This window comes from Prinia subflava, chromosome 10 (assembly GCF_021018805.1).
Source record: "Prinia subflava isolate CZ2003 ecotype Zambia chromosome 10, Cam_Psub_1.2, whole genome shotgun sequence".
In the NCBI taxonomy this organism is placed as follows: Eukaryota; Metazoa; Chordata; class Aves; order Passeriformes; family Cisticolidae; genus Prinia; species Prinia subflava.
The window spans coordinates 8,518,677-8,590,492 of NC_086256.1; the positions used below are offsets into that span (position 1 = coordinate 8,518,677).

Genomic DNA, 71,816 nt, shown 5'->3' on the forward strand with positions numbered 1-71,816 from the left:
TTCTTGAATTAGCAGTTGTTTTAATCACATGAAATGCAGTCTGCCAGTTGTCAGGGCCACATATGCGAAACACAGAATTGCTGCTTCAGTGGAGCCTGAGATATGTAAGGTTTCAATAAAGCCTTTTTTGGGGGTTTATGGACCATTAAGAAGAAAGGGTGATGGAGAGTCATGCAACAGCCAAAGGGAAGCAAGGAGCAGCCTTCTTCATTGCTGCTTTGTGCAATTAGGGAACAACTGACAGGGCATTCAGTATTAATTGGCCCCCTTGGAGCCTGAGCTTTATGAATGCTATTACACAGTGTGAGAGCAGTGGGCTCAAATCAATGACCCTGATGGTCTCTTCCCCTCTGACAGCCACTGTTCCTACATAAACTTGGCTTATTGGACCTTTCCTGCTGGACCCTGGGGTGTTACACCAGGAATGAGTTCAGCCACTCCGGTTTTCTACCCAGCAACAGGCAGCAAACACTGAGCACCAGTTCTGCCACATGTGGAACTGTCTCTCTCTGAGGGGAGATTTTGTCCATAAAATCTTTCATTGTACACTCTCTCATCACTTTTCTGGTAGGGTTGAGTACACTGAGCCATTTTGAACTTCATGTTACAGGTCCAGGGAATCCCCAGAGGAAACACTGCATCTCTGGAAAGGTCTGAAATAAGATTTCCCAGTTATTTCTTTCTATAAGCCCAGTCAGTCAACACATCTGATCAGTGCTGCTTTTCTGATACCCTCCTGCCCTCTTGCTCAAGCCATGCAGTGTGCTGTTGGCATTACTCAAGCTAAGGAGAAAACAGAGTTGTCTTCCTCAGCAGAGACTGAACTCCTTCCTGCGAAGTTTATTTTTGATGGAATTTCTAGGATGACCTGTAAAGTGAAATGCAATATGGTGCAGCAGAGGATGCTGCTGTATTAAGAATCCTCAGGCTGAAGTGGTGCCTGGAGAACAGAGAGAAGTGTTTGTTCCTCCTCAGTGATTTCTCTTTTTGACCTTTGTTTTTCACTGCCTCTGTTACCTTTCTCCTCTCTCTCTCATGAAAACAACAATCTGAAAAAGGGGGGAGCTTGACTGATGTTCAGTGAGCTCCAGTCTGGTTCATAGAGGATTCTTCACCAATAAATTGGAGGAGAGCCTGTGCTCAGCTGTCACTGGCAGCAGCCAGGCTGGTTACAGCAGTGTGGGCATGGAGAGCAGACGAGGACAGCTGAGTGTCAGCACGTCTGAAGCTCTGGGAGAATTATCTGCACTCCATCCAGCACACAGCTCGCAGTTTGCCATGTTTCCTGTGCTCACCAGCTCTGCAAACAGACAGAGATTGGCCTCTCCATGCGGGAGTTAAGATTTGGCTGTGCTTGCAACGGGGTCTAGCATGAGGCATGGTTTCAGACCAACTACCTCTAGTTGTACCATAGATAATTTGAAACATTAGTTTTATATCTGGGGCCTGTTGTTGTTGTTGTTATTATTTAGCATCTCCCCACACTTTAGCACCTCTGGAGGTCCTGTCTCAGCCCCTCTCACTGCCGGCCGCCCAGCAAAGGCTCCCCGCCCGCATCCCTCCGGCATCCCCCCGCCATCCAAAGGCACCGCACACCGGTCGTATTTTTTTTTATTACTATCATTATTATTCGTTACGTGCGTTCCAAACCTTTGAGAGGTCCGTGCCTCGCTGCAGCAGCGGCGAGCCCGCATCCCGTTCCCTGGCGTTTGGCGGTGTCTCCCTCGCTCCCCGCGCTCCCTTCCCCGCCCCGGGGCCGCCGGAGCGCGGCCGGCGCTGACCCGCGGCCGAGATGCGCTCCCGGGTTTTTCCTCTCCCCGGGGGGAAAAAGGGGCCGTTCTGCTCCGGGCACCTCTGTCAGCTGAAGGGGGCGGGAGCTGCAGCCTTGAAGTAGAAAAGGAAGAAGGAAAAGCAGCGAGGAGACAGCGAGCGGTGCCGGACAGCGGTGGGCGGTGGGCTGAGCCTCCTGGGCACCGCGGGCTCGGCGGGGAGGAGGAGGAGGCAGGAGAGGATGCGGCGGCTGAACACCCTTTCTGCCTTCCTCCGAGGGGAAGGAAGAAAGTGGGGGGAAAGCGGCAGAGCTGGCACAGAGCCCGCTGAGCTCTGCCAGGGACTGCCCGCCTGACACCCCAGCAAAGTTTGCTGAGCTCGGTGACAGGAGGGGAGGAGGGATGTGAGATCCTTCACCCCGCGGCGCACAGCTGGGCTTCCAGCGCTGCTTCTGCCGGGACCAGCCGTGGCTTTGTCATCCCCGACCGAAAGGTGAAGGGGAGACCCGGGGCAGCCGCTGTCTCCATCGCCATCCCTGGCCCCACGCTCCAGCCCAGGTAAGCGTTCTCCCCTTCCAGACCCCGAGGCTCTCTTTGGCCCTGCCAGAGAGTTTCCCAGCACTTTTCCCAGGCAAAAAAAAAAAAAAAAAAAAGAAAAAAAAAAAGAAAAAAAAAAGTCTCGTGCTTCTCCAGGTAGCTAAATGTTTCGTGCCTGTCTGTTTGTGAGCCTGCCTGTGTGTGGGGTGGCTGTAGCTGTCTGAATGCAATTTCAGTTTGCTGATCACTATCATTATTTTTCTGTGCCATCACACCTCTGGAAAGGAGACTCATCTGTGGTCTGTCAAGTATTTTCATTGTGCTGCTGCACTGAGATGGTGTGGAAGGATGACAGCTCAATTTCTCTCCACTACAACTAGGAGGGAAGCGTGCTTAGCTGTACATGCTGCTGGTGCTGCTGCTATGGCTTTAAAAAATGCTCCTAAAATGCTTGCTGAATATGCCCTTCAAGCTCTACGAACTCTCAGAGATATGGATAAAGTCTGCCTTTGTCCCCCTGAGAGCATGGGGAGGGGCAGTTATTCCCGTGGAAGGAATCATTATAGCCTCTATAATGATTTCCATCACGCCAGCTTGAGTGTGCAGCTTTTGTTTTTGCATAGCAGTGTTTGCAGTAGTGCACTTCAAGATAAAATATTGTTTGGGGAAGAAACCTACACTCTAACTGATCAGAAAAGGACCTGTTTCAAACGAAGAGCCCAAAGAGAACTTTCTCCACTCCTGATGGAACAGAAGTTGGTCAATTTGAACAGAATAATTTGGTTGAAAAGTTGATAAATTTTTTTCCATTGATTTCACCGTAGTGAGAGGCAAAAGCTGCCAGATACCCTCAGGCAGGTCAGCAGTGGGAGCTGACCCACATCAGCCCATCCTCGTGGCTAAGAAGGGGATGGAGAACCTTCAGCCTGTGCTTTAGGAGATGACAGAAGAGCAAAGATGTTTCTGTTGTACACGACAATCAGAATAAACATGGGCTTTATGCTGTCATGGGGCCTTGTTAGGTTGAGGATAGCCTAGGGCATTCTGTGGCTTTGGTTTGTTTTTGCTTTATCCCCCACTGCTCTGTTGGCTTCCTCATCCCCATGTCATCTGGTTGTCCAACAGGAATCCCTTGTGTATAATCCCTGATGTTTCATATGGAGATCAGGACAAAAGCAACCACTGATCTACTTTCTAAGTGTTCCCAGTCCAAACGTTTCCATGTGCTGCTAGCTACCCTGTGGTGTGTGTGCAGATCATGTTCTAGCCCTGCAATCATGGTTGACTTCCATGATCTTCTGCCCCCAGGCTGATGAGAGAGGTTCCAGGCAGGAATCTCCAGTGAGTCCATTGCTTGCTGCTGTGGAAGGGCCATTACCCCATGTAGATGCTGCAAGCAAAGACAAGGGGAAAGAAGTTTTGCCTTGGATGTAGCATGGCCAGAACACTTCTGGTGCAGCTGTAGGGAGGGTGTGACAAGCTTAAGCTCCTGTGCTCAGGGATCAATAATGATGAGCAAAAATTGCCAGGCAGAGAAAATGAGGGACCATGCTGGGTGATACCACTGCAGCCTTGAAAGCAGCCAGAAATCAGCAGAGTCTCTTTGGAGTGGCTACAGGTGCCCTCTGACAGATGGGATGGGTAACAGGTTGAAGTTCCTCTTGAAAATCTCAGTGGCAGCCAGACCTCTGCTGATGCCTTGCCTAAGAGCAGAAGCAGCTGGAATGTTTAGTGTCCTGCTGGAGCCCAGCTGCCTGGCTCTTCTAGGAGGGAAAATTCCTTCAGACTGGAAGCAGGCAAGTGCTGAGAAGCCAGAAGGAAGAAAGCTGGTGGAGTGAATCTGTGATGATTTTTAACCACAAGAAACCACGCAGTTCTCTCGTGGGCACTTTGCAGTGGGAAAATGTGGGGCAAACCAAGGGGAAGACCCACACGGGGGTGCCTGCAGCCTCTCTGTGCGAAAGGTTTGGACTGGCATCTGCAGCAGCTGGTCTGCAAACTGTGGTGCATGTGTGTCTTTAACCAGAAGCTGGTTCAGGGCTGGTGAAGGAGGCAGAATCAGGGCTCTAGCTCCCATCAGCATGCCAGGGTTCCCAGGCAGAACAAAAGGACACTGCCAGGGAAACATGCATATGTGTTAGCCTGGCTAATGGAGAAAATGCCCTTTCTCTCTCACATGCTCCCAGTATCCTGAAAAATCTTTGCCTGCTGAGAGACCCCTCCCCAGTCAGGCACCCCCAGACGAGGAAGGATTTAATCCTTTGATGCACCTGTCCCTGTCAGCTCCAGCTGATGTCTCACTGAATAGAACTCTGCTGCAAGTTGACTGCTGCACACATTCAGGTCTAAACAAAAGCCCAAGCCAAGGAAATGAGATATGACACCCGATAGAGCAGCCGAGAGCTTTGCCTCAGCTGGAGGTGCCAGAAAATTTTATAACCTAGGAAACATGTTGAAAATGCCTGGCTGATCCCACTGGCGTGTTTCAGTGTGATGGGTGATGGCTTCTTATTTTTTGGTTTGGTTGGTTGTTTTTTATTTTTTTTATTTAGTGGCTACAGAGTGTTGATAGCACAACAGAGATTGTTGGCTCTTGCCATAGAAACTGAGTGGTATCAGTTTTTGCTGACAACACTTTTGAAAGGGATTTGACAGGAGAGGAGGGAAGAAGCTAGGGAGCTAGGCAAGGGAGGAAGGAAGAACAGACTGCTATTGTTTGCAATCAGGGTGGGAAGAGAAATGCTCTCCTGCCTGTAAAATCAAAGACATCACCAGCGAACTGCTGACAAATTGGCTTCTGGCAATTTGACTTCCCAGCAAGCATGGCAAACACAAAGCCAGTTCTCATCACATCCAATAATCTCCTCCGTGGAGAAGCTGCTACTGTCAGTCAGGGCTAAGTGTCACTGCCTTGGGTCCTAGACAGATCTCCACACAGGCTCTTTTTCAACTTCAGCATCTCAGTTTCCATGAGCCTCCATCCTGGAACGGATACTGCTTGTGCTCAAACCTTGTAGAAGTTTGAGTTCATGGTTGCTGAGGCAAACCAGATCCCCCATCCCCTTCTTGGAGTCTCCTGTGATCACATCAAAGATGGTGAGACGGATGGTGGCAAGCATGGTCTAGCTGACAAAACATCCACATTTGCTTCATTTTATTATAACTTGTGTGACTGGCAGGGTGTCATTCAGTGTCTGTGGATGGCGCTGGTATCACTCAGCACCCAAGAGTTGCCTGCTCGAGTGATCTCCAGGGTTGCCTCTCTAGTCAGCTCCCAGTGTAAGCATCTTTCAGGGGTGTTCTGGGTCATCTTCTGGGACCTTTTTTTCCCCACTGGCTGGAAAGGCAACCTGGATGACTCATTTCAATTATTAGAGAATGGTGACATGGAGTGAAGGGTCCCCCTCTCTGTCACAGCTGTGGGCCATTACTCCTTCAAACCTATGTCACCCTCATATTGCAACGAGGGATGCTCAGGGCAGAACTGGATTCTGTTGTTTGGGGCAGGTGTTGTGTGGGTGGTGACACACACTGTGAGAACAGCTATGGCACAGGCTCTGGCCATTGCAGCTCGGATTCTCTTGGGCGTCATCCACATGGACAGCAAAGGACACGGAGCACTCTGGGCTCAGTGCTCCAGCCTGAGGGTGACCACATGTGACCACCACAGTCACGGAGAGCTCAGCCTTGAAAGCAGGCTTGGATTTGTGCTTAATTGCTGCCAGCAGCAAGGCTGGAGAAGGTGCTGGTCACCGGGAATTTTGGGGGAAAGGTGCTTTGGTTCATTGCTCTAACAGCTGCTTCTTCATTCCTCTCCAGGATTTCAAGGCAACAGGAGACTGGAAACAGCCTTCTCAACACAGCATTCACCCTGTTGAGGACTGAGGTGACCTCCAAGGCTCTTCCCAGCATGTTCAGTGAAAAGAGCAGCGCCTCTTTGTCCCAAAAACCCACCAAGAAAAAGACCCGGCCCCAGGGCCTCCCCTCCCCAGCCCTCTGCTGCGCCTGTGGACTCTGCATCATGCTGGCAGGGATCAACATCACCTTAGTGGGAGCATTTGCTTTTGGGACCTTCCTCCCTGTGAACAACCCTCCCATCATCATCGGGCCCATCTTGTTGGTGGTGGCCTTCACGTTCTTCGGGGCCTGCTGCATCTGCAGCCGGAGGCCGCCTGCTCACGGGGCCCGCAAATCCAAGCCGGGTTCCAACATGGGGCTCATCAAGCCTGGCAACACGGCCTTTGAAATCGAGACCAGCGAGCACACGGTGCAGGACACCACCGCCGTCCAGCTGAGCCCCACCAACTCCCCCATCTCCTCCAAAAAGTCCACGCCGGTCCACGAGAGCGCCAAGGCCTGCAAACTCTTCACCATGGAGGGCAACGGGCCGGCGGCCAAGTACACGCCAGGAGGAGAGGCCGTCCAGCTCAACCTGCCCAGGGACCTGGCCACGTCCTAAACCCGGGCAAAGCTTTTGGCAGCAGCCGGCCAAACGCTGCCGTGGGTGGGCTGGAGATGTGCCATGGGTCAGAGGTGTGGGAAGGCTCCTGTGGAAAGCCTGCAGTCAGGTCTCTCTGGATCGCTTTGAGGGAGATGGATGCAACAGCAGAAAAAAAAAATAATCCAGGTTTTTGCTGAAACGTGCCCGTTATACAGTTTTAGAAAGAAAACTGATAATGATGCTGCTGTGAAAAGATGACCTCAGTTCCTGGAAATATGCTGCCATTTTTGGGGAGCAGATAGGAAGAGGGGAATGAATTAATTTGTCTGATATAATGTGGAAATGTGACAGTTGAAAGGAGAGGGCTACATGGGACTGACAAATGACAGCTCTTTCTTCTCAGAAGTGAAGCAATTCTTGGACATAAAAGAAGCAGGAATGCAGTAAATTACAGCTTGCTGCCACTCAGTCACAAGAATATTTCAGCATTTTTAGTGCCAGACTTTTTGGCAGTAGGGACAAAGCTATGTCTTTGCTACTGAAAAAGCAGTGTGAAGCCTTCTCCCCTCTGTTGAAAATTCTTCTCATCTGGGTGATTTTAATGTCCATTCCAAGAGAAAGAACCACAAGGATCACAATTAGCACTGGTATTTTCCTCTCATGTTAATGAGTTTGAGCTGCAGCTGTGCTACTCCTCACAGTGTATTTCTTGGAAGATCAGTCAGGCTGAGTCCTTGGGGATAAGCTCCTGGAGTAACCAGAGGCTAACAGGAGACTGCAAATTACATTTTCGGGCCATGATTATGTATTGAGTGCTGGGCAACATTCTTCCCATATTTTTGTGGAAGGCTGGCCTGGGACACGCCTCAGGGCAGGGGGTAAATAACTGTATGGGCTTGAGAATAGCAGTGCTGCAGGATGATCACTCTATTCCTGATCTCACCTGCATCACCTGTGAGATCCGCTGCCCAGGAGTGGATCCTTGCTGCAGGAAATGAGCTGCTCGGGGTGCTCATGGGCTTGCAAAGCAGTGGGATGACTTTGCAGAAGAGAATTCATCAAGAGCTGTCCCAAGCAAAGACGCCCCCCTCTGCCTCAGAAAGACCCTGATCTGATGGAATAATGCTGCAAAGGATTTGTGTTCTTCTCTGGGTGACTCTGGCTGGGAACATGGTGCTGTGCTGATGGGCTTTGCTCTGACTCGTGTTCACATGTGGGATCTGGGACCAGTATGGGGAATACAGCACTGCTAGGCAGGACTTGTGTGTCAGGGGGCAGCACAAAGAGACTGGATTATGAGTAGGAATGGCTGCACAGGTCCTCTGTTTGTGATAACTCTATATTTGAAATAAGGTTTTGGAGACTCGAATGACAAAGAAATCATCTGGACCATACCACATCACTACAATGGCCCAGCTAGCCCAGAATCCAATTTCTGACAAGATTGGAGAGGAACATAAAGACAGAGGAAAACCAGGATTCTGCTTGCCCAAAGTGCTTTCCCAGCTTCCAGTGTGCTATTGCTTAGGAGCTTCCTGAGCTGGAAGTGGTGCCTGTGTGTAGTACCCCTGAATGGATTTCTCCTTCATGAAATAATCCATTTGCACCTTAGCTGTCTGTCAGTTCTCATCATTTGTGATCCTGCAGCAGAGAGTTGCACATTTTGGCTTGTTTTCATCCTGCATCTTACTACCTCCCTTTGATGGTCCAAATTTCCCAGGTTAGAAGGGTCAGCAGAGTCCATGCCCTCACCACCACTCTGGTTTTCTGAGATGTGTTTTCCATGTCATGTTCCCTCCAGTTACCTCTTTCTTACTGTACTTTACATCTCTAATAGCCAGAGGGAGGTAACTCTTCCATTTAGCCCAGCATCAGCTCCTTGCTTGGCTGAGGGCAACACAGCCCTGAGGCTTTAGCCATCAGAAATCCACATAGAGAGAGGTGGGAGGGCTGAAGGGGAAGTGCTGGAGGAGAGAGAGGGGTTGTGGCATGGCCAAGGCTCCCTTGGGCCAGCAGGTACCTCTGTGAGAGCCATATGGATGCTGTGCCATGGAACACGTGTGGCCGTGTGGGAGAAAAAAGCCATGGTGCTGCACAGGAGGTGTCCTGGTTGCTCTGGGGAGCCACTGGGCAGCTGATGGTCCCTGCGTGAGCCCAGGTAGGATGAGGTTGAATTGAAATAATTCCTTGACAAAAGATTAACCAAAGAGTCATAACGTGAGTCCTTGAGTCCTCCAGCAGTTTGCTGTCTTCAACAGCTCCTTCTCCACCAGGAATTACATCTTGATTTTAGCAGGGCTGGTCTGTACTGGCTAGGAGGAGAAGAGGCAGGTTTGGGAGAAGGGTGTTGGTGTAGGGCTGGGTAGATGTGGGTTCAGGTCTTTGGAACAGCCTCCAGGTCCTGGGCAGGTCATTGTGCTGTGAGAGGGCAATTGCCTGCTCCCAGCTCTGTGGAAAGCTGCTTTAAGGATGAGCATTGCCAAGGAGCAGGGTTGGTATTGGCACACCTGAGGGGTTTCTCCAAGGTGGATGGGTCTGTACAGCCTGATCCCTGTGTGATTTCCCCTAGAGCTCATCCTCTTGGGGAGCTCTGCCCCCAGCACTGCCTGCCCTTTGGAATGCAGAAACTGCTGTCTGAGAAAAAGGCTCCCACGATTTTTGCCTGCCCATGATTGCTGTAGCAATTAAGCAGAACAGCTTGCTGATGTAGGTTTGATTCCCAGCTTGCTGGCCTCACTAGCATGCAACAGCTTGGAATTCTTTTAGAGGCATTTCCCATGTGAATATGGTTACTGCAAGACTTTTCTCTGAGCACTTGAAGCCAAAAAATTAGCAAAATGAAGTGATAACCATACAATTCCTTTCTTTGTTCACTGAAGTCTTGAAAGCCTTGTCTGGAGAGCATCCTGGAATCACTCCTTATCACAGCTGCCCTGTGAAATGCTACCAGAGATGGATAATACAATGCCTGACCAAGAGATGGTATCTGGGCAGGCAGAGGGGTGGGACCAGTGAGATGCTGATCCCCTGGTGTGGTGGGTGTGCCCACCAAGCTGTAACCCCAGCTGCCTGCCCAGCAAGGTGGCCATGGGAGCATCTGCTGCCTTCCTGCTCTTGCCTTTTTCTGTCTTTGGTAATTTCCATGTCTGTCTGTCTGTTCACCCCCGTGATCAGCTGTGCCTGATGTTGTTGTGAATCTCGTGCCTCCTTGTGCAGTGGCAGATAAGGAGTTCCTAGTTCTCCAAGTCAGCATTTCTGGTGTGAGTCCTTTTTTAAAAAATTGCTATTTCTGTGTGTGCAACGTGGAATTTGGAAAAGACAGACACATTAAAATAATTGCACTCAGAAAGCATTTGGCCTGCCTGCTTTTTCCTTCTAACAACCACCTTCTCCTTTATCCCCTGTGTGTGCCCCAATCCTGCCTGTGTTCATTTTGCCTCATGCTCCTCACTCTCCTGTTTGTTTTCCCAGACAGCTGCAAGGAAAAAGTGTCCCTAAGAATTCACATTGCCTCTCGAATGCCACTTTTCCTTGAAGTCCTGGTTGCCTAAACACTAGTGCCACTGCAGGCTGCCACTATCATTGCCTTGACTGACATGGGAATAACCAAACTCAGCCTTTTTTTGGCTGCATGTGTGTGTTTAACCCCCAGCTGGGTACCTGACCAGGCCAGGTGTGAACTGTGGGCCTCTGGGTTCTCAGGGACACAGGAGGAGCAGGGCTGTGGGCTGGGTCAGGAATGTGGGCTGCTCTGATTCAGTGTCTCTGGTGATGGAGGGCTGGACTGGATTATTTCAGCCCTGGGTAGAAATGATATTTAATTTGTGGTGCAGGGGAGGGCTGGGAGCTGTATCTGTGTGTGCCTGTGTGTGTTTAGGATTGGTGCTGTCACCTCTCCCTGCTCGTTCTGGGCTCAGCCCAACACGATCTGGAGATGAGTCAAAGAGGGATAGCACAGAGAGAATAAAGAGGATTAGAGAGCCTTGCAAATTCACCTCGTCAAAGGGCTTCTCTCCCATGTGCAGTCAAGTGATTTGAGATGAGAGGAAATCTCTCCATTCCAGGCAGCCTGGCTGGTTAAAGACCTGAGAAATGAGCTGGCTAAGAAGGCTCCACTGACAATGTGTGTAAAATGAAAACCTTTTCCCTTCAGAAAGGATTTTTTTGGCCATTAGGAAAAACTCCCTGGAAAGGTTTTTAGTGTTTAAAAGTGAGACCAGAGAGAAAAGCACGGAGGAGAGTTTGCTGAGCATCCAGTACCACCCTCCTGGACTTGCAGCCTGTAGCATTCCTGCCACAGCAGCTGCTCTGCACTAACCTGAGCTTCTCTTTCCATCTGGAAGAATAAACCAGAAACATTATATGAAATGTAATTAGCTTTTTCTAATTTCCAGCCCAAATTTATCTGTGGCTGGTTTATTTCCTTTTATCCTTGTACCAACAATGGCTCTTAACCAAGATACCTTTTAACCTTCTGGATTTTTTTTATCCCTGAAACATTTTAGGTTTGCTGCAGATCTCCTAGAGCTTTTCTTTCATTAGGCTGAGATGGCTGACTCCTTCCATCCTTCCCTCCTGTGAAATGCTCACCTTTGCCTAGGAGGCCTTACTTCCTTCTGCCTTAATCCTCTGATTTTGGCTCAGGAGCTCCATGAGTGCTCTTGAACAGTCATTCTTTTACAGGACTCCCAAGTCCACAGCAAGTACAAACCTTCCAGGTCTGTCTTGTACAAGTAAATGGGCTTTTTCCGTGGATAAGGAAAGGAAGAGGGAAAAAAAAATCCCTGAAAGGGCAAAAATATCCATGAAAATGTGTCATTTCCATTTGCAGAGTCCCTCTGTTAAAAAAAATAAATGAGCTTTTATGTCATTAGTCTCCATTGAGTCCATGGCAAATGTGCTCAATTTAAAGGCTGAAAGGCTGTTTTTTCTCCAACTGTCAGATGCTGTCAGCTCAGCTGAGCTTTCAGCAGCCATGGGAGAGACCCCCAGACACCACCAGCAGCCCCACTACAACATGTCCTGGGACAGGTTTGAATATTTGTTTAAAACTCCTGAATTTCAGACTGATGACCCCAAGGATCTCCTTGTTTGGGGTGGTCTCAGAGTGATACCCTGCCACATGTCCCCAGAGTGGTGTGAAGCCACAGCAGATGTCCATCCTCCCCAGCAGCACAGCCCTCTGAGCACATCAAGGATATGGGGCATCTCCCTGCTGCTGTCTTACACACTTTGCTCTCACACGCTTCCTAAGGAAGTCAGGAGTATGACTTCTTTAATTTTAAAATTAATTTGAAGGTCTGGGAGATTGACCCCATGCAGTGGTGGCCAACCTAAAGGTTTCTGCTGCCCCAGCTGCCCCCAGGGCTGACCCAGAGAGCTCCAGCAAGGAGGGGACCACAGCTCACCCAATGAAGCCCCCAGGCTGCAGGAGGCAGCTGGGCCATCAGGGCTGGTCAGCAAGGATTGCTCCACACAGGCTCCTTCCCACAGCTCTGTTCCAGATCATTGACAAAGCCTGGGCAGAGGAGATTTGGCTGTTTCCACCACCAAAACTCCTTCTCCATCATCACCCTCAGCCTGTCTCTGCAGGACCTGCAGAGCTGACATGGCTTTGCGTTCTCACAGCACAGACAGTGCCAGGCCTGGAGGATACATGATGTGTTTCAAGGCATCCATGCACACAGAGGCCCCAGGAGTTTTTCCAGGGAGCCCAAAGTCATCTGGAAATTTTGATTTCTTGAAATTGGCCTGTCCTGAGAATACACTGGTTCTCATGATGCTTTTGCCAGGAAATAAACTTCCCAGGTTCCAGATGAAATTTCCGATCCAAACACTTGAGTGTTGCTCTATTACTCAATCCTCCAGGCACCCCTAAAAAAAGATCTTGCTGAACTCTGTCTCCACATAAGGACCAAGTTTCTAAGGCAGCTTTGGGACTACAGCTCCTTATCAGACCCCCTGTTTTCAATGAAATCCAAAAAGCCAGACTTCTCTGCAGCAGTGCTTGTAACGAGCTGTGCCTCTGAAGATCTGTGTACCCTCCCCAAACCATCCCAGTAGGTCTCTCCTGCTGAAATCCTCGTGGGAGTTTCTCACATCCATCTGCTGTGACAGCGAATACAACTTTGTACACAGTGCTCTGGCCTGCTGCCAGATGGATATTTGATGAAGTTATAAAGTCAGACAGAAAAATTATTTCTTTTGCTGGCATGTAGGCAGAAAAATCTCCTTTTGGAGATAAAACCCCTCTCTGTTGTTACCTCGGCATGAGAAATCACCATGATCTATAGTTCATCTTTTTATCTCCAGCTGAGCCAGGCAAACATGATGCTGTCATTAGGAGCTGATCCTCCTTCTCCCATGGCAAGCAGCTGCTGCTTTATCCCATTTGCTGTCTCCAGGTCTCTGCACTCTCTTTTTGGAGGCAGATTTTACACGGGGGAAGGACGGGCTGCTGGCAAACCCAGGGGGCCTGGCTTCTGCAGGCTCTCACTTAGGGGTGGGTACATCACTGCTGCCTGCACCCCAAGACTGCCTGTGCAAATCAGTAGCCAGGTTTGTTTTCTGGGAACCCTTCACAGGGCCATGGAGTTCACTGGAGAAAAATAACCTTTATCTGGCAGCTACAGCTGCACCTGGGAGTGGCAGAGCTGTTTGCTCCAGAGAGGTAAACCCAGGCAGCAGAGCACAGAAAGCTCCCTGAGGCTTCCTGTCCAGCTTCAACCCACATGTGGTCTACAAATGGCTTTTCTTTCTCATGCTTTGTCAGAAAACACCAACCTGCCCCAAAACTTTTGCTGCATCCTTGCTGGATAAATGGATTTTCAAGGCCATAAATTTCTGGAAATCTCTCTGAATGTGGTCTGACACCATGCAGATGACCAGCAGCCCCTTCCACGTCCCTGATGTTTTGTTGTGTGGGTGCAGGTAGGGCAGTCCCTGCTCTGGGTAAAGAGAAAGACAACAGGCAAGAAAGGAAATTGAGGCACAGAGCTGAAAAGGGGGAGCTCAGCTTTTCCCAGGGAAAGAATAAAGCCATGACTCTCAACATCTGTAACATCCCAGGACAAGGACTTCCATACCTTAATCCTGTGTTGTGTGGAGATCCACCTGCTTGTGTGTGCTGGATTCCTTTGAAAGAGAGGGAGGAAACACCACCTCTTTTCCTGATTAAACCTCAAAATACACCTTTTGGGTGTGCCAGATTCAGACACTCAATAAATGCATGTAGGTTCCCTTTTTGGGGCAGCAGTCTCTGAGACTCAGGAACACAGAGATGGGTTTCCTCTGCAGGTGATTGAGGGATGAACCGACTGAACAACCCTGTTGGATGTTGTTTTCCTGACATGATGCATTTCTTTGGCTCAGGGCTGAATTTCCCAGTAGCTCAGGGCTACATATGTTTTCATAGAGCCTCATTAAATACATAGCTTCAGTTTTGAAAATCACATTTGTTCTAAATAAGAGCTGTCTGCAGGGGGAATTAATTCCTCTGACTTAAGTCACCTCCCTGGAAGTGATACTGTTGTCTTCAATTTCATGGCTCGGATGATTACACTTTTCCAACATGCAAAAATAACGAGATTAGGGAATTTGTGGCAATGAAGGCAAAGAGGAGAAAATGGCTAAAAAAGGGGAAGACAAATTGAATTTTCCTGTTGAAAGAAAAGGAAATGCCAACTTCACAGAAACAGTTTTGCTTTGGGGAATAACAGTGGGGGAAACTCCTTTTGAACCAAAGTCTCTTATTAAACCTATCAGGTTTGTTGCCACATTGAAAAATCTTTATGGTAGCAGCAGTCACCACCTCCCCATCAGCAAGGCTGTGGGTAACCCTCTGTCCCTGTGAAACAGGGAGGAAAACTCAGGAGTGTGTTTTCCCTGAGGATTTAGGCAAGCTAACAGTGAGCCTGTGGGCTTCTGGCAGGGCCTGGTTGGTGGAGGGGCATTGCAGGATGTAGGGGCAGTGGGGAGGTGCCAGACCAACTTAAACTGAACTTGTCAGAGTTTGCTGGTTGGCAGCAAAGATGTTTGTCAGAGCAACCTTTTACACAGGCAGAGAGTGATAGAACAGGGTGAAAATGGTTTAAAAGTTCTTTTAAAACTTAGAGAGGAGAGATTTAGATATTAAGAAGTAATTCCTCACTCAGAAGGTGATCAGGAACAGGAACAAGTTGCTCAGGGAAGCTGTGGATGCCCCACCCCTGGAAGTGCTGGAGGCCAGGCTGGATGGAACCCTGAGCAACCTGGTCTAGCTGGTGGCATCCCTGCCCATGGCAGCAGGGCTGGAACTGCATGATGTTTAATGTCCCTTCCAGCCCAGTAGGTGCTATGATTCTATTCTGAAATGGGGACAATCTCTGCCTGTGCACACATGGCACACGTGGGCACCCCAGACTCCTACTGCCAAAACTCAAAGGACCAGGCAGCTGACGTTCCTCTGTGACGCCAGGGATGGGAAGAGAATATCCCCCTGGGAGGGACAACTGCTGAAGGGAAAGGCTCTTCTTTGGTGACACTGGGAACACTTTAACTCTCACAAAATCATTAGGTTTAATGTTTCTGTTATTTTGCTGTCAATTCTCCTAATGACACTCCAGCAGCATGGAGTTGAGTGAGTCATAGAAGTAATTATTAACTAGGCTATGGCACTGAAAAGGCATTCAAAGTTCAATTCAGCACCAGCCCCAGTCGATGTGCAGGGTGCACATTCATTAATGAGCAGGTGCTAAGTGCGTTTGCCGAGCAGAGAAAAGGAGAGAGCCCATTCTATACGAAATATTTTGCCTCATTATTCCCCACAGGGGATAAAGGTAGCAGCAGGTGGAGGGATGAATAGGAGTAAGGGCATACATCTTGATCCTCACATTTTGAAGGGCATTTGAAGGACAGGCACTCTGAGTTTCACCTCATCAGTGCTCAGACTGATGTATGGACCCAGAGGTGTTGGGAGCTGTAGGTGCAAAGAATGGCAGGAAGCTGTTCCAACAAAACTTGGGAGTCTGAGTGGAAATAAACAGGCAAAAGGGATGTTTTGGAGATAGGGAACTGGATGTACCAGGAGATGAAGTGATGTCACTAAGGTCAGATAAGGATTTGGTGGCAGAGGAGAAAACACTGCTCAGAGTTAGTGCAGATTTGTGACTCACCCACCAGACCTCCCCTTTTCCTAGATGTGCTTTCTGCTGCAGGCACATGGCCACCCTTCCAGACAGACTTGTAGCTGGGGTGACAGAAGTGCATCAATTCTCTCCCAGTCATCTGTCCTTCCTCTGCCCAAGGCTCAGCACCTGCAGGAAAATGGCAGAGCAAAAGTCCACATCAACAGTGCCACACTCTAGACTGGAAGGCTGGGTTTGTGTAAGACTTCTTTATTCTGTGTTTTTTCCGAGTTCTGGGGAAAAGGTTTTGTTTCAGTTTGGAGAGCAGGAGTGATAAAACACACTTCTCAAGGTAGGGAGATGATATCTGCTGAGATGAGCAGCAGCCGCCTGGAACAGCAATTACAGACCCTGCAGATGTGTCATGGGTCTGGGCGGGGGAGGATCCAAGGCACTTGGTTTGCATTTCATGAGCATGGATCTGTGTGAATAAAAGTGAAGAGTCACTCAGAGGAGGTGATGGGCTGTCTAGAGTGAGAACAGCAGTGATCTGTCTCCTTTCATGGTGTGTGAAGCAGGGTGAGAGTGATGGGATATATCAAGCTGCTGTACCCAGCCACAAGCAGTTGCCTGGCGGGCTGGGTCCATCCCCATGGCCACAGGGGTGAGGTGACCAGCTCGTGTGTCCCACGGAAGCAGAAGCAGGTGGCTAGGGCTGGACAGCCTTCTCCAGGGCCTTGGGGGTGCTGCACATCCTACCACAGGGCTCTTGCACACCCCCTGGCACCCAGGGAGGACCTAGGAGCCCAGGGCTGGTGTCAGTCTGCCCCTGCACTGCAGCACTTCAGCCTGTGGCTTTGCTTTGGAGGTGTCACCAACACAGGTGGGCTCATGGTGATTCCAGTTCACATTCACAAATCTCTGATGCTGTTATGGGGCCTTGGGGGTAGGGCATTCACCAAAAGGATGGATTGAAGGGTTGAACTGGCTTTTCTGTTTTTCATATGATTGAGCCACAAAAATCCATCAAGCTCCTTTGACTCTCATACTTTCTTCATAATCTAACCTTGCCTTTCCCCTCTGTGTCCAATATCCTAGACCAGTGATACTCTTGCAGAAAAAAATGTATTGGAAAGTAAGGACTCTCACCAAACATGTAAATGTCAGGGAGTCAGCATATTCTAATGAAACCTGCTTTGGTGATGAGTTCTAGACAAGCTCTGAGCAAGGTTTCACATTTCAGCTTCACGGGTTATTGGCACTGCTGTGATAACTCTGCTTCTAAATGCAAGCAAGCCTGTTGTGGGCTCCTCAGGTTTTTCCATCCAGACTGACGCCTCCAGCCACCCCCAAAAGCTGAGTTCCACAGCAGCAAAAAGAGCTTTATAGCCTTGGCTTTAATTAACTCCCTACAGCAAGAGACACTTGGGCTGTAACGCACCAGTGGCTTTCAGATCTGCCATTTATCAGCTCCCTAAATGCAATCAGAGCCAGTTTGATCCAATTAGGCAGGAGCAGTACAGGATAGCACCATGCAGCCTGTGTGCAGCAGCACTCAGGACAAGGAAATGCAATGCTGGAAGGCTGCAGCCTCCCCATCTAGGGTACAGTGTCACCACCCTTCCATGTGATCCTGTCAATCCCTTTCTGTGATTAAGGTGAAAGTCCTCAAAAAGCACTTCAGTGTCTGCAAAAGGCTGAGCCTGTAACTCTTGCATGTCCTGTTTGTCTCTTCCAACCTGAAATGGGGTTTATGGTGCCAAGAAATTTCAAGGATCATCCAGATTCAAACCCCTGTCATGGGCAGGGACACTTTCCACTACACCAGGTTGCTCAAAGCCCAATCCAACCTGGTCTTGAGCATTTTCAGAGATGAGGGAGTCACAGCTTCTCTGAGCAACCAGTGCCAGCACAACCAGTACCAAGCACCCTTTTCCCATCACTATCCCATGTCAAAGGTCTCTCCTGCTCTGTTTTATAAGCTCTCTTCAAACACTGGAAGGCTGCAATGAGGTCTCCCCAGAGCCTTCCCTTCTCCAGGCTGAACCACCTCAGCTCTCAATCTGTTTCCCTAACAGAGGGATTCCAGCTCTCTGAGCATCTTCATGGCCTCCTCTGGATCACTCCAGCAGGTCCCATACCTGCCCCCTCTGACCTTGAGGACTGATCTGGGGACAGTTTGTGAGCTGGGGATGGTTTTCTCCTCACCAGCCAAGACTGCAGTGGGCACACAGGAGGAGTTGGAAAGGTCTCCTTGGTGCATGGATTCTCTCTGTTGTGTTTTCTTTTTGCTCTGCTAATGGTGCTCATGGAGAGACCAGTGAAGCTGCTGTTTCCCCCACTTTCTCTGTGCTTTTGTCTGCACATTTCTTTGCTGGGCTCAGTCTGGACTCGGCCCTTTTGCAGAGTCCAATTCCTACCATCTTAGGCCAAATTTAGAGGGCCAAATTGCACCCAGAATCACCCAGCACCACCTCAAATGACAGTGTCATCCCTGAGCATCTGTGGTCACCAAAACTATCAACCCAAAATTTCCTGCAGCTATTAAAATACAGGAAGCCTTGCACTAACCTAACTGCAGTTTCCCCCTTCTTACAAAAAAGAAATCAGCTACCACAGATCACAGATCTTGCTTCTCTTTTTGGTTTTGTCTCTGGGAGCTGCCTCCATCCTACATCATCTGTTGGGCCACTTGCAAGCCCATCCTTCCCCAGAGCCACCTGTTTAATGCTGAATTAATTTACATTTCTTTTAAGTGTTTGTGTTTGCTTCAGCAGGCAGGCTATGAGTTATTGCTTGATCTGCTTTTCTGCTCAGGAGGTTACAAAGGCCTCGTTAAACAGAATAGAATATGCAAAATGAAAGGTGACTTATCCATTGAGCAACACTGAAGTTTAGAAGTGCCAGACAGCAAGACAAGAGCTCCTACATCACTGCCTGCAAAGCTTTGTGCCCTGAGTTCAATGTTTACATAAAATTATCATCAAGCCATGAATTTAACTGAAAACTGACACTCTGAATGACTGACTCCCCAGCAGTCAGCACATGAAATAGATTCATTCAGGCAAGCACCAGCTGTATAGAAAGTGAGTTTTATCCAGGCTGATTGATGAGGAGATACCAAATTCAGGAGCTGTCTGCTTGAGGGATGAGGCACCCTAAAGCAGTGGCTTGGTTTTGATGGATGCCAGAGATCAGATCCTGAGGAGCAGAGCAGATCAAGTGGGATCTGAGCAAGGAGACACCTGGTGCTGGTGGAGATGCACTGGAAGAAGAGCTGAGAACCAGCAGGCACAGCCAAAGGGTTGGAATTGGGGTTGAGGCTGAGGCTGGGATTAGACCAGGATTGTTTTCTGCTGCCTTTGATACATCAGGTGTGGGGTGTACCCAAGAGGACCATTTTGGCTGGGTGCTGCCAAGGTCTGCTCTAGGCAGCTTCACCAGAGGTTAAAATCAGATGCACAGAGCATCAGGGGGGCTGGAGTCATTTTGGCACTGGCTGCAGTGGTTCCTGCAGCAGCAAGTGCAGCTACCAGTGCCTGAGAGATGCTGTGAAGGCACTGGGGCAGTGAAAGCAAACCAGCACACTGCTGCCATTTGGCAGGAAGAGACAACATTGATTAGGAGTCTCTTTTTCCACTGAGTCCCTGCTTCCCACCAGATAAAACCAGATTTAGCATCCTTGGAACTCCTGGGCTGTTGGGCTGCTGTCCTGTCAGCCTGGCCAAGCCTGTGCCAGGTCTGCCCCTTCTCTGATGCCCACAAGTCCCCAAGTGTCACCTCCTTCTCCTCTGTTTCTGCTTTGTTCCCCTCTGCCCACAGCTCTGGGGACCTGCAATGAGCTTGTGAACCAGGGAGCTGCTCTCCCCCTTTTTCCTTTCTTTCTCTTTTATATCCCTCTTTTAGCTTTATCAGGCAGTCTAATAAAATATATTGTCTCTCCCTATAAACCTTGCCTCCAGAGACTTCACCGCACCGAGGTTGCTATAACAACAACTGAGCTCTTTGCCAGCAAGGAACGAAGGAGAAAAGGTACCGGGGAAACCAAGGGAGCGTTCAGAGAGAGACCCCCCCTGCGAGTGTCGCTTTATCCCTGCCAGGGGCAGGAGGAAGCAGAGGAGCACGAAAGAGAGGCAGCACCTCTAGGGAAGGAGGGTTAGAGTCCCAAATCCGCTCGGGATGTGCTGCAGGACCGCCCCTCCCCACCGAGCACACAGAGCAGATCCCCCGAGTGAGGGTTTGCCCTGCTCAGGGGAAAAACCACGCACAGAAAACCCCTGGCACTGGCAATGCTGGTACCCTGGGCTGCTCCCAGCACTCATTCACAGAGCAAAACTCCCATCCCAGCCAGGACGGAGGGAGGTGTCGAGGACTGTGATGGGCAAACCTGGCACTTTCAGAGGATAAATGGATGCCACATCCTCCTGTGACTGCAGCTGGCCAGGAAAGGCTTCCCCTGGCCCTGAGCACAGATGCTGAAGCAGCAGGAGAGGGGCTGCCATGATCCCTGGGGCTGAAAAGAGCCAAGGAGGGCTCAGGTGAGGGAGAGGAGGTAGAAATTGCTGGCAAGGGCATGCAGAAGTTTGTAGACAATACTTTTCTAGGAAGTAGTAACTCAGAAGCATGTAAAAAAATGGTAGGAGAGCTTATCTGGAGTAGCTACAGATACCTACAGGCAGGGACACTCTTCTTCATCCTTTTCTGCTCTTTCTAGCTGATTGCAAATGCCACAGTGAAGCTCTTCTAACTCCATCAGCCAGGGATTTATTCCAACCAAATCTTAATTTTCCCCTCCCAAGTTATGGATTAGGGGCTCTGAATTGTTAAACATCTGAGGACTGCCAAGAATGGAGAGTTTGTTAAGCACCATGAGAGCGGGGCATTAAAGAAAGTTAAGTTATTGTTCTCGGATCCACTGCAGAGATGAATATTTATGGCTCAATCTAGTTTTCCAGAGTCTCATCATTTCTTATGCCAACTGTATTTTATAGAAATGTCCACAGGGAAGGAATTGACTTTTGTCCTGGCCCCAAAGCAAACAAGCTCAAGCAGTGATTATTTGGGTTTTGAAACAGTGGGATAATTTAATCTCAACATCTATTGATCTCCTCCTGCACTGGAATCCTATGGTTAAACATCTGCAAGGTAGTTAATAGCCTAGAGTACAAATTCATTACAGATTTATCAATAGATACTGAGTTTTAGACTGAGAAAAAAAAGTTTTATAATCTGCTTACTGTGGAGTAAAAAAAAAAAAAAAGATGCAACTTCACACAGCTAAAGATACATCCAAGGCCATGAGGGAACTGCTCCCTGTTGTTGGCAAGGTTTGAAAAGCAAATCCACTTCAGGCTACATGGTTCCCAGTCTGGGACAGAGCTGGGTAAATCTTTCAGGAAAATGGCTGGCATTTCCCCCAAAGATCAGATTTTGAAACATTAAATTAAAAAAATACTGGGGGAAAACCCACTGGGGAAAACAGTGGCAAAGTCTGGTGTTGCTGACCCTGATCCCTTCGCTGGCCTTTGGCTGGGGATGAGTTTTGTGAGTCCCTCCCTGGCTGTGCTCCCTCCTGGAGGCAGCTGCCTCGGGTGCTGAGCAAAGTGATTCCCATATCAGTTAATTAATTGGTGCAATCTGTTAATGAGCTTTATAATGTACTTTGTGGGCCATCTGGACAAAAGATGATTTCAAGGATGGCTGCAACCTGTCCCTGCCTTTTATTAACTGTAATGGTTAAATACGGACTAATTAGGGGGGACACACAAACCAGATAGAAAGAGCTGGGGCTGCCACTGGTGGGTTTATCATCAGTGCGTGGGAACTGCAGCTGAGAGGGAACTCTATGCCCTTCTGAGCAGGATGGGGGAATTAATCCATGCTGAGCAGCGTGGCAGACCAGACCATGCAGTGGGACAAGGGCAAAGCCCAGGATGCAGGAGATGCAGGGTGGCAGCAGGACTGCTCCACCTGGCTTCAGGCACAGCAGATGCTTCACAATCCTCCCCCTCAGCAGCTTCTTGGGACCCTCCTGCCTAAATCTGGCCCATACTTCACTGTTGTGGTTAGAAATCTAAAGGCTTGTCAGTTGTTTTGAGCATTGCAGTGCAGTAATACAATAATCACCAGGTGCCTAGGATATTATTTAAATGTACAAAACAAATATTACAGAGTGGGGGTGTAAAAAAAACAAAACAAAAAGAAGAGATAGACCTAGGCAAACCCAGAGAAATTTCTTCTCTCTAGCCCCTGCCCTTGCCTCAGCCCCCAAATAAAGTGATGTTCGTCTCATTCCTGTTTGTCAGAGCTCATTTCCCTTGAAAGGAAATAAAAAGTGCTCAGCTCTAACCTATGCAGCTGGGAGATATGTGAGCATCTGGAAGGGAATCTTCTCAGTCAATCATGAGCAATGTAAACCCTCTGAAAACACCCAGGATCCACTTTGCAAAATGACTCCAATAAATGACAAAACAATATACATGCACCCTTAAGGAAGTAAGAGATAAAACAAAGACCTAGAGCTTATAATCATTGCTGCTTTGGAGCAGGAATAATTTACAGTAAAAGACACCTGCTTGGTGTGTTGTTGAGCAGTTTTGCAAGTTTTCCCATTTCCCTTTCCTAGACAATGCTTCAAATTTGTTTGTAACCAGAATAATTTGGAAAAAACCTGAGAACCTTCTACATACATCCCATTCCAGTGCATAGATCTGCATCCATAGCCCATTAGAGCAGAAATGGCTGCAGAATGAGCACCACCCAAATTAACAACTATTTCTTGCAGTTGTTATCCAACACCCTCTGAGCAACCTGGCATCCACCAGGAAGACACCTCTTTTTAGGAGCTGGATATAGAAGTTGCTGGTTTTGGAATTTTAGTGTCAATATACTCCCCTGCAGAGGAAAAGCCTATTGTCAGGTTGGGTCTGGGAGCTGCTGTTTGTCAGCAATAAGAATGCTGACCGACCTGAGCCATGGTCCTGAAGCCTTTGGATTGGTGAGATTCCTGCTTCTGGGAGCTCATTCCCTCCAGGAATATCAGCTGTATGATAAACCAGCACCTGCAAGGAATCCAGCAAACACCAGAGCTCCTGCACCCCTCAGGCTCTGCCTTTGCCTGTCCTCATTCTCCAGACTTTTGTTCAGCCTGGGAATGATGAGCTGCAAATACAAACTGCCTCACACCACTACTCTAATGCCTGTTTTTATACCTTTAATTCTCACCAGGCTTCCTCTTAAAGCAATGAGGGTGCTTAATAGGAGGCTTGATAATTCTTTAAGGGGTCGAGTGATTCAGAATGAGCACCCCTCCCCATGAAAGGAGCACTTCCAGCTCCTCACCGCCTCTTCCCACTGCCCTGAGAATGAATGGTGCTTTATTTATAGGCAAGGCACAAAGCTGAAGGCCCAGGATGAGAGCTGCCAGCTCCAGAGACAGAAATAATATCTGTGATTGACCTAAATGTCCAAGGCAACCGCTGACAGCCTAAACACAGCACAGGAGCAGAGCCTTTAATGAATAAAAGGAAGGAAATTTATACCCAAGGCTGCAAGAGAAGTCCTTGGGAGATAAATCTCCTCAGCCTTTCAGCAGCAGTTGCTGGGGGTAGATGACCAGATCTCATACTGCTGTTACACCAACCTCCCTGGGCATGGCAGAGCTTCTAGACCAAACCCCTGAGCTGACGATTTGCAAACACCAGAAGAGATCTTGAACAGGCATTTCACTTCTCAAATTTTGCATGGGCCAGGTCAGAAATATGCTGGGACACAGCCCTGGAGGCTGGGCACAGCACAGTGGGGAGCTGCCATCAGCCAGGGGAGTCCTGAGCTCAGCAAACACACTCTGGTCACTGGTGGGTGATGCCCAAGCATTTGATGCCTCAGAACTCTCATGCATCAAGGTGAGAGCCAAACACTGCTGGAAGAATTTTCCTGGAGGCAATTTAGCCCACAGCAATGCAGATCTGGGGAATATGGGGACTTTGTAGACTCACAGAACAGCCCTGGAGGTAATTTATTTCCCAAATCCCATCCTCCTCCCTAGAATCCTTCCCCACACTTGACAAAAAGCTGCACACCCCCAAGCAGAGCAGCCAGAGAGCTTTGCTGCGGTTGTGAGGTGGAAAAGAGCCTGGGGCTGAACAGGGACCCTCAGACTAAAATATAACCTTGGCTGAGACCTGATGTTGCACCCTGGGCACGGAGAGCAGTAGGAAACATAAATCCTCCACGGAGCACAGGGAAGTGTGGCTGCTCCCATTGCCTGTGCTACCCGATGGAGCTGGTAGGTGTCACTAGCAGTAAGTAGAACTGCAAAGAGAAGAGCTGGAGTGTTCAGTTCAGATTTCCCTATCAAGCCTTCGCTGCTGGGTCGGGGTGTGCATTTTGGCACAGCACCATACTGAGGGAAACACAAGATACTGCACCAGCCGGTCTGGGCTCATGATTCAGTGATGGCCAGAGAGCTGTGGTGTCTTTTGTCACCCAGTTAAGTTACTGTCCACAAGTGGTATTTGCTGGTTGTTGAGAGCACTGCTAAAAGTAAAACACAGTGGGAATGGGTTCTGATCACCAGCATTAGCCAAGGATAAGCAGATGTAGTAGCTGTCTTTCAAACTTTGCAGCAAAACGTGAGTGGCTGCTGACAGAGTAGCTGAGACAGGCACACTCTAATCCAGCCCAGCCTGAGCTCGGAGGAGCTGGCCCATGGCCTGACAGTCCCTTCCAGCTGGTCTCAGTCCATCCCAGTGCCATGGAGAGGGTCCTGCCTCCACTGTCACAGCTGACCCCTGCTTCCTATCAATACCAGAAACCTGATCAGGCTGAAAAGTCTCATCTGATCTCCTTTTCTCCTCCAAAAATGTTAATTTCCTGCTGACTCCATTAATAGTATCCCAGAATCACAGATTACTCTGAGCTGGAAGGGACTCAGAAGGATGACCGAGTTCAACCCTTGAATGAAGGCAGCTCCCTGTTCTGTCCCTGCCGTGTACATCCACTGAGGAAAACCCCAGCCCTGGGCACCACAGACTCTGGTCTTTTTTATTCCCATTTTTTCCCCCTGTGCCATCTCACAAGCTTGGGCTTCTGGAGCCTGTGCTCTGAGCCCTGGTTATTGCACACAGCTTCCCCTCAGCCCCTCTGACCAGTAATAGAATTATCCTCCTTCCCCAGCTCAGCAGCCGGGAGCTCTCCAGCTTTAATGCAGCGCTAAATTTTTGCTCCCTGGAAGGAGAAGGGCAAGAAAGGGGGAGAGGGAGCAGTGCAGCCACAAACAGGGAGCTGATAAATGCTAATGAATTTATAGGGATTATAGCAATCCCTCAGCCAAAGCCAGGGACCCACACAGCTGCTCAGACCCGTGTGATCTGCCTGCAAGAAATCACTCCAAAGACAGGCAGTTCACCCTTGTGCTCTAATTAATTATGGCTGAGAGCAACAACAAGGAGACAGAGTAAATATCTTTACTTGGCTGAAGGTGAACAGACACACTGTGACCCCAATGTGCTGTGACCCCAATGTGCTGTGACCCCGCTCCAGCTGGAAAGCTGGGGAGTGTTTTGCCCAGCCCAGGCTGAGCCCTGTACCCCCAGATCTCCAGGGATGATGCTGGGGGGAAGCACAGACTGGGAGAGAGCAAGCTGGTGGCAGTAGGCTCCCAGTTAAGATGGTCAAGCCCAGGAATTAAGCTTAGGGGAAGCAGCGGGTCCTGCTCTGCAGAGCGGATTTTGCTTTCCAGATGATGCCTGGGTTTGGGCAGCAGATGGAGCTCGCTCCACTGGTCTGAGCGATTTCTCGCATTTCCTCACCTGCAGCTGGGATTTGCCTGCTCTGAGGCTATGGGTGCCCTGCACCCTGACCAGATGAGGGCTGCCAGCTCACCCACAGCTGGGGCAGGCGTGCCACACCTGCTGCATCTGCTCAGTTTGGGTAAATCCCGGCCATCTCCACTTTTACCGTGTTTCTTGTGGTGTGGATGTGCTGCCCAAGAAGGTCAGAGAATCCCTGCCTCACTAGGCAAGACCTCAAGGAGATTTGACTACCAAAATACCCGGCCCAAATGGCAAGCTTGAGGTCAGCAGGTTGAAAGCTGAGCTACAAATGGTCCCACTGAGGTGTCCCACCTGACAGAGGCACTCTGGTACTCTGGTCACCGCTGTGGACAAGCCCTGGCCTTCTCCTTTGGCCATGATCTCACCTCACCAGAACTGGGGTCTTGAATATAAGAACTCTTTTGTGTGTCAGGTCATCATAAAATGCCTTGATCTTAAAGGGCAAGTTAATATGTTGTCCTTTAGTCCATCAAAATGCTTTTTTTCCTTTTTATTTTCACATATTTGCATTAACTTCAAGGTGCAAGAAGCACAATTTTTTTCCCGTTTCCTTTTCCTTTTCCTTTTCCTTTTCCTTTTCCTTTTCCTTTTCCTTTTCCTTTTCCTTTTCCTTTTCCTTTTCCCTTCCCCTTCCTCTTTCCCATTTCCTTATCTTTTCCTTTTCCTTTTTCTCTTCATCTCTGCTGGTTTTGTCTGGGATAGAATTAATTTTCTCCCAAGTAGTCTGGGTGGTGCTCTGTTGTGGATTTGTGACCACAGCTGTGGTGACAGGGGGATGTTGCAGCTATTGCTGAACAGGGCTTACACAGAGTCAAGGGCTTTCTCCTTGTGAGGAGGCTGGGGGTGCACAAGGGCTTGGGAGGGGACACAGCCAGGACAGCTGACCACGGGGGTGACCCAGAACATGTGGTGTTGTGCTCAGCAATAAAAGCAGTTTGAAGAAGAAGGAAAGAGTGATGTTTGGAGTGATGTTGTTTGTCTTCCCGAGTCACTTTTAGGCATGATGGAGCCCAGCTGTCCTGGAGATGTCTCAGCACCTGCCTGTCCATGGGAAGCAGCAAATTAATTCCTTATTTTGCTTTACCTGCACACACAGCTTGCACTGTTAAGCTGTCTTTATCTCAGCCCATGGGTTTCCTCACTTCTACCCTTCCAATTCTCTCCCCCTACCTCACTGGGAGGGGATGAACAAGTGGCTGTGTGGTGCTGAGCTGCCCGCTGGCGTTGACCCACATTATATCACCTTCTTTGGAAAAAAACCAACCTCCATTCTCACTATTTTCAGTGTTCCTGAGAGGACAGTTTGGTTTCTCCCATCACTACCTGCCTACAACCACCTGTATCCAGAATTCCAGGCGAGTGTTCCCGAGAGCTGCGCTCCTCCGGGCTCGGGTTTGGTGGCAGTCCCTGGAAGGCGCGGTAGATGGCACTCCGGATATGACATTCCGGGCTTCAAACTTCGCTCCTGAAGTTAAAACTAAAATTAAAAACCTGGGAAAGTTCGGGAGGGCTTTAAGCCTCTTAATTTAAATACAGATGCTGAACGTCTGGGAGAAATTCCTGACACTGGAAGCTGCTTTTCCCACCTTGTTCAATGAGGAAGGTGCCATCCCCGAGTTATCAGCACAGGCTGAGTATGGGATCCCTGAAGCAGCAGGTAACCAAACAGAGATTTGGGGGGAGGCAGGTGGAGAAAAGGGCATGGCTGATTTCATTATCACTAATAATAATGAATCCTTCTCTTAAAAAAAAAATCTCATTGCAGGAAAGACCTGATGTAAAGCTGGGTGCAGAAATGGCATTGGATGTGGGAGCTTTTCTGGTGGGTTTCAGTGCTGGCTTGGCTTCAGAGAGGTGCCACATCCCTGCCCCATTTTTGTGGCTGGATGAAGGAGTCTTCTGAGCACCTCAGCCCCACACAGGCACTGAGGCTCTGCTCTGTCCCCCTGTGGAAAGGCAGTAGGAGGCACTGCTGGTCATAGAGCCTTGACAAAAAGTAGGCAAATTATGTCTAATTGATTCTTAAATCCTGCTGAGCAGGATCAGGAGTGCACAGAGTCCTCTCAGGTGTTGAAACAACAGGACAGAGAAGGGTGTAGCTGTTGACTCCAGCAAGAAACTCTTTCCATTGCAAGTGCTTCTCCAGATATCCTTTTACTTAATTTCTGCTTTTTTTTCCACAGGAAATGCAGTGATCTTTGTGTGTTTCCTACAATGTAGGTCAACAGACTCTGTTCCGTATTTTTGGGATACAAGAGTTAAAACTACTTATAGATACTCCTTAAAATGTGACATTTGAGGATTTTTTAAAGCAAATAATCTGTTTTTAAATGGAACAAAAGGCAACTATATTTTTTAGTCTGTTACTAAACTCTTTCATCTCAGAGAAAAAAACCTGAGAAAAATACTACTATTCTTGTAGCATATTGATTTTTTTTCTTTATGTTTATTTAGCCTTTCTCTTGCTTGGTGTAACTATGAAATGATAAATACATCAGGCAAAAGGCATAAATCATCTGATACTAAACTGAGGTCCTCTGAAGCTGTATTTTTTCCCAGGTAAAGTCATCCAGGAAGCAAGACAGAGAAAAGGCTCTTTGACTTTGGGGCTCTCACTTGTTCCTCAGTCAGGCTGTATTTGGGTAACATTTTCAGCAATGTCTGGTCTGCAATAGCTTTGAGGTTAGAGGCACCCAAATCCCACTGAAAGCCCATGAGAAAAAAACCATGGGAATCATTTCTTCATGGATAAGCAATATCCTGGTTTGGACAGCTTTCCTTGGATTCCAGCAGAAGAGGAGAGATGCTGAAAAACCATAGGACTTCCATGCTCATGCCTTTCCCTGCATTGGTGTCTTGGATGCTTCAGCCCCCTGAGACCTTTGTGCACATGGTTCTCACAGAGCTGTCCAGCAGAACATTCATTGATGCCTTTTAGTGGGATCCACCAAGAAAAAAACCCCACATTTCTGCATCTCCATGCGAAACATGAGCAGTTAAGTCACAGGGAGAGCAGAGCAGCAAAGGTTATGTACAACCTTCAGGTCTGTGCGTGCCTTGGCAGGTCTGGGGGAGGCTGGGTTAAAAATGCTCCTCCCAGCACCTCTCTGTGCATGTCAGTGGCAGAGGCAAGAACAGGACACTTTATATTCCACAGGTTACAGCCTCCTTCAGCGAGCCAGGTGTGAGAAACCTGATATTGAGTGAGCTGGGGAACTTGTGTTCCTTTCCTGATGGGATTCCGGCCGTGGTTAATCCTTTCCTGAGGTGTGTGTTTCCAGAAGAAGGCGTGTGCAAGCAGCAGGACTGATGAGCTGGGTTTTGGATGGACTGTGTTCAGTTTTCATGGTGTGGAGGGCCCTGCTGGGCTGATTCTCTCTGCAGAGCCAGGCCAAGGAGCCCTCTCCAACTCGGAGGTGGTGTGGGGAAGGCAGCATTCCCTCATCCTTTGTCGGGGGGATGGAGGCACAGGCAGAGAAGGAGAACGGCCAAAAATGCTGTGCTGAAGGGGCTCTTCAGTGGCTCTACGTGGAGATGTCCCATTGTCTGATTCATTTCTGATATGCAGGTTTAGAAAATTAAGATCCCCAGAACAAAGAAATGAGTATTATTGGGTATTTTCCCCCTGCTGGGCAAAATCCACAGTGAAATTCTTCCAGGTCAGGACAAGAAGAGACTGTGGCTCATTGCTGACCTCATGCTGTATCCCATTGTCCCAGGAGGACCCAAGCAGGATTTGGCACCCATGCATGGCCTGGCACAAACCCACCAGGTCCCTTTGTGTGCCCTACACCTTTGTCCCTCTCCTGCCACATGACTCAGCCCTATCTCTGTGTTGCTGTTCAGCTCTTCAAGCTGGAGTGAAGGCTGCTGGTGGAAACCCAGGGTAAAAGCAGCATCCTGTCTCTCCCAGCAGTCACTCAGGTGGTTCCCTCCTGGTTGCATCCATGCAGGATCCCAAATCTCACATTTGGCTGTGGTGATGAGCCTGCTGCCATAGGCAAGGTCAGAAGGGAGGCAGGTAGCTTTTGATGTTCCCTCCTACTTTCTTTCTGAGCCTTGATTTACTGACCAAATATTTTGTGGGGTCATTTTGCTGAAGATAAAACTGTCCACAGGGATGCAAGCTCTCCAAGACCAGCCTAGCTGGAGGAGAGGGCTCCTACCAGAGTGGGAGGAGGGGAATAACTGGGTTGGGATCAACTTGGGAGCATGGGACGCTTTGTCAGGTGGCAGCAAGAGCTGGAAGTGTTCCTGGGTGCTGCTCTGCTTTTCCCCCAGTATAAAACTGCAGAGTCTTGGGGAACACAGGTATCTTTCGAAGAGCAGGAAGATTTGCAGTGGCAGAAATCTGCTTCACATCCCTTTTATACACATCAGCCTTCTCACAGGGGTTGTTAAAACCTCCCAAAAGCTTCTGTACAGCAGAGGAGCTGCTGAAAAAGCACTGATATCCAGGAGGGTGACATTTGCACTGAGATGTGCTTACCTCTTCATTGTGTACCAGAGCAGAGAATAACTAAACCAAACCCACAGCAACACTCCCAGTCCCAGGTACACCATGATCAAAGAGAATTTAGGGACTTGCTGCACTTCAAATAAGATAACAAATCTGCATATCCCACATAAAGGTCCTGAATACAAACACAATAATTTGCTGAAATTCTCCTCCAGCACTCTCATGTTTCAGCCACCACATCAGCAAATATTTAACAAGTCTGGGGAGAAAAAAAAAAGACAAGAAAATTAATAGGATTTAAAAAACATCTTTAAGTACTTAAAGAGCAGCTTACAATCAATTAAAGACCTCATAAACACAAGAACATAAACAATATCAAAAATTTCCTGCATATTATAAAATGATTTGCCAGAGTGGCTTGCGTGAAGAGATTAGATATGCTTTGCAGCATAAAACATTATTCTGTAAAGGCATTATGTTTCAGCAAATACACCACGCTAATTGTATTAGAGGAAGTTCAGGTGAAGCATAATTCCTGGATTAGAAAATTGAAGACACTGGTTAAACAATATGTGTTGGTCAGGCTGCTTGAAATTTGCTGAAACAGGATTTTTTTTACACTGATTGAATTACTGATATTTTTGGGTAGTCTCTAAGGTTTGTTTTTTAAGGGTGCTAAAATTTTGAGCCAATATAATAGAATATATTGTGTATATGAAAGCAGAAAAAATATTTGTTCTTATTTCAGTTATTTAAACAATCCTACTAATTATAGAGTTGGAAACAATTCCTAACATTGCTGTTATTCTAAAATCATTTTCCCATTGGCAAACTCTTTTAATCTACTTAATTCTTTCTCAGACCTGAAAATAATTAACACTTTCTGCAGCGGACTCATGAGGAATACAAACACTACAGCCATTTGTGGCCAACAATGGATGTGATCCACAGCTCAGCACCAGGGCTGGGCGATGCCTCGTGGGTGTCAGTGAATTTTTCAAGCAGTGGTGTGTGACATTTCACTCATGCGTGTAGAGCAGGTGTTTGCATGTGCTGGCACTCACCCTTGGTGCTTTTAGACGAGCCAGACTTAGCAAACTACTTTTTAAATAAAACTTCATCCACCCACCTATACGGTAACTCCATCTCAAACTTTCTCAGATGGAAAAGGAATAAAAATCGACAGGGTGAAATAATTTCTTTTTAAGTTACGAGCACTGACTGTAGGAGCTGTGAGATGCAAAGAAGAAATTCATTAGGGTTCCCTCGCCCCTATTTTTCGACAGGGATCACAAGCACAAAGAAAACTCCTCACTGCAAAAAAATCTCAGACTTTGTCTTGTCAAAATGATCCTGAGCTGGTTTGGTATGACAGGAACCCACAATAAATAAAAAAAGAGATCAAACACAAGAAAGAGAAGAAAAATGGCAGTCACCCTGGGAGGAAGCTTCCTAGCGTATGATAAATTGGAAAATGGACATACAGAACATGCTGACATACATTTTTAATGGCCCAATTGCTCAATTAATTCTTTCCCTTTTCCCTTTTTAATGTGAAAATCGTCATAATTCCTCCCAGATTAGTATAGATACAGGCCGACAGTCTCTCCTGCTCAAGGTATTTGCAGGACATAATTCATTCATAAAGCCGTAATGCACTCATCTATCATCTGAAATATTTCTTTTTTTTTCTTCCTTTTTTTTTTTTCCCTTTTCCTTTCCCTCTCTCCCATTTGTGCTTGGGGCTCTCGCTGAGTCTCTGGGCACTGATGTATTAGCTGGCATATGCAAGCTATGAATTATCAACTGAAAGGAGTCAATTATCCACTCTAAAAATGAGTGTCTGGGCACCAATAGCCTGAGGGGCCTTTTTTGTATTTACGAAATGATTTCATGGCAAGTAGAGGTGTGTGTGGAAGGGGGAATGAAGGGGGGGGGAGAACGGAAAGGCTTTTTTTTTTTTTTCCCTTCCTTTTTTCTTGTGTCCACCCCGAGAAAAAAAAAATTAAAATGAAATAAAAAGAACATTTTGAACTTTTAACGCAGTAATCCATTTTTACAAACAGCGACTTTCAGGAGCGGTTTCAGCTGGCTGGAAAGGAGCCTCGCCTGGTGGCCATGTTGCCTGGGCTTCTCCTCCTCTATCTGGTCTGAGCCAAGCCTTCAATCAAACCCGGAGCCCTGGCTGACTTCAGCTGCTAATAGACTGGATAGGAAATGGGATATTGGATAGTTTCTTGGTCCCCAGTCCCTGGCCATGTGCCTTGTCATCTCCGCAGACATTGATTTCTCCCTCTCTCCCCTCCCGCCCCCTGCTCTGCTCAGGGGCTGCGGCCCACCAAGAGGTAACTCCACATCAGCAAACCCTGAGCTGAGTTATGCTTAGGGAAATGAGGTCATTAGATGGAATTACAGCGGGTTTTGATAGCTCGGTAATAGGTTTTAATGATGGAATTTAACACAGGACCCCCACTAGGGACAAGGCTGATATACATCCAGACAGGTCACTTAATAAACCTCCACTCAGCACTTGAGTTGAGGAATTTAGGAGGCTCTGAAAACACAGCCCTTCTTAACCAAGCCAATACATCACTGGCAAGTAGCCTCTTTGGAAGGCTTTTTATTATTATTTTTGAGGGGTTTGATTGACTTAAAACATGATGTTCCTTTAAATATGCACATTCATTTCACCAGATGCATTTTTGAGGAGGGTCCTTTCAGGCAGCAGATGTTTTCCTTGGATGTGAACAGACTGTTGTGCTCTTGGATGCTAAAGTGCCCGTCTGATGGTGTGGTAAATTGTTTGGAAGTTTGAAGAGCTTAGCAGGCCTTTTATGCATTTGTTACTGACAGGTAAATTGCAGGTTAAGTGCAAAAGCAGCATTAGCTGAGGAGTCCTGGCTTCCACAAATCTACCTTGGCCTCTAATCTGAATACAAAAGGAAGGAAGGAATTAAATTTGACCCCTGGAATATGCTGTTTGCTCAATCCTAGACTTACTTAGTAAGCTCCTTTAAGGTGCTTTCTGTTTGTTCTGGCCTCATCTCAAGCAGGTACAAGAATGCCCACAAAAGAGAACACTTCACAGGTAGCAGAGGGGATCAAAGGCAGAGCCACTGCTTTGTGTGTCCCAACAATGCCCAAGGGGCAGGCTTGAGGCTCTCCTGAGGGACAGTTCACTCCATTTCTTCTCCAAAGGCTGAAACACCACAGTGGCTGCTGCAGGTCTGAGCACGGGGGCCCCGTGGGAGCCACCAAACCTCATGGAATCACAGAACAGTTTGTGTTGGAAGGGACATTAAACATCACCTTGTTCCAACACCTCCCACCTGCCACCAATCCAGGTTGCTCAGGGCCCTGTCCAGCTGTTCCAGGGATGAGGCACCCACACCTTTTCTGGAAACCTGTGCCAGGGCCTCACCACCCTCACAGCCAAGATTTTCCTCCTAACCAAGGGGAGCAGAGGGTGCAGCTGTTGAGCTCTGGGGATGACAGACTTACGGCTCAGCCTTTTCTTCTTTGTTTTTGAACCTGAGCTACAAACCCCTGGTCAGCAGCAAAGCCCTCCACACACTGCAAAGGGAGGTCTCCAAATAGGAGAGCTGAGAAGAAAGGGTCTGGTACTGGGGAGAGTCTGCTGGGACTGGAGAGATGGAGATTTTATTGACTGCTCCACAGGTACCTCTGTTGATTATGGATTGCTCTCCTGAGAAATACCTCTGGAAAGCAACAAGGTGATCTCCCTATATGCTCTTCATATTTTATGGAAAATGAGGGAGGCTGTTCCAGCAGATAGTCTAGAGCCAAAGTAAATATCTATGCATCAATGTCAATGAGAAATATGTCCTTCATGGTGTTTGATGTCTAATTTGAACTCATTCCAAGGCTTCCTTGACAACCAAGGAGGAGGGTTTGATGAAAACTGTGGTGAAATGATCCAAACCCACCTTGAACAGTGTCCTCACTTCACTAGTGGAAAACTGGTTTATGGTTAGCTGCCAATGGGTCCCATCACTCAGAACCAGACTCTTCTGGATTACTTGCCTAGCAGTGCTGCCATCTCCCAAAGGCAGCTCAAGAGTCTTATTTAATGTCTGTGTTACAAGCAGGTCCAAGACTCAAATATTTTCTGGGGCACCAGCCTGGAGAACCCAGGCCAAGAAGCTGTGGTGCTCCCCCTCAGCATGTTGGGGGTTGGTGTAGTGGAGGTGCAGATCCCAAAACAATTCCTCAGAAGAGAGGCTGAGAAGCTCTGCTCACGGGCAGGCAGTGGATCCGGGAGCAGAAGACCACGACTGTCCTCACTGCTCTTCTTCAGCCTTCAGTAATCCCAAGAGGACAACGAGTGCTTTCATGGGAGTTTTGAATTAACCAAATTTGGCTTTGTCTCTCTTGTTACCACTTGCTAGCAACCCTCCCCCTCAACCACAGAGACTCTGATCTTCTCTCTAGTCTAACCTTTTCTTGGTTTTTTTCCCGCTTTTCTTGAACAAAGGTGTCGTAAGTGATTTGCCAGCTCAGATGATATTTGCTCCAAGTGTGAACTATGTGAGCTGTGGAAAGCTGTCTGTTTAATTTTGAAATCCCTGATGAAGCTAAGAAACAAGGCCTGGAACAAAGAAGAAACTGCCACTTTTTGGCAAGAGTGTGCTGATTTACAAAGGGCATCCTTCAATTATTTAAGGAGCAGTCAGCAGTGCCATAACTTTAAGTATGAATCAAGTGGCATGACTGAAAAATTTGTCACAGTGTGTTAGATCAATGGTAATTACCTTACTGACATGAGTACTGTTATTATTTTACAGGGCTGCAAACAGGATCATGGACGTGAGGAAACACAAACTGCACTGTGATCAATACTCTCTGAAATATGACTCTCCGCGGCCCAAAATGGAGTTTTCAAGCCAGGCAAACCATTATAGCCTGATTCTCTCTCCCTGCCTTTAGATGGATACCCTGAAGTAAAACACAGCAGCAATTGGTCAACTGGTTTCTGGCTTTGAACAGGCAAAGAGTCACTTATTTTTTTTTAAGGATAACTGTGTGCAAATAAAAAGTCTGTGCAACCAAACTCTGGGTGAGAAGAGAGCAATGGAGGGGGCGTGGGGAAGGAGGCTCTGGCTCATGCTGTGGCTGTTGTTTAAAACCTAGCACTAATCTGCTGCAGCACACATTTGGCATCGGAGGTTTTCAGGTTCTCCCCTGCCTATGATTTCAAAGGCTCGTGGGACTCCTGATCACTTGGCATCACAACTGGGACTTGTAGATGTACACAACACAGCCACCTACCACACCAAGTGTGTACAGGATGGTCCTGTACAACCCCTGGAATGTGCTCAGACTCTGGAGCTTACTGGGGATATTCTCTCCAGGGAAATTCTAGGAGTAAGGATGGACTTGCCATGCCTGTGTGAGAACTTGCCCAGCAGACGTGAAGGAGATGAAGAGAGATCGACTAAGGACAAAAGGGACACACATCAAGCCAAAGGGATGGCTGAGAAAACACAACCCCAGGGAGGAGAAGGGGTTAAATGAAAGGAAGGAAGAGATTTGCTTGACCTCTGAAGAGTGAGTCATTGTCTGTAATCCAGAAAGGAGCTCACTGAGAGCTCAGCTCTGGAGATGAGATGGGGAATACAGCTTAGGCCAGAGCTTGAAAATGTCCCAAATGCTGATGAGGCACTCCCAGAGAGAGGAGAGAACAACCAAGACCAGTGGCAGATCAGAGCTGAATAGGTAATGTGAAAGTCAAACACCTGGAGATAGCCAAGTGTCTGTGAGGCACTGCTTGTGAAGAGCTGGAGGAAGGGAAGGCCAGTGGTGGAGGTCACCAACACAGCAGGGGATGCTGCATCTAATCCAGGGCTTTGAAGAGCAGCCCTCACTCTCAGACATGAGCACATGGGAGTCTGATAACAAATAAAGATGCAATACTCCCAGCTTCAGCACTTTTTACAAATCAAAGAGTAAACTGATGAAGGACACAAGGAGAGACTTGGTCTCATGCTGCCCAACATCCTAAATATCACCTATAGGACAACAAAAAAATGAGAAAATAGAGAGGGTTACTCGGGACTGTCTGAATTTCTGGCATTCCTATTGTTCTTTGGATGCTGTTAGGAAATCTTGGTCTTTATAGCAGGAAGACTAGAGCATGTCTTTTGGTTATTTAGTGTTGCTTTGTCTTCTTATTTTCTTGTTGAATTCCAGAGTTCCATAAGGAATGAACTGGGTACAGGAAAGTTTCATGTCATTAATGGTTTATCCATTTCTCTGTGTATGTGTTGAGAGGATGAAACAGTTGAAAGGCACAGGATGCTAGGACACTGTCTGATGAGAAACAAATATTGAGGGCAGTAGGAAGCAGCAAAAATGAGCAGTGCCTCTTCTGAGGTGAATAGTTCAGAAGTGGCTATGTATTATTTTGGAAAGGGTCACAAATTAAGGTGTAAATTCATGTACACCTTAAGTTGTGACCTCATAAAAATGATCAATGGTTAATGGTGCAGATAACAGGATTCATAAGGGAAATTTATTGGCCACTTTTGTGAAATAAATATATTTATACCATACCAGTGGGAAATAAAAACACATCAATAAATCATATGATATCTACAACTGTACTAATAGCATGAGTAGCTGTTATAACCAACATTTTTAGACCTGCAGACACCCCCTCTGGCATGGTACAAATATAATACATGTTAGCAGCAAAATGTGGTTCAGTAAGAGACAGACATGTATATCCCACTTGTGAGTTATCTAGGCAGGCACCCCTCATGAATTATGGTCCCTCCTCAAAATGTGAGCCATAGAACAGCAAAATAGATACTCCACAACCATGTGAAATGGGTCAAAAAGCACAGTGGCAGAACAGGCTTGTACTCATGAAATCATGGAATATCTTGAGTTGGAAGCCACCCCTAAGGATCGTTGAGTCCCACTCCCATCAAGTCCAACTGCTGCACTTATCTGTTCAAAGAAAGGAGCACTCCTCCCCTGCTTGCTCTAAGGAGGAGCAGATCTGGGCAACAATACCCATTTCGCTGCTGGATTTGTATTATTTTGTTTTTTCAGCTGACCACCAACCAGGATAAAATTCAAGGTAACATCTTGCCTGCTGTCCTACAAAAACACGCCCTGGCTGCGTAGGACTCCCCTGTGGTGTCGGGGAGTAGAAGTTCCTGTTTCCTGGGAGGCCTCAAACAACTTTCCCATGTTCCAAGGAGCTGCAAGGTTTGCCTGACCTTCCTTTAGCTTTGACAGGGTCTCCCAAAAGAGATGCTCCCATTACAGGAGCAAACCTGAGCTTGCCTTGCTGGCTGCACCCACAAATCCCATTTGTGCTGAACTCCAGCAAGGGCAGGTTGCAGGATGGAGCCTCCTACATAAACCCCATTCTCTGCTTTCAGGTTGCAACTTCAGTCTCTTCATGGCTTGTCTACAGAGCCTTCAGGAGGTTCCCACCCCACCTTAAAGCTCCTGAATCTCGACTCAGCCTTGTTTCATCGTAGCTCTGGCTTGGACCTCTCAGCTGAGAGGTAAAAATGTGCAGTACCACGTGGCTCCCACAAGGCACCTCCTGAGCAAAACTCTGCTGAAATCCCTGACAAAAAATGAAAAAACCCCTTGGCTTCAGCAGACTCTGGAACAGACACATTTGGAGAGCTCAGGTGTCCGATGCCACATTGTTGTATCTCTCCCCAGCACCAATTTGCTTGGAATCAGATCAAATCAAATACTTCTTAGGGCTATCTGCATTTTCCAGCAAGCATCAGCTTCTGCCATGGTGGCAATAAATTCATGCTGTAATGTGATGTGTGGCAATATGCTGCATTGGCAGGGTGGAGACAGGCAGAATTAAAGAAAACCAACCCAAATGTTGAAAAAAAAAAAAAAAAAACAAAACCAAAAAACCCCAACAATTGAAATTGTTGATTTGCATGAATTTGGGAGGCAATTATTCAAACACCAGCATGGCTGAGTTTATGAAGGGGAAAAAGAAGTCTCTTTTCCACTAGGAGAGAATAATAAATTGTCCTTGTGGTTTTTTTGTGTATTTTCAGCTAAGCTGCCTCCTTTAAAAAAAAGTAGTTATGAATTTGCTTTCCAAATGTATTTTTCATTGTGTATTTTATCATCTCTAGTCCAATAAAATTTTCTTTGGAAAAAACACATTATTGTGTCAGAAGGGGAGGAGGATAAGAATACACCAGGGAACCTTTCAAAAATGTTTAAGTATTAATTTATTTCATGATGAATTTTCCACTGTCATTTTCTTAATAGCATGCACATGAAATAATCATGTCTTAAAATGCTCCGTAATTGAAGGACATTTTCATTTCCTGATTACTGAGGGAATCCTTCTTTGAACCTTTATGACTAAATGATGTAAGCACCAGGCTTTCTTCTTTTTCTTTTTTTTTTTTTTCATCTTTTAATTTATGTATTTCTTCCCTCTGCCAGCCTGTCGAGATAGTTTCATTCAGTGATAATTTTCACACTCACAGACCTCTCCTTTCAGATGAGAACAAATCCTGGTGTGCTCCTCACTGGTGCAGAGTGAGGGCACAGTGGGAGCTGCCTCTCTTACTGACTGTATTTTGGTTTTCAGGCCATTTGGAGGTCACTTACAGGTAGGCTGGTTGCAGGGGCAGCTTCAACCACTGGATTTTGGCTGATGTAGGCAAAAAGTCTGCCTTGTCCTGATAGGATCTTCATGGTCCTTGTGGGAACCTCCATGGAGTTGTGCACGTCAGGGTCTGATTCAGGAGTCAGAGCTGGGTCAGAGCCATTTTTCCCAGACTATTTCATTTCTCTGTTGCCCCAGACACTGGCCGAGGTGGCTCTCAGCTAGCCCTGGCACATTCAGGGAACCAAAGACAGGGGCCACAGTGAAGCTCTGAGCTGAAAATGCTCAACACAACCCCCTGTACCACGTCCCCCTCCCTCCCCAGAGGCTGAGGCCAAACGCTGGAAGCCCTTTGTACCCACAGCTCTCCGAGGCTTTGGGAAGTGGATGACTTCCCAAAGTCATCATCACTCCGTCATGACTTCAGAGAGGTGGAACTGAGTCCCCACTCAGCCAGCAGCAGAACCGGAGGGGCAGGGCTGGTGGGAGGCTCTGCAAGCCCCTGGCTCAGAGGTTTTCCCCAGCCAGACCCCTGCCCATCTCAAGGCTTGGCTCCCACCCCCATCAAGCTCCCTGCACCCTGAATTCACCTCTCCTCCCTCTCCCCTTACGCCAGGCGAGTGGAGGAAAGACGGGGGGCTGGGGAGGCGGAGGAAGCACCACTTGCCACGCAGAAAAGGAAGATTTATTAGTGTTTATCCAGAAATACCAGCTAGCCTGCTGCTGATCCAACTGAGCCCAGCAGGCTGCAGATTGGGGATTTGCACCGCGCCCGCTCCGTGCCAGCCCATCCATCACGGCCGGGCCGAGCGGAGCCGGGCGGGGCCGGGGCGCGGCCCGGGGGGGCGGCAGGGGCAGCCCCCGGCCCGGTCCCCGCGGTTTGTGCCCCGCCAGCATCCTCAGCCGCCCCCTCCCCTCGCTCCCCATCCCCAGCTGGCTCCGGCCCGCACCACACAATCATTTTTCTCTCCCGGACTCGCTGAAGCAAGCGAGACATGTCAGCGCCTGATGAAACCCCATTTTCACTGATTAGCTCCCTTAAAAATATTTCATCTATCAGTGCCAAGATTTAAGTACTTCCCACTTGCAGGCAGCCGAGTGTGTCTTGTTGACTATGTAGCGCGGCCATTTACATAGGCAGTGACAACGCTAATGTCCCCTCTCCCCCCGCTCCCCCTCCGCCTCCCCCCGCACAGCTTAGACCTGTTTTATTGCAGACCTGTCCTCCTCATCTGCGGGGAGAAGGCAAAACAAGGCGGGAGGGAAGCAGGAGGGAGGGGGTGGGATAAAAAGGCATCTCTGATGTGTGTCTCTCTTTGCTACGGGAGTCATTTGCAAAGTCATAAATTTCAATTTCCTCCCCTGTTCTATTATTACCTGGGTCTCAAACAAGTTTTACATTCATTTATTCCCAAATAGAAATGCAATTTCCCCAGCAAATGATACCTAGCTAGAACTCCATTTGTGTTCCACCGAGAAGACTTATTTTCTTCTTTATATTTTTCCCTTTCTTATTTTTTTTTTCTTCTAACACCTTTATTTGCACGTTGCCTTTGGGGATGGTCCTTCCCAATCCCATCCCCTCCCTTGAGGGCACGTAAAGGAGACAAGGCATTTTACTTTGTGTCCCAAGCATCTCACCTAAAGTTTCTGGTGTTCGGGAGCTGAAATAAGGGATTTAGGGTGTACATTTTTGTTCATGAATGACAAAAAATGGTGGAGTTTGGGAGAAATAAACAGAACGAAGGACAACTGTGTGTCTCAGGGTTGCTGGCAGAGCATGTTAAATATTTTTTGAATCCTCATCTCAAGTGGGAGGGAGCATTTACATCAGGACATCACATAAACAATTGTGCCTAGCCCCCAAATCCAGCAAGAACAATAAAATGGAAAGAAACCTTTCACACTGTGGAAATGACAAAATCCAGTGTGTTGGGAAGGGGACAAAGTGGACAGTTGCACAAAAACTCCATGGTTCCTGGAAACTGATCCTCTCACTGGAATACAATGAGTTTCCCATTGGTTTTTGATCCAGCTACAGTTATTTAAGTACAGGTCAACAGAAAAGCAAAACTAGATAAAAAAAGAAAAAAAGCAATACCATGGTTGTGAAGGGAGAAAAGGTCTGGTAGATAAGGCTCCTTCTTTTGTTTTCTTTGGGCCGTGTTCTCGGAGCAGCAATCACGGCCCACAGCAGAAGTCACAGAGCACTGGGAACTGGTGGTGGAAATGTCAGGGGGAATTGGGTGATCCTAGAGGTAAAAGTGGGAGATGAGGGTCCCATGGGGAGCAGATGGCAGCTGCTGCATGTATTTGGTGTGTGCAGGCCCTCAGCCAGCTCCTGTGGGCTGGACTGGTAATGTCAGCTCTGGCAGGAGGTGTTGCAGCTTTAGGAGAACAACCTCAGACCTGTGAAACAGGGTGGGTTTAAAGGAAGCATTACCTGTGGGACTGATTAACTGGACATGAATGGTAGGAACCAGAGAGGTGGAGAACCCGCTGGGAACACTGTAAATGGGTCTCTGCTGTGAATGTCAAGCTTCTGGACAAGAGCTTGTGCTGAACAGTCTCTGCCTGTCTTGTTGAAAGAAGGAAGATTGCTGTCTCCAGAATATAATCCCCACAACTCCTTCGAGACTTTGGGGGATGGTGTCTGCAGGGATTATTCAGGATGTTGTTAGAGTCCACATCCCAGTGCTGAGCTCTCTGTTTCTCCCCCCGAACAGAGCAGGAAGCTCAGCTGTGTACCCTGGACAGCCACACCACCCGTGTGAGGGCTCTTTTGGGGTGCAGCATCCAGCTCAGGTGATCCTCCAGACCTTCATGCAACAAGTCCCAGTGTGGCAGTTCCTAACTTCACCCTGAGACTATTGGTTCCTGGTCTTGATTGAGATGCCACTTATGTGACTTTGAAGTTGAAGTCACTCCACTGATGTCAGGACATTACTCTGGAGTTATTTCAGCACACACAAGGGCCACATCTGGCTTATTCAGAATATTCCCTGGGGGTGAGTGACTTGCTGAGGAAGTCTGACCTTCCTGCTGGTGCCAAGGCAGTGGTTTGGCTGTGAATTTGCCTTTGGCTCTGGCTGTGCTTCCTGCTACCCACCAGCTCATCAAACTTGCACAAGAGCAAAACTTGTTTAATGAAGACTTTCTGAAGCAAGTCTCATTCAGCTTTTATTTTTTCCCTATTCATCCCACATTTCACACACTGCTGAAAGTAAGCACAAGAAATACCCAAGTTGGACATTTTGACTGATTGTGCAAGACCTAAGTCACACTCAGTGCCACTGCCCATACAAACACCACATATATATTCTTGGGAAGAGAATAAAGAAATCAGCCATCCTTTTAACTTCCATCTTCCAGCACTAGATTTCCTATCCCAAGGTTAAGAGCCTAGAAATACTAAAGGATAAAGGCCAAGGAGATTCCTTTCATTGGCTCATTGGCGTCCTGACATCTCTGCTGAAAACAGAGTGCTCTGACAGAAGAGAACAGAAAATGCCCAAGCCAACACAGCAGGGGTCTGAAAAACCAATATAGCCTTATGGCTTTTGGCATGTTGCAAGTGACATAGTCAGGCACTTCCCTAATACAGGATAATATTGCTCTATCTGCAGGAACATACGGGGGAAACATTGCATTTAGCGCTGAATTGGCCTCATGCTGGCTCAGCACGGAGAGGTAAATCTGTACGGGGGGATCTCCACCTCAGGTGCTGTAAAAGGGCTCAGGTTACGTGAGGATTTAACTGTGGAGAAGATCTTTGGCTTTTGAGAGATGAAGCTGCCCTTGCTGCATTCATGTGTAACGTTGGTGAAGAAAGTGGAAAGAGGAGGTGAGCCTTGCAGGTGGCAGTGACACCTTTTATCATTCTAACTTTAACTTCATCTGCCTGCTAAGGTGGAATTTTCTTCAGCAATACCAACTCACCACAGAAACAGGCTACACTCACTCTGCTAGCCAGTCTCGTTTGACATTTCTGTGATTTGTTTGAATTTTTTGAGCACAGTTGTGTGTGAAGGATTAAAGAGCCTCAAAACACGGCTGGAACAGGGAGTAAACAGGATTAATGTTTGGTGCATTTGCTTCTCTGTCTCTGCCTGCAGGACACTGGCCCAAAAGAGTCCTTCTGGAAAGTTCTGGAGCTCACCCTCAGGAGTGAGATTTCCACATGTAGGGCTTGTGGACTGACCTCATCATCCCAAAAAGGGAGCAGGAGAATGGGGCCAGACTTCATCTTCTCCCAGGTACCAGTGACCAACCACAGGTAAAGTGCTTCAGGGAGCATAAAGAATATTTGTCTTGTGCAACAGCCCGTGCTTCTCTTCTGGTGTAACCGCTTCCATCTTTTCTTTGAAGACATATAGGAGAGGTTCATTAATAAAACCCTCTTCAGCAAACCCTTGAGCATCCTGAGCTCCTGCTCTGACTCTTTTACTCCTCAGTGATTCTATTGCATGCAGCACCAGGAGCCTGGCAGACACTGTACAGACAAATACAATGGGTGCAGATACTGGGCTAGACCAAGCTGGCCATGCACTGCCTGGGCAGGCTGGATATCCTTGCCATGAGATTGATTCATTCATCTCTCAAAAAACACCAAAAAATCAACAGCAAACCCCAAACCCATCAGCCCCATCTTTACCACTGGCCCTACCTCGGATCTGAAATATTTCAGAAGGCCCAGAGCAGTGACTCTTTTTCCACTTGTCTCCTTACCTTGCCCCAGCCTCTACTGGATGAGCACAGTGTTGGTCCATCCTTCACCTCCCCTCTTCAATGCCCCTGGCCATTTCATGGTGCAACCATCACACACTGTGCAGAGACCCCTGGCAGAGCCAAAGGCTGCAGAGCTGCTGAGGGGAAGTCAAAGCAAGCTCAGCTCTCAGCTGCTCTGCTCAGCATCCTCCTCAGCAGCCAGGATGAAGCATCCTGCAGGCAAAGCCACACACACCTCCTAAAAAACCTGTTAGCAACACACAGCTGTGCGCTGGGCCAGCACAGAGAGGATTTGGGGCTACCCTCAGAGACATGGGGACTAAATTCCAGGTAGAGGGACCCCAGCATTCAGATAGGAAGAGGCTCCATCCCTTGTGTCACCCACAGACCAGGGAGCTTTGCAGTCTGTGTGGGAGGAGTAGCTTCAATGTAGTTTTGTACCTATTTGCTTGTCCGTTTGTTTTCAAAGTCCCTTAGAAGTCATGATGTTTAGTGTGACACATTTATTTACTAAGCTAGTAACCACAAAAATGAGCTGTGTGGCAGCTCCATTGAGCACAATGCTAATAATTGACAGGGCAGTCCAGATGGTGAAATAGAGGTGAACAGAATGGATTCTGCCAGATATTAAACTTGACCAGAGATGGAGGTGGCTGTTTTTATTAGTAAGCTCTGAAGGGGAAGTGCCATGCACCCACATTTACGCTGCTATAACACTTCTGGTTTTAGCTTCTATGAATCTTATTTTCTCTCCATAGATCTGAAAGGGCTTTGTAAAGAAATTGCACTGAGGAGCAGAAGCCATGTTGCTTAACTCCTAGATCGATGTGCAATCTGTTGAACAACACTTCTGAAACACTTCAGCCTTGTTATCTTTCTTGAATCTTGTTGACTTTTTTTCAGTGATGCCTTGGAGTGGCCACCTGGAACAGGGGCTAGACAAGATTAAGAGAATAAAAGTAGGTATTAATTAAAGGCTCAATGGGCACACCTTGGGCAGTCAGAAGCTTCCAAGAGGCTACACCTGAGATGAGCAATGGTCATGAGTTATTCAGACAGACAAAGGTCTGGTCCATTTACATATCAGGGGTTAATCCTCCAATTACAGCTTCAGGTAATGAAGTAATTTACCCCCACTTTTCTCCCCACCCAGCTCACTTTTTTTCTACTTTTCAAGCCAAAAACAGTGAGGTGTCCTTGAGTTTCAGGCCTAGAGAGGAATTGTCTTGTCTGAATAAAGCAGGAGAACAGTAGCTGACAGCCTATGGGGTTTTAGAGTTACACACTAAAGCAGTACAGGATCTGAAAAATGTAAAATCTAAACCCTAAGGCATCAACAGGATGGTCTGAGTCACAGGTAAATGCTAACATTTTGCATTGAGAGATGATCCAGGTCCTGAAGGCTTTGGTGAAATATTGAGATAGGCAAATGAAGGGACAATTTGGAAAAATTATGTTAATCTGCATTTGTTGTACTCAGGGTTTCCATAGGTTCATACACTAGGCCAGTATCACTTTAATCTTCTGTCTCTAGGAATTTTGAATTTGACCTTGGCATAGTCACCAGAAAACAACCCAGAAATCAGCCTAGAGGTGAACATCCATCCACTTGACAAGGAGGAAAACTGACCCTGCAGGCAGTGCCACCCTCAGGGGGCAGGGAGGCTTTCCTGGGGAAAATGCAGAGCTGCAGTCCCTGCCAGCCCCTGCACATCCCAGAGACTCTGAGGCAGCTCCATGCTGTTGGTTGCTGCTGCTTTGGCCTCTCTCAAAGCCACAACCTTGTTCCATGAGTGGGAAAGTGGAAATTTTTTGTGGGACTTTCCTCTTAGCACAGCCTTGGCTACAGCTTCATGCTCTTCCTTCTCACAAATATCTTTGAGTGTGGTGTTGCTGGGATGTTCAGGGAGTGGCAAAGAACCCCCTTCTGGTGTCCCCACAAGGCTAGAGGGTCATACTCCTCCTTTTCTTCCTCCATTCCATGCTCTCCGTTCCTAATCCCTCCTGAAATACCATTTTTTATTCCCATGCCTAAGTAGATCTACTCCCCAAGAGTGCTCCAACCTCACCAGGGCACGATGAAACCACCAAAGGAGAGAGTCCCTCTGCCATCCACAGACAGGGCCTCACCAGCACCACTTTTGGCACAGAACTCATTAGTCTGGCCAGCGACAGCACTGAGAGATCTCAAGGCATCCCATGTGAAAATTACAAAGTAGCTGCCCATGGCAAGGAAGTAAAATAAGGTTGGATGGAGCACTTGAAAATGATAAGAACTGAGATTTAGCTGATCTCCACTAAATCCCTATTGGATCTGGGGAGATGTTATTTCCTTCTTCTATTTTTTTTTCTTCCTTTAAGCTCAAAACCAAAAATAAATGCTTTCTCTTTTTTTTTGCTCCCCCTCCTCCTGAAATCCATAATGTTATAATTAAAATGTCATAGTGAGACCACTCAATATTTATCAAGAGTTGGATGCTGGCAGGTACAGTTTGGGATCCAGATCCAAAGCTTGCATAAACTGGTAGAGCTAATGGGGGCAGCCTAATTTACACTAGAAAACAATCTGGCCTGAGGTTTCACATTTTCTTGTCCATCCCTGAGTATATAAATGCTGGATCAAAACTGTGTTTTCAAGAAGTTTCCTGAGAGTGTTAATTTGAACAGGAGCAATCAAAAATCACTGGTATTTCATGGAGGCTGCATAGCTGCAGTTCCCCACTGCAGGAGGGCAGTACGGTTTCATTTGCAGCATCTGTCCTTTTAAATGGAAGAATAATACTTGTCTTCATCTGGTTTTATTTATCTTACTGCTCTTGTCAGCCAATGCTTGCAGATTGTGGCTCACCATTTATTGTTCACCCAACCATTCCACTTAGGCAAAACGCCTCTTAATATGCTCCGTAAAGAAACTTTACCCATTTGGCTCATGGTGCTGTTAATTTGCATATCATTACAATCTCATTAGATTTATGGCTCTGATGGAATACTTCCACCACCCTGTTACTCTGTGCTGGAAATCTACAGGCTTTGTTAATGCTCTGTATCTCTGAAATGCTTATTTTCTTTCTGTTCTGCTTCTTTAATTTTCTTTTCTTTTATTATCAGAAGGATTGTGCAGAAATGCATATTCAAGGCTAGGGAAGTCAGCATTGTATGCTTATGGAGACAGGAAAAAGATAAAAGAATCAGAAAATAAAGACAAAAACATGTCCAATGATGGTGTGTGGCCCCTTTGAGTTGCAATTCAGGAAAGCATCAGCCACGTGTAAATTTAATCTCCAGGCCCTCATTTGTCTTTAGGCTTGATCCTTTTTTCAGAGATGAACCACACCAAAGGTAATATTTTTGGCTCAGGTATCCTTGAAAAAAAAATAAGACTACAAAAGCGCAGTGACTGCTACCTCAATGCAAACTTGTTCATGCCAGCCAAGCTTGGCTGCCAGTATTCCCACTACGTGTGCTCTTATTTAAAATATTTGCACTCATTTAATTCCTCATGTCTCTGGTGATCACATACAAGTGATTCACACTGCACACTCAGTCCCTGAAGAGCCTGTGATGATCATAATTCAAACAGATCTATTACCTTTTAGCTTTCCAAATGTAATTATAATCCAATTAATTAGGTACTCTCAGTTGATTCTGGGTTTCTTCCTCCAGTCTCAGTCTATTGCTGGATGAAAGTGATGGCAGTGACTGCTTAAGATCATTCTCCATTAGTGCTCATTCTGCAGGAGAGGTTAATGACAAAGCCAGGCAGGTGCTTGGCAGTCAGTGGCAGGAAGCATTTTCTTAATGTGATACTCAAATTTTGCATCCCATTCCAACTCTCTGTTGTTTTTTCCAGTTCTCTTTTCTGTGTGAAACGCTTTGTCCAGGAGCTGCAATGGGTTAAGAAGAGAGAAATAAAGGAAAAGAAGGCTGTTCCATTATGCAGCATTGGTTGCCTAACAAAACTCTGTCCCCTTTAACCGTGCCTCAAAGACAGAAAGCTCCAAGCTCCACGGGAAGAGCAGCATGTGGAATATCAGGGGAGGCCACAGCAAGGCAGGAGATGGTTTCTACTGTAGCTAGAAGGAAAGAATAAGCCTTCATCCCACCTGGGAAGGTGATCCAATTAAAGTAACCAGGAGGTAAAAAAAAAAAAAAAATTAAAGAAAAAAGTATAGGAAAGAAGGTGTTAAAAACTTTCTTTCCTTCCTTTGCCTTCTATAACAAAGATTCCAGGCATCCTTGCCAAATCAGGATCAGCCCAAAACAAAGGTCCAGAACTGGTGTGGCCATAGCCATGGGGAAGTAACGTCTGTCCTCAAAACCAGGCTGGTCACAAGCACCCACCCTCAGCCACAGAGGGTGAATTGTCCCTGGATGAAGTCCTGGACAAGTCTTGGGAACACCTCAGGCACTCCAGGTGCTGCAACAGGGCCTTGCAGCTCACAGAACCAGCACCAGCCAGAGACCAGGACAAGGGAATTGTCTGCATGGAACCATCCCTCCATGGGCTGACAGGGGCTAACCCTGCAGAGACATAAATGCACATCTGTGACCTTCTCCAGCTTCTGCAATGTGTCTGCAGTCTTTGAGCCCCTGGAATGGGTGATCCAGCAGCATTTATGCATAAATAATCTGTGAATATAAGAGGAGGAGCCATGCATCAGCTCAGCTCTGCCTGTGATGTTGGACAGGTCACTTTATCCCTAATGCTGTACCCATCTCCTCAGTTATCAGTCCTTCTTGTTAGATGTGGAAAAATGCCAGCTCTCTGGGACTCCTGAATCAATTTCCACCTGAAATTTCTGAAGGCTGCAAAACAGAAATTATGAGCATTGGAATGCTCTGGATTTCATTGAGAATGTTCAGCAGGATTACTTGCTAATTATAACACATCATGCACAGACCTCAATCCAGCCACAACCTTCTGGCTATATCAGGTTTTTAACTGATGGTCCTGAGCTAAAATTGAGGGTGCATTCCAGGCTGTGAGAGAATACCTGAGTATGGGAAATCTTACTTATAAATCAAACCATGAGGAACACAGGAAGAAATTCCCAAGTATAACACTATAGAAACTCTTTTCTTTCTCTTCTCTTCTCTTCTTCTCTTCTCTTCTCTCTCTCCTTCTCTTCTCTTCTCTTCTCTTCTCTTCTCTTCTCTCTCTCTTCTCTTCTCTTCTCTCTCTTCTCTTCTCTTCTCTTCTCTCTCCCTCTCCCTCTCCCTCTCCCTCTCCCTCTCCCCTCCTCTCCTCTCCCTCTCCCTCTCCCTCTCCCTCTCCCTCTCCCTCTCCCTCTCCCTCTCCCTCCCTCTCCCTCTCCCTCTCCCTCTCCCTCTCCCTCTCTCCTCTCCCTTTTCCTTTTCCTTTTCCTTTCCTTTCCTTTTCCTTTTTCCTTTTCCTTTTCCTTTTCCTTTTTCCTTTTCCTTTTCCTTTCCTTTTCCTTTTCCTTTTCCTTTTCCTTTCTTTCCTTTTCCTTTTCATCTCTTTTTTCATCTCTCTTCTTTCCAACTCTTGTTTTATTTTATCTTCTTTTTTTTTCCTTTTTTTTTTTCTTTTCCCTTTCATCTTCAAAATGCTGCACAAAAGACCTTTAAAAAGTGGGTGGAGGAGGAGGGCAGCAAGAGATAGCTCTGAGGTACATTTCAATCTGCATGGTTCAGGAAGGAAGGAATTTTCAATCTCCTCTCTATCATTTTCGATATCATTAATCCTGAACACTCCATTTTCCATGCTCGCCCGCCCAGGCCCGGAGAGTGAGCGACACATAAAGTGACACATATTCATCACTTGGCACTCAGTGCTGTGAAGGCTGTAATATAATATTAGTGTTGTGTTATCACTGTGTCTCTCTCGCCAGCCTTGGCTGCGGCGACGGTAGATGACACGAATCGATCACCTGTGACATTTTTGATTTGGTGTCACTTCCCCCGTCTCTGCCATTTGTTTTGGCAGTTAAGAAGTAATTGTGTGACATTAGCATGGAAAGACTCACTTCCCCAGCCCCTCTTCTCAAGCAGGAAGAGGGGGATGAATCTCTTTTGTCTTGTTCCATGGGTTCAGAGAGGCTTGCAAGAGATACGGTGTCTGCTGCAGTCTCATTCCCCCCTCAAAGCCAGCAGGGGATGCAAGGTCGGAGCCATGGGTGTCTCCTGCAGGCCAGCTGCTCTCCAGAGGTGGGGACTACAGTGCAAGAAGGTGGCATTGTAAGACACAAATGAGCCATGGGGTCCCTGCTCTGCCAGAGGTTTCCCCAGGTGATTTTGGGTGTGTCAGTCCTCACTGAGGCTGAGACACCAATGCCCCAGTGAAGGGCACTAAGGGCATCCCCCCTCAGCTCAGGCCTGGGGGATTTGCTCCTCTGGAGTCACAGCACCTCATTCCTCCAGCTGCAGACCTGCTCCCTACAAGTGAATAATGGTCAGGAGAGGTGAATCAATTCATTTGCACTGCAGCCCTGGAATCTCCAACACCATCTCACCTTGGTCATTTCAGCATCATCCTCCCCCTCAGATGTACCCTGGTCACTCAAATGTCATTCTCTGCTCTCTCAAATGTCATAAAGGTGTCAGGCAAAGGCTAAAGAGGAAGGCATAAACCATCAGAGTGCTGGGAATGGACTCCTGAAAACAGGAATATGCTGTGGTTGTCCCTCCAGATTTTAACCCACTAGTTATTAGCTGGGACCACTACTAAGGGATAAAATGGGGGTGACAGTGGGAGGCTTTTCTTTGACATTTGGAAATTCCTGATGTAGGGAAGAACCATATTTTGGTGCTGGATCAAGTGAGCTGGGCTCACAGCAGCACCTTTACAATGATGGTTTTTAGAAGTTAATCTTTTGCACCAAATCCTTAATTTTTTTTTTTTTTTGTCAGGCAAAACCACATGCAGAGAAACCACAATGCCAGCCAGTAAAACATTAAAGATCTCAGCATTTTAATGCATTTTGTCACAGCAGGTAGGGTGGATGTTAATACCCACACACCAGGGACCAGAGGCATTTGGTTAATTTAGGAAATGCTCTCCCTGAAGGGGGAATTTTTTGTAATTGTCCACTGGGAGCTTTCTTAAGACTCCTGCTAAAGCAGCTTGCACTGGCCACAGTGGGAGACGAAAACCTCCTCAGAGCCAGCAGATCTGCTCCCAGGGGATGGCTCCACGCTGGGGTGCTCCCTGAGCCCGGGGTCCCTCCTGCTCCCAGGGGGCTGGGGATGGCAATTTCACACACGGCTGCTTTTCAGCTGCTGGGGCAGAAGCCGAGGGTGGAGGCCAGAGGACATCAAATGTTGGGGAAACCCCGGGCTTGTCCCCCCCAGGGCTTTGGTGATCACCCCCTCCCCACAGGAGCCTCCTGCCAGCTGGACCCGTTAACCCAGTCAGGAGACAAATTGTTCCACGTGTCAATTTTCCATTTAAAATGCAAACTAGATTTGACAGAGTAAACTGAATAAAGATTTGGATCGGATAATCCAGTAAAAGCTAATTACTAAAACAAAATGAGACACTGAGACGCAATCTCCCTCCTCCCCTCTCTAACGAGGTTCATTTGATGAGTTCTCTGCCTCGAGTATTAGCACTTTCTACCAAGAAACACAAGCTATTAACTCCTTTTAACAATTTATGATGTTCAATAAACTGATTAGGAGCCCATGGTACATAATTTAAAACCATTTGGATGTCCTATGGCCATTAAAGAGAAAGCAATGAGTCTGAACAACCCTGCTAATTATAGGTCTTGATGACTCCTGATTAGAAATCCTAATTAGGTGTCCTAACTAAATCTTTTCTTGTTTTCAGATTTATTGTCTTCATCTCCTCACCTTGTTTACCAGATGACTTAGGAAAGTTAAAAACAGACCTTCCCTAAACTACAAATTCATTAGCCAAACAGAGAAAGGTTGACTGCATCACCAATAAAAATGCCTTAACACATGCTCCTAAATATTCTGAGTTTGGTTTTATTCTGAAGTGTAAAGCTAGTTACAGAGTTTGGTGAGCTGGTTTTCTTTCTGTCTTTAATTATTCAATTTACTGCATATTACTAAAAAACTCCTATAAGCAAAATATCAAAAATTACTTTTCATTTCCCCTCTTATTCACCCAATGTGAAGCTTCCCTAGAAGACAAAAAAAAAAAAAAAAAAAAAAAAAAAAAAAAAAAAAAAAAAAAAAAAAAAAGAAAGCCCAAAGAACTATTTTTACTATTGGTTCAAATTACAAACATTTTTCCCCTTGGATTTCTGATTTTCTTTTAGAGGTTATATTTATTGCTGACTCAAAAATCTACCTTTTTTTTTTCATATTAATTTTCAGAATCACTGAATTTCAGAATTTTTTCATATTAATTTTCAGTTCCACTGTGATAAAATTATTTGAAAACCTATAATCAAAAGTGTATTTCTGATGGAAAGTTTAGGAATAACTGTAATCTGAATTTGGCAGCTCAGTTTTTGTGTCCAGCCCCTCCAAGCCTAATTTTGTGCACTGGGATGATCTGCAAGGAAGGAAGCACCAGTGGTACAGAGGAACAATGTAGAAAGAAACTAAAAATGGTTTCATCCTTCCACAAAGTTCTGTTACAACCTATTTTGCCAAGATTCTGGGCAAACAGAAAGTCAGTGCCACCAAGAAGGGAAAAGCAGAGAACCCAATACCTTTGGAAAGATTCATTAATGTATAATCCTCCTCTTTCCCCAAAATCTGTCCTTCATTTCTGCCCTAAATTTATCTGCTTTATCTTCTAACCATTGGGCTTTGTTCAGCTTTTGTCTGCTGGATTAAAAAGCTCTCTGCTACCAGAACTCTGCTTCCTGGGAAAGTATTTATAGATGACAATCGAGTCACCATTTAACCTTCTCTTTGTTAACTCAAACAGATGAATTTAATCTAGCTGGAACACTTTTATGCAATAGCAGAATGATGAGTGAGGGTGATGATATCCTCCTTGGCATTCAAGAACAGATCTGTGTGGAAGCTTTTCCTAAAACTTCAACCTATAGAGTACCAAAGTTAAAAACAACAAAACCAATGGGTTTTCTGTGATGGTATTTCCCATGATCAGAAAATAGCAAGGGTACATCAACATTTCCAGCAAACCAGGGAGCTGGATCCCAGTCCTGTCTCCATCCATGCTGTGCAAACACAGTGTGGGACCAGGGATGGGTTCAGCCCATCCTTCTGGGGTGGAGAAGCCCAAATTTAGCACAGATGAGGTGCTCTTGCTTAGGTGACCTAGAGGGACTAGGACAAAACAAGGCTTGGCATCTGGTACCTCAGTGCCCTAGGAGATATCCTGTGCTCAGATCCTAAAAAAACCACTGAAACTTTAAATGATGTGCTAAACTCTGGACAATAGGACAGCAAACACAAGATAGCAACTTTGCTGGACCGGTCATTTTCTCTAATTCCTGGCAAGGAATCTGTAGGTACAGACAGATACAAGAGTTCATGGAAACACTGTACAGAACCCTTGTCAGTATGAATTCGACAGCCTGATGCAAAAGCACAGATCCCTCTGGGAAAACTGTTGATCAATCAAAAATTTTTGCAGTTACTGAAAATTTTGTGCTTACACTTGCTTTTTTTTAAAAGCAATTGACAGCTGACAAAGAAGCAAAGTTTTTACTGCAAGAATAAAAAGTTTTAAACTGGGAGGAAGTATTTCAAGTTTGAAAAGAAAAAAAAGAAGACAAGTAAAGGGGGATCAAGAAGAGTTATTTTGGGAGAGAAATAGCTGTGAGAAAGATTATTTGATATTTACAGAAACTTCACATCAAATGTGCACTGCCTGCACGTTAGGCCTGCTGTGAGCCAGCAAAAATCTCCATTCCAAATGACAACTCCTCATGGATCCACATCTCATGGCAAGCAGCAGTGGCCTGTACCTGGTGACAACCCTCAGAATGGCCACCCCAAATGCAGCCCAGGAGAAGGCTGGTCAGAGCCAAAGCCTGTTGTTTGTGTTGGTTTGACGTGTCAGCCAGGAGCGTCTTCATCCCTGCCTTGTAAATACCATCACAGCACGACTGGGAAGGCAAAATCTTCTTTCAGGATATGATGTTCCATCCTGTACAAAGCCATCACGTGAGTTTTAATCTGAAACTTTGCCCTTTAGTTGTTTGACATCAATTTCACTTTCAATAATGCTTACTTAGCACGCAAAAGCCATAGGTGTTATCGGCATGATCTCTTTTTTGGGTGATCCACATGGGGAATATGTGACCTTTAACTCTTTTTAATACCCAGCAGAAAGAGGCTGCCTTTCTCCCAGTGAGCTGAGCTCTTCATTTGTTATCTCAATCTGGGATTTAGCAGGATTCAAAGCTGATTAGTTTAGAAAGCATATGGGCGATGAAAGACATTTTATGTAATGGGTTTACACGTCCCATTTGGTAAACAAGCAACCACACTGTTCACTCTGAAGAGTTAATATTTCATGCTTTTTATTTTTAGAGTTTTTCTACTGTAGGATATTTTCTCACCCAAGGTGCTGTGGGATTCCAACCAATCCATCTCTCCAGGCAAAGCAGCATCAAAGAGATTTTCCTTTCTTTGGTAGCAAGAAACAAGAGTTTCATTTGGTACAATGGCCAGTTATGAATCACTGAAATGAAAAGTTCCTGTCTTCCCTTTTTATCAATTTATGAAGCAGTTTGACAAAACTGATATGATTTCCTACTCTCATGTTCCTCCAAATCTATACTTTCTTAAAGAAAAATAAAATCCCTCTTGATTTAGATTCTAGACTTCATGATTGTAAAAGAAATAATTCAGTATTGATGGTAAATTGACAAATTCAGACCTCTTAATCATCTACAGGACGAGGTCCCTTACAACCGGTAAGGCTGGGGACATATTTCTAAAACAATCCTATTCCTTTTTCCTAGCCTTGTCCTTTAACAGGTGTGGGTATGATTTTTGTTCTCTGTAAAACACCAGGGTCAAGGTGATGAGTGCAGAATCACTGAGATGTGTATGGAACAATTGCTCTTTCAGACACATGATTTATGAAGTATCTGACTAATGTGGTCATGGGAGCCTGGGAGGAAGGCAAGGAAGCTGGTTAAGAAGCACTTAGCTCCCCTCTCCAGGCCCACATTTGCATCCCACACCCACAGTAGCATTCATCTCACTCGATGGTGGCTGTTTAAAATGTAGTCAAAGCTCCTTCTCAATCCACGGGGAGATCAGCAGCTGCAGATGATTCATTCCTCCTCTATCAGGCGCTATCACCTACAGATACCCTATCCCTATCAAATAGATACCTGGTTTCTAAACAGACAAGACAAAACCCCAAGCACACATTTAACCTTGGGCCCACGCACATTTCCATGCAGCTCAGCTCACTGGGGTTTATCTGAAATGGGACAGGAGGAGGAGGGCTGACCTCATACCAGGATTTTTTTTGCCTCTCCCCCAGCTTTCTGAGATCAGCCCCTTCTGAGACATCACTAAGGACACTGGCTCCATGTCCAGTTGGAGGCTGGGGAACAGTGATGTCCCTCAGAGGTGTGTCATGGCACTGGCACTCTTCAATATGACCCAGACACAGAGACATTGAGTGCACCCCAGCAAGTTTGCAGGTGACACCAAGCTGAGAGGCTGTGTTGACACTCCTGAAGGATGGGATGTCACCCAGAGGGACTTGAACAAACTTGAGAAGTGGGCCCAGGGCAAACTGATGAAGTTCAACAAGCCCAGGTGCCAGGGGCTGCACCTGAGTCAGGGCAATCCCAGACATGGGAGAAGATGTCATTGAGAGCAGCCCTGTGGAAAAGGACTTGGGGGTTCTCATGGATGAAAAGCTAAACATGATCCAATGATGCATTCTTGCAGCCCAAAATTAAAGGACTGTCCCAGCCTTTCTGCCTGTCACTGGGATGAGGCTGGCATGGAGATATTGACTGTTACTGCCAGGTTCTGAAATGACTGGGCTGCACCCTTTACCTCTGATTTAGGGGAAATTGCCCTTGCTATAGATACTGCAAAATAGGAATAATGGCCTTTAATTAGCAACCAGAGCTGAACTCTTCCTGCCTGAAAAATGACCATTGTTTTTAATTAGACTCCCAGGGCACCATCCTGCCACCCTGGTCCCCAACTCCACTGCTGCCACCAATAAAATACAACAAAAGATCCAAGCAGGTCCCATTCTCTGCATGCAGCTCAACAGCTCTCCCTGTCATATTCTTCATCTCCAGCAAGTTCTGATTTTGACTTTTTTTTTTTTGACATACCTAAGATGAATATTCAAGGTTTTAGCCCAATTTACGCATCTGTAATCCGGCAGTGAGAATAAAAGGTTGTCAGACAAAATAAATGTGTGTCTCAAGGTCAGACCAGGTTGAAACCGATAATGGTGCTTAACAGCCTCTGCCATGCTTCTGCAATGATCAGCATTGCTCTAATTGACAAATTAGCTGTCCATATGGGCTCAGAGGCAATCATACATCCATAAATCCCAATAAATACAAACATAATCTGATCTAAGTTGGATCAGCCAAATAAGTTAAAGCAAGATTTAACACCTTAAAGGATTGCATTTAAGGAAAATCACTGTTAGACAAGATTCATGCAGCCATATGGTCAGAGCAGAGGCCACCAGGGCTCACCCCCGCTCTGGCTCTCCGTGTCTCCTGCCAGACTGTGTGGAACCAGGCATGGACCAAACTGCCTGTGCTTGCCAGGGGCCAATGAGAGGGGGGTCCCTCCCCCAGAAATTTGCATGGGAGGTTGCTTTTGGGCAGGAGAAGAGCCAGCTCTGCATTGGCTGCTGCTTTCCCCAGTGGCTGGCAGTGTCCAGGGGACACTCGTGGTTCCATGGGCAGCACTGTTGGTAGGGGATTAACTGAGGGGAGCAGCAAAGCTGGACAAATCTTGAGATTATCTGTGTTTGTTTCCTCTCATCTGCAAGCAGATGGGGCTGCTCTGCCCACTGCAGTGGGCTCTGAGGGATGCCCACAGAAGCTCTTGTGTTGCTGTAGTCACAATTTCCCATGATTTCCTGAAAAAGAGATCAGTGCAATCAGCCAATGTGTACGTGTGTATCCATCTCAGCTCCTTCCCTACTTTCCCTCCCAAAAACCTCTTCTGAATCCTTGGCAATGTCAAATACTGAGGTCTCCAAGAGGTGCTTTTCCTGGACAGCTGGAAAGTTTCTGCAAATTTCTGGAAAACAGGTAGCCTGCTAGAGCAAAAGGACTTTGGAAGTTCTTGCAGGAGAGAAAGGCTGGGACTGTATTCAACAGCCCATACCCCACACAGGTGAGTGGCACAGCAGCAATCTCCCCTCCTACAAAGGCTTCAGAGTTCATGGTGTAACAGGGCTTCCCAGCACTAGTAGGTCCAGGCAGATACCTAAAGCCCCATCCAGGTCTCTCTCCCAGAAGAAGCAAGGCTGCTGGCTACCCTTTGGTAGGACCAAAATGTGTGGTTCCCCTGAAAGCTGAGCATGCTGCTGAAGGCATTGAAAAGAACATCAAACCCCTTATGGCAACAAAAGAACATCGAACCCCTCATGGCAACAAAAGAACATCAACCCCCTTATGGCAACAAAACCTTCCTGCATATTTATTCTGGCTGTTCTTTAAACAACAGCTTGGCTTTTTCCAAGGACATCATCAAAGCCTCCCAGTTTTTGTTGCTTTGTCTCTCCCACTCAGAATAACCTCCTGGTGCTGTCGGGAGCCCTGAAGTGCTGGGGGCTTATTCATAGCCCAGAGGCTTGGCGGGTCTGGTCTCAAGGACAAGGTGGAAAAATGGACCTTGAATTCTCCCAGCAGCTGGAGAAAGGTGTACTAGACTGAGATTGGGTGATGTAATCTTCGACTCCTCTCACTGGGGAGAAGGATGGATATTAAAGACAGCAGCTGTAATGAGTTCCTCCACTTGGGTAGGAAATGTAGATGTCCAGGGTACACTACACAGGTTGAAACCCTGGGTCTTCCTCAGGCCAGATTCAGCTTCAGCAGGAGAACATCCCCTATCCACCTCACCTCTTCCTGTGGGCATTGCCTGCCAGTCTGCCCCCTCTCTCATGGGACAACAAAAACTTTGACATCGACTGCTTTGCAGACTTTGGAGTCACTGTGGACATCAGAAATCCAGGAGGTGGGATGGGAGAGAGGAACACAGAGACGTAGATCAAAATAACAAATAGTGAAAAAAGAGTGAAAGAAGGATCGTGGCTATAAGCCTGTCCTTCAATAAGTCCTGCCTAAACAGCCTTAGGGGCTGAACTTCTTGGTGTCAACCTCCTGACTTCAATTGACTTTGGACTGAGTTCTGAATTAAGCAGTAAATCACAATCCTCATCCTGGGCACTGGGTGGGTGATGCAAGAGTTAGACAGTGATTTATGAGAGATTTGACCCAGGGCCAGTGTGCTCACCTTGAAACAGAGCCTTCACCTTTCTGGACTGTCTTGTGAAAAGAAGCTGAAGTCTCCAGCTTTCCTGCCAGAACGGTTCTTCAGAGGACTTTATCAGCAGAAAGAGATTAGCAGAAACATTTGTGGACTGGTGCAGACAGTTTTGGAAGTTCTTTTTTTGCTGTGTGGTGCCTGCTCACAAAAGACTGACAACTGTCCAGTGGATTAAGTGGAAATTCACTACTACACGCTCCCACCTTTCCTTTGACACGCACACAAGTTATCCACTCATCAAAATTCATCAAGGTTTACACTATTTCAAAGGTGAACTCAAATGATTGCACCATTTTTACAACATTTTTTACTTAGGTGTCTTGATTGCAAGCTCATTATTTAAGCCTTTCAAAGAGTAGAAAACAAAATTATGTAAGATTCAGAGAATTCCTTGTATTCCTTGTGCTCATATATTCCTGGGAAGGCATCTGAAATTGCACTTGTATATCTACAAAGTGGTAGGAAGCTCAGAGACAGCAAATAAAGGATGTTTGTTCACTGTCTCTTCCAGTACAGAAGTAGACATAATCCAATGACACTAACAAACAGAGATCCAAACTAAACACAGTCAGAGCTTGTAAGTACGTTAAGGAACTCCACAATAAGAGATGGTTTGGATGTTAAGATTTGATTTTACTTCAAAATGCAACTGAACAAATTTATGAAGAAAAAGGAGATGTTCCATTCCAAGATACCACTGCTGGCTCTCTAAACAACAAAGGGACAGAGACTATTCTGGAAAAGTGTTCCCCATTCTTCCACGTACCCTCCCTTATGGGCAGTTTCAGAAACAGGGTCAATACTGTTTCCAGCAGGTGTTTGGCCTGACACTGTACATCCATTCCAGTGCATTTAGATCCTCTTGTTCCTGGGGAAATGCCACAACAGGGTTGGTTGTTCTGCTGAGGTCCATTCAGTGACAAAAAGTCTCCTCATACGCTTCCAAGATGCCTGCACACATGGGCCTCTCCTGGATACAGCCACCACTCAACAGCTGCCATTGGGTGACCCCAGAGCTCTCTTCTGTTGCTTACTGCTTGCATCCAATAGGGTCATTCCAGTGCAGCAGCTTCCTATATTTTGCTATTAGATTAAGGGATTATTGATGATGATTCCCTAAGCAAACGCAGACCGCAGCTCTCCTAGCAACAGGCTGATAAACCTTGGTTCCATGTTTTAATTCCTCAAATTCCATTAGAAGACATTCTTACAGATTAAGGCATAATATGTTTGTTTTTCAAGCTCTAATGAGGATTATTAAACCCAGGGGATGCAGTAAATATGTTTGTCATTAGCAGCCTTTATATATACTTTCCTAGGTTTGCTATCACAAATTTCCTACCCTTTTGATCTTTCAGTCTAAAAGAGAAAAACTAAGATAAGAAATGAAAAAATAAATATGTGTATGTATGTCCAGGCACATATAAAGCTCTTTTCCCTAGACTTTTTTTTCTCTGTTTCCATGTGGGACAGATTCATTGTCAGATGCAGTTTGAAGGCCTAGCCTATGACACTCATTGACAAAAATGGGCTTTGGCTGAGACTGCCTGAGAATACAAAGAAAGAGAGCTCTGCAATTGATGGGGTGGAAGATGAGAAGAGAAAAAGTAGCAAAGAGACATATGGCAAGGGCACAAAGAGACACACAGAGACCAGACAAAGCTACGGGGTTTAAGCAAGGCTTCAGGCTTGCCTATCATACACATCTCTTATGAAATGACCCATTTAAATTACCCATTAGCTAATCCTCCCAGCCACTTTCAGGCTTTCAATGAGCATTAGGGCAGAGCATTGTATGGAGAGATGAGAAGCCTGGACCTCAGCCCAGGTAGAAATCCCCCTAAAATCAGATCAATCTCAGGTTGAACTGAGCACCTTTGAAACATGGTGGATATTTTTGTTGTTGTGAGAAGGCTTTAGGAAATAACACTGGAAACATCCTCCTGGCAGAAGGGCTCCAAGTCCTCTAGTACCATGGGGGAACCCCCTAGAATCAATAGGCAAAAACAGGTTAAAAGCCAGGGCCAGGAATATCAGCCCTCTGTTGGTCTGGATGCTTTGAAGACCTTCCAACTACAGCAAAAGAAGGTGGCAGATGCCACAGTGGCAGAGCTGAGTTTGGGGAAACACCCTCCAAAAACATCTGGAGGCACCTCTCCACGAAGAATGGCCTCTCTGTGAGAGCAGATTTCATCTGGCAGCTGCCACACACGTTCACTTCAGTCCAGGCAGTCCCACCCCTGAGCTCAGGTACAAATCCAGGTCCCCGTGTGCAGGTCAGGGTGGGCAGAGTCCAGATCTACACTGAGCCCAGCTGCAGGCACAGCCAATACTGAGGGATCTCCTGGCAAAGAGGGGCAATGGGACCCTCCCTCTTCTTCTTGGTCAGGGTCAGTGCTCTGCACGTTGAGGGGAGCACGGCCAGCAGCCTGGGGTGCTCCTTGCAAACACACCTCCTAAGACAAAGGTTTCATTGTGGGCCATCTGTATTTTCATGTCATGGCTTCTGTATTTCTCTTCTGACACAGAGGAATGGGGAAGGGGCAAGGGACAAGAAAAAAATATAAAGCCCATAGGGACTGTAAGTAATAAAAGGCTGTAGCAGATTTGTCACACTATTTCACTTCTTATTAAATTGAATGGTCTCAGTAGAGAGAGACATAAAAGAAAACACAGATTCAAATACCTCTGGACCTGGAAGTACTTGGAGATAGCTCTAATTCTTCATTTATCATTATTATATCTACTAAGGGAAGAGATGTATTTTTAAATTCACATCCCAAATTGTTTTTGAAATACTTACATTAAACAAACACAGCTGCTTCAGAGTTTTGATTTTCTACAACAGTCTTTTCACATTGTCCCTATTAATCCTGTTTAAAAAATAAAATGCTCCAGAATAAATATTTTATTACAATTTTTTTGACCTGTGAGAATTGAAACCTATAGGTGCTGGAGCTCCCCATGCAGCACACTTGTACTGATTCTCAAGGTTATTTTTTGTGATAGAAGGCCAGAGTTTAACTGAGTAAAAATTAGAAATAGAGGAAATTCAGAGGCTTTTTTTTTTTATTAAACTCAAAGCCTTTCCCAGAGCTGAGTGTTTCACTTCAGCTGGAATTTGCCTGAACTCATTTCTGGATTTGAAAGTGATTTTAGAAACCAAAGCCTAAGTGGGGAGTGATTTACCAAAGAAATACTCACTTCTGTGCAATATTCTTAGCAATAAAAAGAACTATTTTCTTTTCTTTTTAAAATGCCATTAGAAGTCAGATTCCTTATTACTTGTAGTTCCTCCCTGCCCCAAGATCAACCCCATGCAACCAGCTGTACTTCCAGCCAGCAGGATATTGCTGCATGAGAACCCAGAGTGTGGTATGTTGCAAAAAAAAAGAAAGGTGATGTTCCCCAAAATCAAAACTGATAGTCCTGTGTAAGGTAGGTGAGCTTGGGTAAATAAAATGCAAAAAGTAAACCGTATAAATACCCCACTAAACCTGAAAAGCAAAAGAGGTAAAGAAAGATCTACAAAATAAACACGAAAAACAACATGGGATTCTCAAAAATGGTCTCTCTCAACAACCATCACTTGGTATCAGCTGTAATATTCCAAAACCTTTTCCACCTGGGCCTTGTGCACACAGAGAGGTGTTGTCACTTCACAAGGTGTTGGGCAAACAAATAAGGCTGATCCTGACTGCAGGGGAGTCACTGGGGCTGGGAGTGGGTGGATCAGCAGGCAGATGCTGGGCGGATGTGACCGATCGCCCTTCCCTTGAGAAGCAAATAAACAAAGTTTCCTTTATTTACCAAAGGTCTTAAATAAAAAGCTTGGTTTTCATGGCACCACAGCTGAAAAGAAAATCTTCTGAAATATTTTATTTTTCTACAGGAAAGCACAAGGAATGTGCTTATTTAGCTGAGATAAAATGATAATTCCTAAGAAATCATTGTGGATTAGGGAGCGAAGCGATTAGAGGGAGATGGTATATTTATGAATGTGTGCATAGCCCTGCTGGTTAAAGGGGTATTAATCCCTCTTAGTCTGCAAAAGGACCTTCAGACTGCTCAAGCAAGCAGGGCTTAGGCACTGCAAGCTTCCTAGAAAGTCCTAAATCTTCACATTAGCTCCCTGCGTTTCCTCATCTTAAAGTCTAAGCCGTTTTCTAAAGGATACTTCCATAAACAAGCCCCCTCAGAATCTGCAAGGATTTGGAAATCCGGATTGGTGAAATTTTTTAAATCCAAGGTCCAAGTGGATAGAAGAAGATTAGGTTGCAGTTAAAAAGGCCACCTTTAAAGAGACAGTGCTGTCCTAGATCATTATTTAGGCTGAACTGAAAAAGAAAAAGAAAGAGAAGGGAAAGAAAAGAAGACAAAAAGGAAAGAAAGGAGAAAGTGTTGTGTCTGTGATCCAGTTGACTCAGTGTCCTGCATGGCCCCAGAGCCCGTAGGGGGAGAAAATACATGTATCAAACAAAAACAACATTGTATTTGCCATACACTATTCAAATTACTGGTGACTGCTCTGCCAGACCTTTCCCAGGGGATTGAGTGGGAAATTCCTCTGTCCTCCTTTTCGTGAGATGTCCCTGGCTGCCACCAAATTGCATCTGGATTTCTCTGCCAAAGGTGTGCAGCACACGTGGCAGTTCACACTTGAGAATTCTTAGGGCGTTCCTCAGGGGAACTGGGGGCATCCTGCAGGGACATCGTGGGTCATTCTGGAGAAGCTGCACTTGTTCACAAGTGGCTGCTGCATGAGAGACTCATGAGGTTGTCCTGTCTCCCCCTCCCATAAAAGCATTTGCAGCCACAGGCTCTGCTGCAAGGGAGGAGGGACTGTGAACCTACAGGGGAGCCAAGTCCAGCAGAAGGCAATGAACTCTGGCTCCCTCTTCTCACTCTCCAGGACTCATACCCATCAGATTTCCAGTGGATTTAACTTTCAGTCCTGGTTATTCCACCAGAACAGCCAAAGAGCACAGAAACCCTTTCATACCTGCCCACTTGGCCTTAACCATGGAAAAAATCAAGCTGATATTGAAGAGAAAAGGAAACAGATTATGTCTGATGATGAACTTTCCTATTGGTTTCTAGCCTGGCTTTACATTTAATCTGCTCTCCCCTTCTTGAAGTTCATAGATAACATATACTTGTAATGTTTTTAAGGCAAACCCCCTCCCCTTTTGAAATGTGTTCATCTTGTTACGACCTTTGTGTGGAGTCTACATGTGACACATCAAAATACAAAAAGACAAATGTAAAGTCTGTCAGGACAATCAAATCAGAATAACACAACATATGAAATGAGATTGTTTAGCATATTTGTGATTCTTGCAATTAGGAAGATGAATGGATTTGTTATAAAGACTAGAGAAAAGGACTCAAGAGGCTTCAGTTCATGTTCTAGCTTGTCTGTAGGGTTTCTGTGGGATTCCAGATATATCTCTGAAAGATTCTGTGCCCAAAATTCAGAATGAACATGGCAGTATTCTTTTGTCACATTTTCAGGAATCACTCTGAAGGCTGCACTTTCCAGGGCAGCAGTGTACTTACAAGCTTGCCTCCATCCTTTCCCCAAAAAGCAGATTTTGAGTGTTCCCCTCCTGCAAACAGAGCCCCTGCCTTAAAAAGGACTATTGTAGGATTTTGTGAGTTTAAGCCCTGACACCTCCTTCTCCCTCAGAGAAAGTTGCAGAGCCATGAAATCTTTAAAGTATTCCAGCATGTCTAGTATCACTTTACAGACAAATGCTAATGAGATCATAAGCAATTGACCAGAAACAAATAAATAATTCAAAATCTACTGCAAGTGTGAAAAGTATTTAAATGCTATTGATAAACTAATCTACAGACTCCATTAGCAATTCAGTCACACAGCACCTGTATTGATCAGGGAATTTAAGCACACGCACAAAAACAAACCCCAAAAATACAGCAAGCAAAAGCTAGTTTGTTTGGCAGTTCTTTAGCAAGCAACTTCATTAACGTTTAGGAGTTTACTGTGTCATTTGCTCTGGGAGTTTTCATGCCTTGCTGTTTTATAGACTGCAGTAATAGCCTGAATGCTGTATCTGTGGGGTCATTTTTTAAAACTTTATGTATTATTCTGTAACATGGATTAAAAATCACATGCTCGTTGCTCCTTTTGAGGCACCTACATGTCGCTGGACTAGCCAGTGCCACACTTTGGACTACCCTCCAAAGTCTGCTTTTGGGTTACAGACAGTGTTGCTTCCTGATATGCTGGGTTGTTCAGCCTTTTCCCTCACTGCTGGGAGTGTAACATTGAATTTGTTGCCCAGATACCTTCTTTGGATGGGCCCTACAGCATGATGCTATGGATCATAGCACACACTGTGGTGGCAGCTGAAGTCCTTGAGAAGGGTTCAGCACATGGGACACATCCACATGGAGCTGCTCAGGGAACCACATCTCTTTTACCTGTCTCAGGCAGCATGGAATGCCCCATGTGGCACATCACACCCTATCAGGCCTTCACCTGGCCCTGTGTCCCCTGTTTTCATCCCTTCCCAGCCACGAGGCAGAGTGAGACTGTCCCTTGTCCACCACAGAGGAGGTGAGGGCTGGAGACCCACCAGCACAGCAGAGGTGGGGGCAGGACAAGGAGCAGACCCTCCAGTGGAGGGGTCTCTTTTTGCCCCCCTTTCCAAATTGCCTAACACACCAATGTCTTCAACTCAAGGAGCATTTTGCAGTGTTGGCTTTGTTCCTGAAGACATAGTTGAAGGCTGGAAAAAAGCATCAGGCTCAGCAGTGGTCCTGACAGATGATATTTGCAGTTAGGTCTCCGTCTCCTCAATCCACCCTTAGGCTCAGCCAGACCTGCCAAAGCTCCCTTCTTTGCTCTTTCCCGCTGTCACCCAGCAGCCTGCATCAGGGCAATTACCAAAACAAATCAATCTTCTCTTGACAGTTCATTTACACTGAATTAATTTGGAATTAGAAACTGTTATTGCAATTGGCAGCTCCTGATATTCCCAATACAACGCAGCATCTGCAGGGAAAACAACTCTAGACCCCGGCATTTGAATTAAAAAGGACAGCTCTTCTTGATTGAGATATAAAACCAGAAAGGGGGTTTTTTTTTCCCCACTCCAAGTTCCTGTTAGTTTTAGGCTGCTGGCAGCAAATCCGGATCTGCAGTGTCCTAAATAAAACTCTCCTTATGGTGGCACAATTTTTCTCACTCAGAGCAGTATTTTTGATACTGCTGCATAGGGATAAGACACCTGAGCCTTAATTTGCACCTTTTATGTCACGTTGGAGCCTACAGTGTAGGGGCAGGTTGGAAGAGGCAGTCTAAGCAATCTGGTGCCCATTTCACAGGTGAAGAGACTGAGACACAGAGAGGTTGAGAGGTGAATTTCCCCTCTGAGGCTTGCAATCTGAGATGCTCCCACTAAAAAAATGCCCCACTTTCCATCTTAAAAAACCATCAAACCAAGCCAAACAAACAAAAAAAAAAACCCAACCGCCAAACCAAAAACAGCTTCACACAAACAAAAAAAAAACCCCAAATACTCACATTTTGTAAGAAAAATATTAAGATTTCAAGTCAATATTTCAGAATCCAAGGGCTAATCCCACAACATCACATTACACTCCCACATGTTACACTCCCTCGAGGTATTTATTTACACCCCTGTCTGAGGGGATTTGACCCCATATCTCCCACCTACAGGCACTCATGTATTCAGCTCTGAGATAACCTTAACTCTGGGATTTGTTTTAAAGTTTAGCCAGCCCTGAAGTGGTCAGACAGTTGGACTAGATGGTCATTGTGGGTCCCTTCTAAATGAAATATTCTCTTCTCTACTCTACTCTAACCTACAGCACTTCTTAAAGTTGTTTGCCAATTTGCTGGACCAGAAAAAAGACCCTCAAGTGAAGAGGGTAAAAATGGCAGCCACAAGGTTTTCTACCCCCCTCTCTGATCCCTACCACCACCATCCCTGTTTGTACTTTGTTTGGGTCTCTGGGAGTTCTCCTTAGCTGCACTTCACAGGTGAGGAAGGCTGAGAACACCTCAAGGACCAGATAAGGGGCACTGAGCTGCTCAGGAAAGGCATGACAGGGCTGCTCCCAGGAGCAACCCACCTCTCAGCACCTGGGAATTTTAGCATTGCAAACCAGCACACCAAAAAGATTTAAGGGGCACCCAAGGTCAAGCAGGAGCTGGGTAGTGGTTGGGAGGCTTTACAGCTGGACTGAAGGGCTTAACATGGTAATTGTGAACCTATGTCCCTTCGTGGCTCTAATCCCTGATCTGTTTCCTGCTCCACCTTTGCTAGGGCTGGGCATGCACCAGATTTCTTGGTTTCAGTGGGTTGTTCTGTAATTCCAGTATGTCTCTCTGCTCTGAAGTAGAGCTGGAAAGTGTCCCATGAAGGGAAAGGAGAAGGAAAAATAACTGGGTGGGGTTTCAGGTGTTGTTTCCTGCAGCCTTATGTTGCCTTATCCCACAGCACATGGGGTGAATGGGATATATCCCTAACAAATATCCTGGACCTACATCCATCCATCTTGCACAAAAATCTGTGCTGGACCCCAGTAGTTCCTCCACCCTGTCAATTGTGGGCTTGTGGACCAGGAGATACAGATCATCAGCATCCTCCCTGTGCAAATTAAACTTGTATTCCTGTATAGTTTATCCCTGATAAAATTCCATTATATCCCTCTTGCCTGCTGCTACACAAATCACCAGGGTGAATGCTCCTGCCTTGTCTGGATTCCTTCAGATCTCTCTAGAACATGAAATCAAAATGGAAGTAAATAAAATGTCAAATAGGAATATCCAGTGCTGGAACCCGCTCATTTTTATGGGGATGAAGTACATGAGCAGGCAAGCAGGAAGGCGTCAGACATTCAGACAACCAAATTTCTGCTCCTATTGGAGACCCACAAATTGGCAAAAAAAAAAAAAAAAAAAAAAAAAAAAAAAAAAAAGACCTGACCAAAAAAATCTCCTCCAAATTTTTTGGTAATTCTACCCTTAGTGGGACTTTCTCACTGAAACTCAATTCAAGGAAGCAGCCTCACAGGTGTTGGTGTGGGTGCTGTCACCACAGGCTGCAGGCTGTCACACACAGGTGCTGCCAGATCTCTTTGGGGCTCCTCTGCCGTGCTCACCCCAACTGGCCCAGCTGCAGATCTGCTGAGCAGGGGTAACACAGGGAAGACACTGGAAGCATCAGCAGCCCATCCCATCCCACCCCATCCCACCCCATCCCATCCCATTCCATCCCATCCCATCCCACCCCATCCCACCCCATCCCATCCCATTCCATCCCATCCCATCCCATCCCACCCCATCCCACTGTGCACACACAGCCCCAAGAGCACCCTGCAGATCCATGTGGTTTTCCAGTGGGAAAGGAGGGCAGCACCCAGCCCCAGACGCCTACAGAGACACCCAGAGCATCTCCCCGTGCTTTGGGAGCTCCCAGGCAGCCCAGCCTTTTGTGCCAGCATCCAAGAGCTCAGAAATACACGGCAAGTTTGGGCGAGGGGCTCATGCCCCAGGACCCACTGCCTCAAACACCTTCATGTGCCAGAGCAGCTCCCTGGGGTGCTGAGCTCCCGGTGTCTTTGTTGGGATCCCAGCACTCACATTTCAGCAGATGCCTACACGCTGTCTTTAGCAGGGATGCTTTGCTGAATAGGTGGAAAAGCCTCGGCTTTACACCCGCAGAGGATCTGGCCCACAGGCTATCAGGCATATGGCTATCACAACAATGCTGAATTAAGCTATTTAAATTGCCTATGGAATGCCACAGGGTCCACGTGCTTTTTTTTTTTTTTCCTCTTGGTAAGAGTCCTCTTTGTTATTATTCTGATGACCAACTTGCGCTGCTTTGCTTTGTCATTTTTAGTCAGTCCACAAATTCCCTGAGCTATACAATTTATGGTTTTATCACCAGTTCCTAAGCTTTTCTACCCCGTCTCTCCTGCATCTCAAATACTTCTCCCCTTTAAATAAACCTGCTTCATTTTTTTTTCATAACTTTCCAAAGCAGATAAAAAATTCTTGAATTTCTGAAACATGCAAACTGATCACTGTGGCATTAAGAAATCTTAAGAAGACTTATTTTAAGGGGTTTTATTAGGGAAATTCCTGCTCTTTAAGATATCTGTACGGTTGTCAAAAGCAGTCACTTTTGCAGATGTTGGGGCTTTTCTTACACTAATCTCCGAGGAAAGCCTGAGCCTCAGAGATCACTTAGCAATTTTTAGATTTAAGGAGATGAGAAGAAAAAGCCAGGGAGCTGGTCCCTCTTAGGGTCAAGTCTTATTTGAATTCAGAGATCTCTTCGTCTAACATGCAACAGTGTCGTTAAGATGACGGCTAATTAATGCAAGATGACTTTGAGATTGCATTGAAAAAAAGGAAGAAAAAATAAAAAGGACAAAGAAAAAGTGCAATCTAAAGAAAACCAAGCCTGGCCCCTCCCTGAGGAGAAGCAATGCCACAAAAACTCTGTTTCCACTGGGTCAACGGTATCAAACCATCAACAAAGCTAAAAGCCAGCAAAAACTCGTCCTTCCTTACCACGATCAAGACTGGGCTGGGTGTAAAATGTTTTTTGATGTGCCCCAGCTCTCAGCTATTTCTCCCTGGCCTGGCTGCTATCTGTCCATCAATCACAGTAATGCCACCCTTCATTTTTGTCCCTCAGTGTAAAGGAATTAGGTAACCGTACTTATTTAGGATCTCTATTGGTTCTGTATTTGTAATTTGTCAAGTCTTTAACACCTTTTTAAGCTTGAAGAGCACTAAGCCAGATCTGTTCTTCTCTAATCACATCAGCTTATTTCTGATTTCCAGAAATTACAAGGAGCACAGGCAGGGGAAAGGCCAGGCTCTGGTGTAAACACACAGAGCAGAGCTGTCCCTGTCCTCTCACTGCCACCAAACCCTCCCTCCCGGCTCCATCGGGAGCCACCTGCCTCCAGAGGGAGGAGGAAGGTGCACCTTGCCCCTCTGATCAAAAGCCACTTGATACTCAAGGCACTTGGGAATAGCTGCTCCCAACCCAATCCCTGCAAGCAGATGAGCTGCTCAGACTGTCAGATAGCTTACTAACCCAGCCTCCTCCTCCTCCTCTTTTTTTTTTTTTTCCCTTTTTAAAGCAACACAGATTAGAAGAAGCGTGTTTCCATGTGGTATCCATTTGCAAATTAGCCACAGTTATCTAACATTAGTGTTATTAGGTATTTAACTCCTGCCTCTTCCTCTTTTCTTCTTATCCTGTGCAATCCAGCTGTTTAAAACAGAACAGTAATATATCCCTGCACACAGTAATTGTATTTATGGATTCACAACATTCAAAACCAACCCCAAACTATGCCCAAATGTATATTTCTCCCTGTCTCACAAGTCCTTTAACATCTGATTAATGTATATTTTACTCCTTCCCCCCAGAGTACTTAGTGTGTGCCTGTATAAATCTGCATATATTTTGCAGATCCAGTGGAAGAATTGGGAAAAGCTCCACTGGTTTAACTGAGGAGCCTCACCCAGAGGAGCCAGGACAGATGATGGGAGGAGCTCCAAAGGCAGTGAAGTGCCCATGTCTGGGGCACAACGTCAGAATAAATTAATTAATTTTAATTAATGGGCGCATGAATTTTATGCTGTGGCGTTAACATCTGTATTTTTCTTTCCTTTGGAGCAGTGCAGGATTCCCAGCATGGCTGCAGCTGTGGCACCATTTGTAAGGATTTGGATTTTCTGGGGAGGTTGCTGCTTTCAGCAGAGATCACAAAAAAAAATATCTTTGCGCTATTGATAGTTCAGCCTTCCTTAAATATTTGTTCCCTTTGATACTCCTGGTCAGATTCTCTTCTGTCTCAGTTTGGAAAGGCCTGATCCAGTGCTCCTGGATCAGAGGAGAGAGAAAGACTTCTCAGGAGTACCCTGGGCATTCACATCTCTAGTTTCTGCTATGGAAAAATGAGTGGCCACATCAAAAACTCCTTGCTCAGTTTGACCAGACTCTACCTCAGCCCTGACTGTGAGAAAACTCAACTCAATGGCCTGGGGTACTTACAGCCAGAAATTTGCAGAAATTTGTTGTTAAAAAGCAGATCAGGTGTGAATCCATGCTTAGGATGGGAGTGTGAAAATAAGCTGAGTCTCTGCTAATGTGACTGGTAATAATTACCAGTCATCCAGTGACAAGCCAGTGTTCAGTGTGAACTTCTCACATAACAAAAAAATTCTTGCTTGATCTGAGGTTTTTTACTCTTACATCATTGTGATAAGCACAGTTTTAAAAGCTTGCCAACATGGGGGGCTTTGGAGTCACCAGCACTGGGAATTTGGATGCTCCCATGATAAACATTTAATGATCACACCACACCATCTTTATTGCTGCTGCTGCTGGATCTGATCTCACTGCAACTGAAATGCAGTTTCACATTCCCTTTGTTTTATGAATGCAAACACTGCTGAACTCCCTGCCTTTCCTGTAGAAACCTGATGATCAGCAGAGGATTGGGAGTTTTTAATGAAGAGTAAACAGATACTCAAAACTGATTGAAAGAAAGAAAGGAAAAATCCTAGGAGCTGTTGATGTAAGGGTTCAGCTTTTGGAATAAAACTGCCATCAGTCTCAATTACGAGTGCTGTTGTCTGTAGGAAAATCTTCATAACACTTCCATGTTCTTCAAAATCTTTCTCCTTTACACTGAAGATGAGAGATGAATGAAAAATAAGATGAAATTATGTAATCTGTAGCTTCCTTAGAGGAGAAATAGCATTTTGGAGGCGATAGGAAGTCAGTCTTATCATATAAGAGAAGGTTTGGAAGACTAAAATGAACTCAGCTCTGGATAGAGTGCAACTGATGAAGAAAAGCTTTGGTCCTGGAAAGATGATGTGTTTGCATGTAGAACATTCTCCACACAAACTGGTGCTCCACCTGTTCAGTGCAATTTCACACATTGCTAGATCTAATCCTACAGCAATAAATTAGAGAAAATATCTCCAAAATTTTATTACCAGCAAACCCTTATCTATGGTCTCCGCTGAGGTTATTGCATCAATAAAGTTTGAAATGAAATAAGTTACTTTGGGTATCCATCCTCTTGTGGGTGGCTTTGGGGGCATTTCCCACTCCCACATCATCCTCATGCCTGTATAATTATTGATATTGTGGAGGTCACTGGGGAATGGGAGCCCTACTTTTTTTCAGTCAGGTTCTTCATAGCAAGTGCAGGATTACTTTAGCCATTACAGAACTTTTAAGCTAGTTTTGATACCTTCTTACTTGTTTCTTGGCTGTACTTGGCACACACAAAATAGATAAACTCATTTTAACTCAAGTGCAAACCAGGATCTCTCTGTATTCATCTGACTCCCAGGCAGGAGGCTTTAAGATAAATACAAATGTTCAACCAGTGTTGGCAGACTTTAATTCCATAGAAAGAAACTTCACTGTTGCCCTTTTCCACTTGCTTGTACTATACCCCAGAGAGAGAGGAAGTCTGATTGTTTTCCATGACAAATTATGTCTGGCTGTTGTTATTCAGCAGGCAACTCTTCCAAGGGCAACACAAACCCTTCACTGACCTGTATGGTCAGGCTGCAGATCACTGACCAGCAGTAGAAGAAAACTCCACCAGTCCATGGGTCCTTTTCTTCCAGGACTGAAATCCTGGGAGAAACAAACAAACAAACAAACACCACAAAACCCCACCAAACAAAAACCTGCCCCTGTGTCCCCACAACACTTCTGCCCAGAGTCTGCAATCAGCTTTTTAATACAAGAATTACCCTCAGAACTCCCAAATATCTTGACCACTTATAACTGTTTCTAGACTTACTTAAAATCTTCAGACTTTTAATAAGATAATAAAACCAGAGA

General features: G+C 46.2%; 1 protein-coding gene across 1 annotated transcript; it reads left to right on the forward strand.

Moving 5' to 3' along the window:
* The first annotated feature begins 1,299 nt into the window (after positions 1 to 1,299).
* On the forward strand, positions 1,300 to 11,593 carry TMEM275 (transmembrane protein 275). Its single transcript, XM_063407145.1, has 2 exons — positions 1,300 to 2,327; positions 6,126 to 11,593. The coding sequence occupies exon 2, from the start codon at positions 6,217 to 6,219 to the stop codon at positions 6,763 to 6,765; it is 549 nt and encodes a 182-aa protein (XP_063263215.1). The 5' UTR covers positions 1,300 to 2,327; positions 6,126 to 6,216; the 3' UTR covers positions 6,766 to 11,593.
* Positions 11,594 to 71,816: the final 60,223 nt, after the last annotated feature.

Excerpts from the sequence above, each read along its gene's own strand:
- TMEM275 (XM_063407145.1), top strand. The coding sequence starts at position 6,217 with ATGTTCAGTGAAAAGAGCAGCGCCTCTTTGTCCCAAAAACCCACCAAG.